A 72,089-nucleotide genomic window follows, 5' to 3' on the forward strand; every position below is an offset into this window, starting at 1 on the left:
GATCCGATAGTGATGTTGATGATACATTTTTGGATTAAAAGCTGAGGGTAATTAACTTGAATTCAATCCCCCCCTTGTTTTCCTTCTTGTGACTTTCCTTCCCAGCTCTCTGAAGATTGGCAGATTGACTACGAATCATATGACTGGCGCAAGCTGGATCCAAACAGTGAAGAGTGCAAAACCATGGTAAAGGAGTACTTTGCCTGGGAGGGAGACTTCAAGCATGTGGGTAAAGCCTTCAACCAGGGCAAGATCTTCAAGTGAGAGGACACTGATAGTCAACAAAAGCACTCTGCGCTTCTGCTCTCCAACACTTAAAACCAATGGACATTGAGCCACACATGCTTACTTACCTGCAGGAATGACAGTATTTGAACACAAGAATGAAGTTTCTCTGTGGCCTTCAAAGTGGTTTTCTGGTTGTTTGACGTGCGAAATAAAGCATTTCCCTCAATGCTATCTCTCTCTTTGATGTCCATTGTGTGTGAATTCAATCTGAATGTATTTCTGTTAAGTTTTGTTTTGAGAATAAGCAAACAGAAATATTTTGTTTTTCTTAACTTCAAATCATGCGTACCAAAACCAGAAAATGACCTTGCAGTCTATGGTACAACAGTGCCCGCACATGCTAATAGGCAGTGGTTAGGTTTTGAAACATGCAATGAAAAATTCAACCAGAAGAGGTCAGTAAAACACTGCTTTTTGGATTTATCCAATTACTTAACCTTGGGCTCACTAGGCATCTTGTGACGCACTTCTGCAGCTGATTTTGTGACTCATCAGGTTTAATGTCTAGCTGTCTTGGAACTTGTATAGGGCGTTTTTAAATTTCTAACTCTTGCAAACCATATGTGGGTTTACTATTCAAATGGTAAGCCAACTTAAAACTCTATATCCTTCAAGTCCCTGTAGAGGGCAGGCAAAGACTTAACATTGAAGGCTATTGAATACAGCACATCTGGTAGAGAAAATGGCTGGGCTGAACTCTGTGGTTTGAGAAGATGGGAATGTTGTCTGCCTTAAACTATGGGTTCTTGTTTTGAAGTAGTCTGTGCTTCCCTAAGGAGATGACTGAAACAAATCTTTATAAGGAACTCTTCTTGGATACGCGAGGGCAAGGGCCATTCACATAAAATCTGTACTTTGTTACCATGTTTACGCCATGAAAACACCGAAACACTAAACTTGATAAGCATCAATAAAACGTGTTTCAGTTTTGGAGTCGACAGTGGTTGAAAAGGCACACTGACTCCAAAGTAAAACAATTCTTTAAGACTTAGAGGTTCAGAGCAGATTTTCACATTAAACCTATAACTTGTTTAAAGCTCAAAATGCACATGTAAATATGTAGTCTGTAAGTGGAAAATGATTGTTTGGGTTTTTTTGTTTTTTTTTCTGACAATGCATGCAGGGCTGATATAAAAATGTAGAGAGAGCCACACCCCAGTCCAATGCTGAAATACCATGTTTCAGAACCTACTTCTGCAAGTTGGTATTGCTAGAGTAAAAAAAGAGGAAAAGAAAACAGGGGTAACCATAATCCACAGTTTCCTGTGTGGTACATCAATTTACTTGTTCTTTTAACGTCTGCCTGAATGCCCAACTCGAAGCTAAACTCTTTCTTTTGTAATGGCAGATGCTTTGAATAAATTTTGTCTGTTGGCGTTGAACTGTGAGCACAAAGCTTTTGGCTTCATCGGACACACCCAACCATATGAAAGTTTGTTGAACACACTTGATCATTTGTTGTTGAAATTTCCCCACGCCTGCTGCCCGGCGTTTCTTTGTTTGTCGCAGCATTGTCTGTTATACGTGGTTGCAGGTGAAACGGGGCACCTGGACGAGCCCGTGTAATGAATCCAGATTATTCAGGCACATATTGATTTAACTCCCCTTTAATATCAAACATGTGACACATTTAGTACGCTTGACTGTGGTTTGATCACTGAAGTGTTGCGCATTAAACTTTAGAACTTCTCGGGTGGATGCAGGGGCTTTCTTTCTGACGCACTCATCCACACACTCATGGGAGATGCACAGGAGAGGACTCTCATCTCCGAGTGAGTCAGATGTGTGATTTTTTCCTACTTGCTAAGCGTGATTCAAGCTCATTTTGCCGCAACCATCTTCCACCATGGTGTGGACTCAGGGAAGCCATTTTAGTTTGTTCTGTAGTCTCATGGAAATCAGAAAATGGAAATGTTCCCACAACAGCGAAGCACCCAAGTCCTTGAACACATGACTCACTCATCCTGTGGATCACGGTGGAAGAGGGCTGTAACTTGAGCAAATAACTTTGACTTCACTCGCACCACAGCGGCAGTTACAAAAGTGCTGAAGGATAACCCTTTGATTGCTGAAGGAGTGGCGTTACCAAAGCTGTTTTGTAATAAAGTCAAATATGAAATGACTCTGAGCAGAACCCATGCAGTTTTAATCATTTTGAGGCAAGCTTCCTGCCAGATGGAGGCAGCATCAAGTCCACACAATATGCTGTGCCTGTTTTGTATTTAGAAGCCTCAGAGTTAAAAAACTAAACTGAAGCAAGCCACGAGAACAATGAGCTGTCTTATGCCAAAGAGCAACATTTTCTCTTCCAGTCCTGCCAACCTTCCTCCCCCTGGTCTTTATTTCTCACTTGGCCACACACTCACTACTTTTTCCTTCCTCTACTGATCCTCGTTTTCTGGACATTTTTTTTTCTTTCTCTTCTGTGTGCTCGCATGAGGAGGGGTGGGGATTCTTGAAAGCAGTTGGATCAGCGAGGAGCCCTGTAAGGGAGGAACACAGAGAGCTGATGTATTGTTTCACCACACAAGGTCCCTGTGTGGCTGTCAGCTCGCAGTAGGAGCTCTGGGCATGGTATGCATGTGCTGAGCATCTGGTGTTGCGAGACACACATCTGGAAAAGGGTTAGGTAGTCAGTGGAGGGCTTGGAACAGCAAGGTGAAGCAATCTGACACAGTTTTCATGAAAGGAAAGCTACCACTGACGTTCCTGTTGTGTGGGTTAAGCATGTCTATGGATTATGAGTGTGTAGATTTTGTGTCTTTAAGTTATCCTTAAAGGCCTTACATGTGTCTATTTTACACAAATCTGGACATATTTACAGCTCTGCTTATTGTCACAGGCCAGCTGGCCAAAACAAGAGCACATCACTCTTGTCACAGTTGGAGGGACATCTCTGGGCGGATAGAAACAACACTCAGCCACCACATAATCCCACCCTTAGACTTTTATGGGGTTTCCCTACACTCTAGTATGTTGCTGGGTTTTAAATTCCTCTAACACACACACATGCACACACACTAAATTTGAGCAATACAAATGAGGTCAGGAAGATGGATCCTTAGTCAGCACCCAGCGCGACTTCAAGTCAAATGTCCTCTATTTTTGAGGCAGGGCCAAGAATGAAAATATGAAGTTTAAAGACTGCAACACACACAGATAGTTACACATGCATATATACATGCTGTATATCATATTATATCCTCTTAGATAGGAAATGTGACCTTGAGATCTTCTGTTTGGTGATGGGGTCTTTTCATGGCTTTAGTGCAGTCAAAGTGTGCGAGCTGCACTTTTCTCTGCAGCTCTATAGCTCTAAAACGCAGCCCTAGAATGGAATGAGGGAGGTCAAAGGTGAGTATGTTGAGGGGAAATAGCTAAAGGAGGCAGGGAAAGAAAAGATTAGATCTTTTGCAGTAGTAACCAAGCACTCCGGACAACATATTAAGAAACATCCGCTGCAAGTACCAGCTTTAAGTTGAAGCAGTTATTGTCATCTGTGAAGAGATTATTAATAAGTTGTTTGTTGGTGAGTTTGTGTTGCCCTGCAACAGAGTTTGTTGGTGTGAAAGTAGAGAAGAAAGTGCGTGACACAAGTCAAGAGAGAGGTATGGAGAGAAAACAGACAGCCCCTGCACTTTTGGACATGAAACCCCAGAGTTGCTTCTGGCTCATGTTACCAGAATCTGGAGGTGGGGCGTGTTGTCAAACTAAGCCAAACTACAATAATGCACTGCCATGACTACTAAGGCAGAAATATTGCATGTTGGAAAAACATTCAAAATAAATAAAAATGTGTTCTCTTTAATAAACCTTTGTAGTTGGTTCACTACCCTACAAGGGTAGAGGACGGTGCATTAGGAAATATTACTTTCAAATGTTAGTCATAATAGCTCCACAGTTGTGGTTTGGGTGTGTACTCGACGTTCAGTGTTTAAAATAGCCCTAGGCTATCTTCACACGAAAAAACAAATGTGCGTTGCTAGAAATGTATTTTTTGCAGAACTAAAAACAGGTACCACTGTTGTCTCACTTCAGTTCAAAACGTTCTGTTAAGAAAGAAGCCGTTTAGACTTGTATTAGCAGAGGGGTACCCCCCACTTCACTCATCGGTTCTTCATGTACTGACTTGCTGGCCGTTTACATTATACTCATGTGAGTGAGCGCATCAACATTTTTAGCTATGACTGGAATGTGCAGCTTGGGATCATATCTGCCTGAACAACGGATGGAAGTGGAGTGAGAGATCAATAGCTGAAAACAGTTGATAGTGAATAGCTGTCAGACTCTGTGAAGAAAATGATCACAGTAATCTAATCAGATTCACAAAGGCGTGCGTCAGTAATGTGTCAGATCACTTGCTTAATTTTCTGGGGGCTATGTGTTACAACACTTGACCAACATAAATTTACCGGAGGTTTCCAGGAACTTATTAAGCCTGCTGTAGGGTGGTGACAACAAGACCAAACGTGCGGAAGGCGTTCCAAGCATCGGGCTTTTTAGATGACTCTTTTGTGCAGACAAAAAGGTTTGTTCAGGCTGAAATGGAAAGACAAGACGGGAGGGGGATAATAATCTTCTTTAAAAACTGTTATAAACTTTGTGTAAAAAAGTGGGGCTGAGTTCCTTACTACATAACAAACTGCTTTTTGGGCATGTGATATTTATCCATACACACACACAGGGCATTGCTATGGAAACATCCCTGCAAGTACCTGCCCCCTTGCTTATTATGTTGCTATAGTAGCCATCCCAGAATAGTCTTTTTTTTTCTTTTTTTCGACTCACTCCCTCGTGTTTGTGACTCATAGCTTGCAGTGGAAACCACAACTCGATCTGTCTCTTATTCCCCTTTTTTCCTGACATTCTCTTCTCTACCAAAGGAACAGCTTGCCATTCTGAGTCATCAGCATGTGCTCGTGTGTGCCCTGTAAGTCAGCGTGTGCATGCGAGAGAGCAGGAACTGAGGGGAATTCCAAAAAGATTACCAATAGACGAGTTACTATGGTGATAGCAAATAACAGGCAGCGTGACCTGTGTGTTGCAAGATAGTTTATCTTGAGTACTGCACATTCATGAGCTGCCAGTGATTTCTTTGTAGTGTATCTCCACATAGATACACTCTGCTCTCAATGATTATTTGAGGTCCACTTTGTTTTGAGAAGCTGCAGCTTGTAGTCTACTTACCCACAGCGCTCTGGGCCTAGCGTAGCACAGAATTGCATACGTGGTAATACATTGCATCTGACGTAACAAATGAATCATGTGGTAATTCAGTTATGGGGAAACTTCTTAATGATGGGGTGATCAGTTTTCATTCCATAGGTTCGCTAATTTGCCAACAAGATGAAATTCAATTATCTGTGCTAATTAAATTGGTTAAATAGGTTTTTAAACAGGACTTTACCCAGTACTCAACTTGCAAAGCAATTTGAAAGGTGAGGAATTACATTCTACTTTTATTACAAGGATTTAAACTTCCCTGGCTTGAACAGTCTCAACACAGTTGAAGACAGTAGAGTGATTTTAATCTTGTTGAATTGCAGATATGTTTGGAAATAATATAAGCATTAGAATAAGCCATGTACACCGTCCTGGCATCAGGCAGGCATCATCCCAGTATTCAAATATTCCCTTACAAGTACATGGTTTGTATGTAAAAGTTCTTACCACGACAATGACAGTGTGAAGGCTAACTGCAGAGCATTATTATGAAGGTACAGCCCCCTTAGCTTTATGACAGTTTAACATGAGCTTCCACTCACTGCTTACATTTTTGTTTTCTCATAGTACTGCTTTCATAGTATCATTTTCAACAGTAGCAGGCATCTGTTTCCTCAGCAATAGCCCTGTAAATGCATTCCATATTACCTACTCATCAAGTAACAGACAGACACATACATCTGTAGCCAGTCTGCAGCTCCACTACCATGGAACATTTAACAGCTAAGTACAAAACTTAAAAGATGAAAATGTGTGCTGTATATCCAAAGTTCAAATACAACCCCAATTCTTCTGATGCTGTGTGAAATGTAAATAAAAACAGAATGCAATGACTGTCAAATCTCATAAACAAATATTTTTTTTCACAATAATTCAAAGAAAGCTGAGACCATTACTGTTACCAAAAGTATTAGCTCATTTATGACCCCCATTTCAGTTGGGTTGGGGTTAACAAAAGACTGCAAAGGTAAGTGGCACTGCTGGAGGAATTTTTTGCATCTAGGTTAATTGGTAAAAGGTTAGTGAGATGACCTTAGAGAGGCAGAATTTCTCCCAAATAAAGATGGGCAGGGGGTCAGCAATATGCAAAAAACTGTCCACTAAGTCTGGAACAATTTCAGAATAATGTTTATCAAAAATCATAAAGTGTTTGAAAAACTCATTTATGACAGTACAATAAGATCAGCAGAAAATGTTGTGCACAAGACAAGGCAGAAAATCAGTACTGGATGCCTGTGATCCTCGTGCCCTTAAGCAGCAGGCATGATTCTGTCATGGAAATCAGTGAATGGGCTCAAGAATACTTCCAAAAATTATTTTTTTCTGTGCAAAGATTTCACTATCCCACCTACAAATGCAGGCTAAAGCTCTGCCATGCAAAGAAGAAGCCATAATTGAACGCAATCCCGAAACATTGCCACCTTCTCTGAGCCAAAGCTCATTCAAAATGGACTGAGGCAAAGTGGAAAACTGTTTTGTGCTCAAATGAACTGAATTTAGAAATGTATTTTCGAAAACATCGACATCACATCCTCTCGACTTAAAGAAGAGAAACAGTCATCTGGCTTGTCAATCACTACTCAAAAGCCTACATCTCTGTTGGTATGGGGATACATCAGTGCCTATGGAATTGGCAGCTTGCATCTGGAAAAGGCACCATCAATGCTGAAAGTTACATACAGGTTTTAGAGCAACATATACTCCCATCCCATCTTTTTCAGAAAAGACCCTGCATATTTCATTTGATATACCTTTATTAGTCCCACAAGGGGAAATTTCATAAGGCTGCCGACCTATTGCACGCAATGGCGGCGCCATCTTACCCTCCGACCATACATACATTACACAAAACATCACATGGGGAAGACAGGTCAGAGAGGTATAACAATGAAAAATGCACCACATGAGGAAAGATAAGGAGAAAAAAATAACTCCCCCCAGACTGAGCTTCAACAGGGAGATCAGTTTGAGAACAGAAAAAAACACCTCTGCACATAGCACATGAAAAAAACAAACAAACTCTTAATACACCAAAGAAACACATGACAAGCAACAGGGGTGGGTAAAGGGTGAGAGACAGACGATTTAGACAGTACATCCGGGCCTGCAGCCTGTGCGCTGGTCTCCTTGCTCCACTGTCAGCATCGGAAGGGAATAAGCGTCGAAGGCGTTTGGAAAGGGAGGGGGGATGAGTGTGTGCATATCAGTGTATATGTATGTGTGTGCGTGTCCAGAGTTCAGCTGAGACAGTGTCCTTCGCCCTGCTAGGCTAAGTAAACAGTCTCACCAATATTTCACCAATGCAATGCTAAACTGCACACTGCAGCTATTACAAACAGCATAGCTTTATGGATAAAGAATCAGGCTGCTGAACTGTCCTGCGTGCATTTCCCAGTGACTCTGAAAAATTGGTTTATGCATGTATTACTTCTAGGCTGGACTACTGTAATTTGTCATTATCAGGATGCCCTAAAAACTCCCTGAAAAGCCTTCAGTTGATCCAAAATGCTGCAGCAAGAGTACTGACGGGACTAGAAAGAGAGGAAATATTTCTCCTGTCTTCATTGACTCCCTGTTAAATCCAGAATTGAAGTTAAAATCCTGCTCCTCACATGCAAGGTCTTAAATGATCAGGCCCCATCTAATCTTAATGACCTTATGGTGCCATATCACCCCATTAGAACTCTTCGCTCTCAGATTGCTTTTAAGATTAGGCTCAAAACTTTCCTTTTTTGCTAAAGCATATAGTTATGGCTGGATCAGGTGGCCCTGAATCCTCTCTTAGTTACGCTGCAATACTTCTAGGCTGCTGGGGGATTCCCATGATGCATTGCTTCCTCTTTAGTCATCTTTTTCACTCACTATGCATTTATACATCTCTCTGTACTTAATTATTTGTTATTATTAGTCTCTGTCTCTCTTCCACAGCAAGACTTCCCCTCACCCCCAACCGGTTGCGGCAGATGGCTGCTCCCCTCTGAGCCTAATTCTGCTGGAGGTTTCTTCCTGTTAAAAGGGAGTTTTTCCTTTCTACTGTCACCAAAGCACTTGCTCATAAGGGGTCATATGATTGTTGGGGTTTTCTCTGTTTTCTTTGTATTTGTAATCATTTTCTTTGTAGGCTCTTTACCTTAGAATATAAAGCACCTTGAGGCAACTGTTGTTGTGATTTGGTGCTATATAAATAAAATAGAATTTAATTGAAAACATTTGATGCATCATGAAATGAAGGGCTGCTTATCTTCCAGATGATTATGGACTGTTGTTAATAGTTACAGTGCCATGAAAAGGTATTTTCCCCCTTCCCTAGTTATAATTTTTGTCATAATTAAATGTTTCAGATCATCAAACACATTTTAATATTAGACAAAGATAAACTGAGTAAATACAAAATGCTGTTTTTCATTTATTAAATGGGAAAATGCTATCCAAACCCACCTGGGCCTATGTGGAAAAGTAATTGCCCCTTAAAGCTAATAACTGGTTGTGCCACCCTTGGTGCCAAGAACTGCAATGTTTGCAATAACTGGTGATGAGTCTTTCACATTAATGTGAAGGAATTTTGGCCCAATCTTCTTTGAAGGATTTTTCTTATTCAGCCAATTTTGAGGGTGTTCGATCACAAATGCCCCATTTAAGATCAGGCAGACGCATCTATTTTTGCTGAATCTCTAAGCAAATGAGGCCTGCTGTTCTTTGGATGTTGCCCTCGGTTCTTTTGTGACTTTCTGGATGAGTCATTGATGTGCTCTTTGAGTAATTTTGGTAAGACAGCCAATCTTGGGAAGGTTAATCAGTGTTCCCAGTTTTCTGCATTTCTGCATAATGGCTCTCACAGTGATTCCCTCAAGTCCCAAAGCCTAATAAATGGCTTTGTAAGCCTTTCCAGACTGATAGATGTCAGTCCCTTGGTGATCTGTTCTCGAGTTTCTTTAGATTGTGGTGTGATGGGTGTTTTTCCCAGTCTAATCACTCAGCCCGATCATTCACATTCGTCTAGAGTTAAATCTGCAGCAATTCTAGCGAATCCTCCGCAGCTAAGTTCGCAGCACTTGCACCAACACATTCAAGTTAGTTTTCTCATGAATTGCATCCCACTCCTGTAAGCAGAAGGTGATGATTCCTCTCTTTAGCTCATGTGGCAGTAGTCCACATGTTCCGTATGAGGCTTTGGTCTTTGCAATAATTTCTGACGTTTAAGTTTTTCAATATCAAGTAATATGAAACTGATCAAAGTTTATGTGTGGAATTCAGGTGAGGGGGCGGAGCCTGTTTTCTTTTTTCTTAATAGGGTGATATGTTTAGCTTTGATTTTTACATCTGCATAAGCCATTTGTACGGAAGTTCATTCAGTCCACTATAATGAGCCTTATATAATAATAATAATAAAAAAAAAAACCCTTAGCCTCTTTCTGTTATTCCTGGAAGCTTTGGTTAGGAAGATTGGTTAGGCTTACTGTTTCCAGTCTTGCAACTTTCAGCCTTTTGCAGGCTCTCTGCTCTCTGTCGGCCAGCCCGAGCCTCCATGCACGCTCTTTTCTCTCCTGTCTGCGCAACTCTCAGTCTTATTGTAGGCTCTCTGCTCTCTATTGGCCAACAGCGGCTCTGAGTCTTAATGCAGGCTCTTCTCTTTCCTGCCTTTTACAACCCTCCTGTCATCTTTCTGCTGCAGGTTGGCCTCCAGTGCCCCTAAGCTGGCAGCCTCTCCTCTCTGCCCTTCAATCTCTCCTGTCTCCTTTGCCAGCTCTCAGCCTTATCACTAACTCTCTGTATCTCTCCTGTCGTACCTCAGCTCTGAGCCAAATCAAAGGATCTCCGTCTCTGTCTTAGCTCTAGTCTGTCCTCATGCCTTATTACAATTTCTCTCCACCCTCCTGGCCCCCGATGGCCCTCGAGTCTTGTCGCAGGCTCAATTTCTACTCTGCTGCTTCATAAATTCATATGTTCCATTCCCTATAGATCAGATCTTCCTGCCACGGCAAGATTGCGTTCTTTTCTTTGGGTATCCTGCCCTAATCCCTATCACTTCTGGGATTCTGTTCTGCTGTAATTGGCCATCGAAGTCTGACAGTCAAATACCTCAAATTGTATTTTCTACATCAATAAATCATGTTCAGTTCCTTCTAATGATCTCTCCTTATTGAAATGAAGCTTATGCATTAGTTCAATAAAGAAGATCTGTAGTCACACATCTGACTGCTTCCCAGGTATTGGCAGTCAAGGTGACCGTGACATCACTGGTCTACCCCAATCATCTTTCTGCCGGCCTTCTTCAGGCCAATCAGCTTTCACTCTGCGTGCTTTAAATCTTCCTGCGCATCCATCATTCTTCCTTGCAGACTCCTTTGTGCAACACACCTCTTTCCCCATCACCCTCTCTCCCTCATCACTCAGGCTCCATTCATGCCTCCATCTCCACCACCAGCGTCTAGATTCCGGTGGGTCCTGCCCTAATCAAAATCACAGCTGGGATTCTGCTGTAAATGGCCATTGGAGTCTAACTGGCAAATACCTCAAATTGAATTCTATACATCAATAAATCATGTTTAATTCCGTCTCATGATCTCTCTTACTTAACAAAAATTGTCATTATACTTAATTATTTTTAGTGCACAGTATAATTGCAGAGGGTGCCTATATTAAAAACTTTTATTCTTTAGCAGTGCAATGGTATACAATTCTTTTAGATTTAGTGGGTGTTTTCCTTAAAGAAGTTCTTATTTCAATTTGATTTGCTTTCAGAATCAAACCATAGAAAAAGATAAAACATCCTAAATAAGTAAATAAAAAGAAACTGGCAGCAGCTGTAGGAACATAAGACAGGTCAGTGTTTGTTCTGATTATTTTTGCAGTTATTTTGAACCCATCTTCTACAATAGTGCATTCATTCACCAAAAACACAAGTGGAATTTGTGGTGAATTTCTTTTGACATTCTCCACTACTGACAATGCCTCTTTGACAATGTTTATCTCACTCTGTCTTCAGCACTGGCTGGAAAAACACTCGACACAATATCGACAATGTTGCATTGTGTAAAAAAAAATCTAATGAAGCTACAAAGAACTTCTATTTGCTCACTTTCTGCGTACTGACCGCCTGCTTTTGATAAGCTCTCTGAATGCAAACCAGGCTTTTAAAATATTTTTAGAGCAAACTTTTCAAGTAAGCAAAACTACAGAAAGCAACCTTGTCATCAAATAGATGCGTTGAATTTCTTTTTTTCTCATTTTTTCTGGGATTACTGCCAGGGATGGTTAGTCATTACACTGAATAATCCATCCATCCATCCATCTTCGTCCACTTATTTAACAGAAGTTTGAAAAAATCATAACAGAAGCATTTTGACAATGTCTCTAGAAATAAAAAGCATCAAACATTGAGTTATATTCTTAAATGGGCTCTGGAATAGACATTTATCATATCTTGAAAATCATCTCAATACCTAAAAACAAGATACTTACAGTACACTGCTGGCATGGTCTGAATCTAAGATCATAGTTTCCTTCGATATTTGTGATTAATTTTTTACAGATATACTATAAAATTTTTCTCTTTTTCCATCGTATACTACATTTTATTTGCAGTTTTCAAAGCCATTATACCATCCATTCAGTTTAAAAACCTGATATGTGGTTGGAAATCATTGATTGAGATCAGTCCATTGTGTATGATTAAGCCTGTGTTGCACAATCAGGTGTTCTACTCACACCCATCTTACCTATAGGCAGGTCCAAACAGCTGCTGAAAGAAATTTGATAGATTCAAAGTTATTTTGTTTGGTTGTTATGTTACTTTTATTCAGTCATATCACAAGTTACAGTTAGGCCAGTGGCATGTGACTTCCCTTATCCTGCGGGAGAAATTATTCATAACACGCACACAAACAATCACACGCAGACAGACACACATGCATACACACACACACAAGCACACACACATTTATTCAACCGTCCATCCCAATCTAATCCTCTGATTTTACTCCTCTCTGCAGTCTGAGCTGCCCATGTTTTCATTGTAGTCATGGGCTGTGACTCATCGTGCGTCTGAGCCAAGCTATTTGCGCTGGTTCACACTGGCTGACACACCTAGAGCCAGGAAACACACCCATTCCCACATATCCTTGTATTCAAGTGAGTGGCCTGCAACAAAACAGTGATACACAGAGGACATTGACTTTGCAAGAGCATGGAAGATATTTAGCACATTTCACAATATCCAGTTTGAACAGTCCACATTTGACTTGTCCCAGAGCTAACTGACTGCTCTGCTTATCTTTGTCTCCCTCTGACCTGCTGCTGTGAGTTCATTTAGAATAAAAGCAGATATGTTTATAAGAAATTTATATGTGAACACCTGTATTATAGATACACGTCATGAGTATCTGAAAAAATAACCAATGATATGATTTACTGTTGAGTTATTAAATAACCTTAAACATTTAACTCCTGCTGAAAAGTTTGTGAGCAGTGCATCGTTTTTGACAGGAGCAATGCTGATTGCTAGCAGACACATAACAGGAGTTGTCTGTCTGGAATCAGCATTTTCTGGTAGCTAAGACTGTTCTTTAAAGGCCACACCCCGTTGGCAAAAAAAGGCAATCAAATAGGCGCTGTACTTGGAAAGGGGGTGAAATCTTATTCTGTTAAAGTTAAAACGTTAAATTCTGTGGAAAATACTATAAGCACTAGATGATTGCTTTAGTAGTTGTGCACTCATTCACACAATATACTTTAAGCACTAAAGTAACGTTTTTCTTTTTGAAACTTTTGAAAAAAACCTTTTTTGAAACTTCCCCTGAACATTTTTAAACACTGTTCCATCCCAAAGAGTAAAGCTTTACCCCACTTTATACACAGTTCTTTAGGATCTCTGCATGTCTTGCACATGTTTGGTGTTATTTCTCCACTTTTATCTCAGTGTGCGCACAATTACAGACATCTACACATGTCTGTGCACAAACAGCGGGCCTTCTTTTTGTGGGAGAGCTGCACCCTGTTTTCGCAACAAAACAAAATCTGAGATCTCCTGACTCAAAGTTTCTAGTGTAGTAACATTAAAATATGCGTGTGTGCGCGCACAAGCACAAGTGTGTGAGTACCACTCCCTGGTTCACTCCCCACAAAAACAACACAGTAACTTCCTCTGTATGTAATCTATTCATTGCATGTTGCCTGCTACTTCATCTCGCTGAGTATGGTTGTGGCATATTGAGAAGGACACTGCAGGAATTTCAAAGACACTAGATACTGTTGTGAGAAGCAGAGATGCACATGTGTACACTTAAAACACACATGTGCATCCACAACCCACATATGAATTCTATTTTCAAAACTGGATGCACACATATACTCCCCCTAAAAAACCCAAACAAAAAATCCCATCCATCCATTTTCTTCCGCTTATCTGGGGCGGGGTCGCGGGGGCAGCAGCCCAAGCAGAGAAGCCCAGACCTCCCTCTCCCCAGCCACCTCCTCCAGCTTGTCCGTGGAAACAGCAAGGTGTTCCCAGGCCAGCTGAGAGATATAATCTCTCCAGCGTGTCCTGGGTCTGCCCCGGGGCCTCCTCCCTGCCTCCTCTCCTCCATGAATCGCTACCTTATCGTGGTGGAGGGGTTTGTGTGTCCAGGGATCACAGGGGCTATGTTGTCTGGGGGCGTTTGCCCCCTGGTAGGGTCTCCCATGGCAAATTGGTCCTGGGTGAGGGACCAGACAAAGAGCGATTCAGAGGGAACAGTTCACCCTCCCTGCCCTGGAGCCAGGCCTGGGGAGGGTGCCCGAGGGCGAGAGTCTGGTGGCCGGGCCTTAGTCCATGGGGCCCGGCCGGGCACAGCCCGAAAAAGGGACATGGACCCATCTTCCTGCAGGCCCACCACCCGCAGGAGGCACCGTAGCCGTGCGGCGGCCAGGAGTTGAGGCTACCAAGACTGGCAAAAAATCCACAACCCTCCAAAATTACTGTTTGATAAAAGAATGTGACACAAAATATCCATAGCTATATACAGCTATGCTAGATGGCAAAAGCAGCTAAGAGTAATAAGATAAGATAAGATAAAATAACCTTTATTAGTCCCACACGTGGGAAATTTGTTTTGTCTAGCAGAAAGTGAACAGTGCAAAGTTATATATAGTTATATATAAAATTAGAGAACACTGGAGTACAATAAGAATAAGATACTGTACACAACTGTACAGAATAGAATAGAATAGAATACTATATACAATAGAATGAAATAAAATAAAATAATATATACAATAGGATAAAAATAAAAATAATGGATAAGTGATGGTAAAGGTTAGCTTGTGGTGAGCTACTATGCAGACTTGAAGAAACCAGCATATAAGTTATAAATTCTGCTCTGCTAAACACTGTAGTAACAGCTTTCACACTTGCATTACTAGCGTTAGAAACGCCCAAATAAACACTTTTCGAAACATGTCCTTGAGGGGAGTACTTAAGTTCATTTAACAAAGCTGCTGGTGTACACTGGGAACAAAAATGGATGGGAATAGCTTTTTTTTAAAGCATAGTGTTAGTCATGGCTTATCAGATGTTCTCATCTATAAGCCTGTTGGTGACACAGCCATACCCATAATCCCGGTATGATTTGTCAGAGGAACCGCCCAGTGACTCTCGTAACAAGCTATCATGCCATCGCTTTGCGTGTCTGCATACCACATTGAAACATTTCATAGCTATGATCACTTAGAATGTTTTGGTTTTAATTCATAACGTTCAGTGTTTGGTTTTGCAATACTTTTAATACAGTGGGATGTAAAAGAAGTACTCTGACATTAAGCTAGGACTTTAAGCTTAACATTAGCAGTTTCACTCTAAAAATAAACTTTCATGTGACACACACAACATACAGCACACAGACAATTACAACAATGACTACTGCAACTACAGTTTTCAGCGTATGAAAGTGAGCTAAAAAAAACAACAACTTGTGTAAAGCACAGTGAAAATGTGGAATACATTTTAATGTCCAAATTAGATGCAAAAATTATTTAAAATAAATTATATTGCTACTGCAGTTCACTAGCACAGGGTGGGCGCCATTAAAGCGACAGACTTCTGTAAATCCTGTCTTGTAAATAGACACCTTGCCTTTTGTGTTTAACTAAAGGCCGTCCTCCCGAACCATTTTGGTAATGATAGCTTTGTGTCAGTTTATGTGCGGCAGTGTAAATGTTTTAATAACATGTTGATGTCATTGTCTGTCATTCATGATAACCATTTTGTGGAGTGCATCTCTTTTTCTCTGTGTACTTCATTGTTATACTGTAGAACAAAAACTGAAGTGGGCAAAAAACTGTTTTAAACAGAAAAATCATGATAAAAACAGTACAAGTTTCTTGCCTGAATAATTTATTACATAGTGCTGCTGATTACATTCAGATAACAAGAGTTTGAAAACCTGACATTAAAGTGTTTTAAGTTCTTTTTTTCAAGCAGAGCTACACTTTTCCTGTTGCATGTCATTGCAACCCTCTTTGTGAAGCAGTGGGTGGTCCCATGAACACTAAGGACCACTCCCCGTACACGGGTCCCCTCCCCTGGATTCCCCTCCCTCTGCTAAGCAGGAGCCCAGCCCAGCTCCCTGTCCAACCACTCTGCTCAGCCCAGAGGAGCAGCCACTCAGAAAAAAAGAGGTTAAAATCAACTCAGAGCGGCGGAGGGAGGGAGAGAGAGGGGGCAGAAAACGCCCTGGAAATCTGGTTGATCAAGAAATCGAAAAAGACTGACAGAGTCCTAGCAGACTGCGAAGGCGTGACAGTGTGAAAGTGTTTTTCTTGGAGTGAGGAGAAGTGGAGAAGTTTTCAAGGATGCTCAAGCAGGCGTGAGGCTTCTAGGGCGCTAAGGCTGCGCACAGGTAAAGCTGCTCTCTTTTTTATTTTCTTTAATTGAAGTTAAAAGTCTTTTCTTTTTTTAAAACTGTTCTTTTGGTTTCTGAACTTTAACAACTCTGCTGCAAGACAACAAATCAGTTGTTCCAACTTGGCCAGAGTTTAAATAACTAACTTGCAAAGGCGTCACAGTTATCTGTCCAGCATTCCTGTTCATAGCACCAGGCACTTGCAGTGAGCGTGTTTATCACTGTAAGATTATTATGAGTTGTTTTATATGACTAGAAAACTTGTCTCCAGAGTTTTTCAAGGACTTTTTATTTTCCCCTAAGGGAATGTTTTTGCATAGGAGCATCTTGGCTAAACATTGTTATTTGTTTTCACTGTAAATATGTAGAGTGGCAGTAACTTTGTGTGAAAACATTCATACATGATAAATATTTAATTAAAATAGAGCAGGACAGGAGATGAGGGTGTGGGTACACACCCACCACATGAATGCAGACTAGACTGAAGTTGTGCAGTTTACTAAGATGCATATAAGTCATTCATGGCTATATGCTTTATTGCCTTTAGATGATTTTGATCCTTCTTAGAGATAACAAATAAGAATAGCTACATTTGTGTAGTTATTTCACCTTTGTGCAGTGTGGATGTGTAGATGTACTTTGCATAGTGAGTGGGACTTTTTCTTTTGTACAGGACCTCAATAACCCGCACTTTAAAGTTATATCAAAGAAGTGCCGAAATGATTGTTGACAGTGTTGATGTTATCGCTCAGATGTCTCTCTTATCTAATCCAATGTCCTTTGCCAAGAAATGGAAGTTTAAAAAGTTACTACTACTTCCCTATGAGAGTGTACGGCAACAACTTTGGGTGTGGATCCCCCCTCTCTCCTCCCCCTTCTTTTTTTCTCTCCCTCCCTTTTTGTTTGCTGTCTCCTCACAGTGGCACACCCTTTAGTGCCAGTGAAAAAAAGGAAAATCATCCATGCTACAGACAGTTTTTTGCAGCGGGTCTCAGTAAATTACATTTAAATGTCCTTTGTGGGATACTAAGGGTGTGCTGGCGAAGACAGAAAAGTTATGATTATGGCTTTTTCTATGTCTTTTCACTGGGTTCACTGTGTTGTTGGTTGGTGGTCTCTCTCTCTCTCTCTCTCGCTATATATATATATATATATATATATAGCGAGAGAGAGATACAAAAAGTATTATATTTTTAAATGCAAACTGCTTCTGTTTATTGGCTAAATATGTATCAGCTTTTGAACAAAACCTTTTTGGTTTGTGTTGCGTAACATGAAGTTGAAAACTTTCACTGCTGCTTGGCTCTGAGGCATATATGCGTTTCATGACTTACTTTTTAAGGTCTTGAACAGAGAAAGATTTGTCTTTGTCTATTTTACCATGGGTCTCTTAACCTGGGCTCCTGGCCAGGGCGTGCAGGGGGAGAAGAAGGGAGGAAGACAGGGAAAGAGAGTCATGGAGTGAGTTGGTGAGGGGGGGATGGGCGGGGCAGGGGGTTGAGGAGGGGAGTAATGGAATGTAGTGGTTTGGAAAGACAAGCTAATTGAAACCAGGTTTGAGGCAGAGCAGGGGGGAGAGCTGAGACTTTGCACGTTTGGGGAAAAGAAAAAGAGGCATTTCTGAAACCCTAAAGTCAGGGGATTATTTTCTTTCCCATAATATATTTAAAGCCTAAAATGGCATCATTTCAGCTGTGGTTTAAAGTAGAATCACTACATGTAGTGCTGCCTATATTTTATGTGAAGTGGGTGTATAAGTTGAGAAACAGGAGTTCAGAAAGAGCCTTTGTTTAATCTCACTTGGAAGTCAAATTTCATTGTGCTGTTGCGTGTCCTGTGCAGCTCCCTCCTGCCACACCCAAAAGTCACTTTAGAGGAGTGTTAGCGAGAGCTGATTTTTGCCCTGCTCTGCATAGTCTTTTCTACAACGTGCACTTAACCCACACTGGGTGACCCACAGCTGTACATGTGTGGCATTTCTCAAATTACTCTAGTCAAGGTGATTGATTATAACACAGGCTGCTTAAAGGGCCAAATGGCAACATAGCCCTGAAAGGTTTTGGGGTAGTGATTGTCATTTAATCGACATTATGTTTAGCCTTTTTAGCTTTACTTGGTGATAATATGATGTGAATAACCAAACTAAACATGATATTTCAGGTGTAGAGTTTTGCTTCAAGCGAGGGTGTGGACCTTAAACATAATAAATTTGAAGCATGATTTATATTTCAGCTGCTCAAACATTCAGAGCTGCTCCTAACCGCCCCAAAGCTGAAATGCTCGTCAGTTAACAGGGCCTCATCTTGGCCTGGGGTGGATACTGTTTGTCTAAATACTTGCTCTGTCTACCAGTGCAGCAGTACAGAGGGTACATTATTTTGTCACCTAGCAATGTAGGTCACTTGGAATTCCAAAAAGCACACCTTGAACTTTTAAAGCTTCATTGATCAAATTTTTCTTTTTCTTTCACTCCGATGTTGCGGCTCTTCTCACCCATGTGACAATCAGCATCGTTAGTAGGAAGAACTGGAAGAAGAGCATGCCTCATGACAGTTTGGAGCCTTGACAGTGTTGAGATGCTTATCGCAGTTCTCTGCCAGCGCAACTGCGTATTCTCGCAGTGTTGACTGACAGCACAGGCGCGAGGAATGGTGTTACTCATATGTGCCAGTATAAAATGCAAGGAAACTGGTCTCTGACATGCTTCCTCTGCTATTTCCTCATGGGTTTGTTGAGCGGGTGGTTGAAGGGGTGGGGTGGGGGGTGTTCAGTAAGCTGAAAGAAAGCGTGGTGGTTTCAAACAAACTATAGCGTATCCTTTTCACACTTGGCTTTCATTAAACCAAGCTGGGCTCTCAGACATTCCGGACGACTTCGTAGACGCACACCCTGGATATTGGTTGGATAAAACAATGCAAAATGTATAGAGTGAGAAGATTTTCAACGAGCAACATTTTGCTTCCCTAAAGTGGCAAATAAAAATTTAACCATAGTGTGCAATTTCAGAACGTCTTTCTAGGCAATCCACCCAGCAGCCACGCCCTTCTCACTCACCCACTGCTGGAATGTTTCAGTGTGTACTCAGTATTCTCTGTGGAGCGCCTATCATTAGCTTGCCTTGTTTTTGAGAAACAGTTATTTTAAATTTACGATGAAATAGTCACAACAAGTCACAAATAATTCTGTGGCAACCACGCACCTGCATGCAATTCAGACTTGTTCGCTGTAGATTTTAGCAATGTGGGACCTTTCCAAGCATGGAGCTCAAAAAGGGCGTGAATCATTTCTGTCTGATAAAGCAAGAACTCGCACCAGTACTCCTCCAAACATCTCCTATATAAAAATATCAAAAGCCATCTGTTACTAAGCACTACTTGGAGATACATGCCCTAAATGTCAGGGCAACCATGCTTGGAATGTAAACTGAGAAATACATTCAACATAGTTTTTCTTTATCTGGCACAAGATATTCGAGGATGGAACTCACCAGCCAACAGTCTCTCTCTCTAAACAATTGCGCTACTCTCGTGTGGTCTAAATAGAAGTGCGAATTGAAAGTACAATCCTGATGCTCTGTTTATGCTTCAGGTTCTTACAGCAAAGGAAGTCTCACATCTATATATACATTCTGCTGCTATGGTTGCCACCTAACTCCTACTCATAACCTTGTACCCTGTTCCGTGAATGGACTTGTATTTGTTCTCATTCAAGCAGCAGCTGAATATATTGCCATGTTAAACTAAGCGTGGCAACCTGTTTAATGTGTCAGTAAGCCTCTTGTGATATTCTTTTTATATGGCTGATCTGTTCAAACTTGGCGCTTCTCTTTGGTCTAACTTGTTATGCCAGTTCAAAATTTACATCCTAGCTGCTTGATAGTCATGCCACTGAAACTATTGTTGGGCATCAGCCCAGGATCACTTCTCATTTAATAGCAGAACAGATCTTAAAAAATAGTTCGAATAAGCTTTTTTTTTTCTTCAAATCAAATCAAGTTTTTTGTCTATAGCACAGTGTTACATATACAATATCAAAGGCCGTTCTTGGTGTAATAATTAGGAATTCAAAGGAACAGGATCTCTAAAAAAAAACCTGTAAGAACCCTCGAGAGAGGAAATTAAAACTGAGGTCTTAAATGTCTTGGTGTGTAATAGAGAACAAGTAGTTATGACAGAACTGTGCAGAGCTTAAAACGTATGTGAAAATCAAGGCAAAGCTGAAGTATGCTTCAAATGCAACCCCTCGTTTCTGATTTTTTAAGAGCAAGAGAGGAGGATTTTAAGAGTTTCTTCAATTTTTCCATTTGGTGCATGACTCCTGCCAAAGTCACAATGGCTTAATCAGAAGCAGGCCAAGTTAGCGTCAGTGGGCAGGCTTTAGTCTTATGTTGGACTTGTGGTTTGGTTCAGGGCTATGTGGACTATGGAGTGCAGAAAACAACCAATTATTTTGACTCTCGTTCCTTTTATACGAGTCACACGTGCACGTCCTATCTGCTTTTGTGAAGGAACATTGAAGGCCAGATACTGCTCCGTCTTCTTTGGTATTTTTTCGCTTTTGCTGTGTCTAAATACAATGCAGCAGGGGGGGGGGAAAGAGAGTCTGTTTTGTTTTGACAACAAGACTGATTAGGTCACTGGTCTTCTCTCCATCTCTGCCTTGCTGTACTGAGGTCTTTTTATCTACTCATAATCAAATTTTATCAGATCTCCACTCTGTGTGATACACTCTGAAATTGAGCCGTAATCATTGTCACATTGCTCCTCTTTTCTCATTACTAAATTGATTGGATTTGGCAATCAAATTGGTAGACGGACTAAAGCTGCTTTTATCAGTTTCCAGAATGTATTGACCTACTTAAGCACAAAGTATGAAAGTTAACAGTCCAGGTTTGGAGGTATGTCTCTTTTTAAGTGATGGGGTGATGAGCTGGCTGCTGTTTACTGCGTCAGTGAAGCACATGTTAAGCCAAAAGACACAAATGTAACCTCTCAATGCACATTTGACACACGTCTTAGGGTGCCATCACAGATGCACTGCTGACTTAACGTTGCATTTTTGGTTGTTTGAGTGGAACCTGGAGGTTGGGGGTGTGTGGTGGACTCATTGCAGGTGGGTGGGCACTCCAGCTGTGTGCGGGGTGGGCGGCACAAAATAAAGCTAGAGTTAGTGTCAGAATGAGGACATTTCTTTGGAGTTAGTCACTGTAGGAGAGGTTGGGCTTTCTTCCAGCTGGCCTGAGGGCTCTATCAAGGAATGTGTGTGACTGGAGGCCTGGGTGGGGCTGTGCACTGTGCTACTCCCTCTGCAAGTAAAGCCGAGAGGCAAAGCGACACGATCTGTGTTGTGGACTGTGGTATGGTACTTCTGGGCACTGCGTGTTTTTATTTGCTTCCTTCACTGTTTGTTGACCACATTTTATCTTCCAGAAATACCTGCAGATGTGCTATGTGTGTGTGGTCTTACCGAGACACTGAGTAAAGAGGGCGGGGCAAACTGTCTCATATATTTTGATTTTGTTAAATCCGATATGCCTATTTCGTCATTTTCTATCATGACGTTGTAGCATAACACCTAAAAGCTTACACATATAACAACTTTATCACTAAGGCAAACACAGTGTCACATTTTCTTTAGTCTACCTCATTGTATTCTGTGACATAACAGTCTGAATCAGTAACAGGGGCATGAGTACTCACAGCTGCTGTGGTGCAAGTCTCACTTCACACATGTAATGTGAACCCATTACTGGCTGGTATTTTATCTCAGCTATGTATTCTATTGGTGCAACAGAAAACAGGCCAAACTTTACTACGTTTTTTAAACTTTGCATCACTGTTAGGGGCTTTGTTACATTGCACAGGTATTAAAATCTGACTGTTCCGTCTCACAAATACAGTAATGAGCAGTTTAGGTTATTGAACATAAAATGTTGGGAAGGGGGAAGTTAATGATGGGGTTGAAGAAGAATTTTCCTGAAGGGCATGTTCCCACTGGTGCTGCATGTCTCTGTGCACATCAAGTCTGGTTCTGTTTGTACGGAGACTGACAAAAAGAGGGCTTTGTTTCACAATAACACAATAATTGGCATAAGACCTGTAAGATGTTGGGCTAGTTACAGCACGTGTCTCACATTTTAAGCTTTGCCTTGATTTTCACAAACATAAAACTGACTTAGTGTAAAGAATGATGCTCAGAATTTAAATGATAGATTCAATTTAGGCAACAAAACTTTGCTGCTATATTTGCTATTATTGCTTCGCATTTCTGCCTTTGTGTTGTGGTTTGATATTTTTACAGTCCTCCATGAAGCAGTGAAACTAAAGCAGATCAATGCATTAGCATTTTTAATAGTATACTTCCTCTCTGAATTCCTCTATAGCCAAATTTGCTTCATTTTTAATCTTCAATTTCTAGCAAACCTACTTGTTGTAGTTTGGCTAGTTTGGAGACAAACAAGTGGTTAAATTTATTTAAAAAGACATATTTCCTTACCAGTGTCAACACTGCTTCCAGCTACTTGTTGGTTAATTATTAAAGCCTCTTAAGGTGATGATTGATCAGCATCAGTAGTCTGCTACATTAGACTACTTTATAAACATATCTAAAAAGAAGTAAAGGAATGAATACCTGTGATTAAGTCTAGTCATGAAAGTAAAAAGTGCAGGGGCTTTTTTGTAAATATTTTCTTATGCATAAGTATGGTAAGCTTGTAAGCTTCTAAAGTGAATCCCCACTTTTTCAGTTCTGCCTTTCCCATCTCTTAATGTGCAGGCTAATATTCTGTAGCACAGCTAAATTTCATCACTTAATACTGAATCCTACCACAGCATTTGACTTTATCATTCATATGGAGATGTGCCTCGTAACATAGCAGGGACTTCTATGTGGAAAAGACATGCATAGCTTTTTGTCATCTGTCAAGCATGTGACTGAAACTCAACTTTATATAGCAACATGGAATGTTATTGCAAAAGAGAGCAGCAAAGGTTTCTTTGCTGTCTTAGCAATACTTAATCTGTGTACAAATCATACTAATTGTGTTTTTTTTCTCAACAGAAGTCAAGAATACAAGAACAGAAGCAATAAACTGAAGCTCCTTGGCTCTACTTGAGCAATCCAAGGTAAGTGAGTGCCCTTAGGTATATTGGAAATGATACAAAGAAAATCTATGATAGACTACATAAAAAAAGGAGAGAAAAAGAAAATCAATTTTCTTACTACCATCACTTTTCTCAAACACTAACTAGTCAGTGTCACCACAGAGCAGCATCTATTTTATGGTCAGACTGCAAACCACTTTTGGAATGTTTGCTGCAAAGCCTCCAACGTAACTGGAAGGTCATGCCGCCGTCATTCAGCTGTGAAAGGCCTGCCTTGTGGAAACCTGATACCTGGGTGCTTCTGCTCCATGTGTCTCCTTTTGGTATCCCGTCCCTCCCAAAGTGACCACCTGCTTCACTCAAGTCCCTTTTCCCTTCTTGAGAAACGACCATGTCAAGAGCCCGCCAAAGATAATTTACTTATTTTGTGTGTAGGGAAAAACTAGCAGTACTTTGATTAGTGTTAAGTCTGTAGGCCAATGATACTGTATAAATGATCCATATCCAGAAATGCTCTGTGGTTGCATTCAAGGTAACAGAAGCTTTTGTTTGTCTGGCTGGCTGCTCCCATATCTCCCCTTCTGGACAGACATACCAGGCCATAATAAAACATGACAGACAGACAAGCCCGTTGATCTACCTTCGTATTTGGCATTGGATCAGTGGTACTCAGGCACGTTATAGAAATGAAAGAGAAAGAATAGAGAGCTGAATGACTGTCATGTACTGTCAACTCCTGGAGTCCCAGACTATTTGCTATGATTTCAAGAACAAGGGCTCATTCATTTGGCATATGTTTATAATCATAAGGTCTTTTTGGGTTAATTGTTAATTTTCCTAATTTAGTTTATACTTAATTACACTACTTTCTAAGTTTATCTTAAAAGAAGCAAATAAATTAATAATTGTGATTAAGTTGAGTAATGAGAGTAAAAAGTGCAGGGACTTTTTGTAAATATTCTCTTATGCATATCTCTGAACTTGTAAGCTTCTAAGGAGAATCCCCACTTTTTCAGTTCTGCTTGGATGCCTTTCTTTGATGTTCTATAACATAGCTTGACAACAATCCCCCCCCCCCCCCCCCTTTTTAATTATTTTTTTTAACTTCCTCTTTTCCTTATATCTCTTTCTGTGTGTTTCAAATTCCCCCTTGATTACTGTTGCGTGCCTCAGCTTCCCCCCACAGCTTGCTGCCAGAAATATGTCAGAACGTCTAGGACATAATGGCCCAAATAGTTCAAACATGGTAAGCCTGTGTGCTAGGCCAAAATCAAAATATTTATCAAAACTATATGATTATGCTTGAAAATAAACCTTTGAGGGATAAAGGGATAGTTGTGTCCCACGATTATGCGTATGAGTGAGGATGCATTCTTAACTTCTCACTCTTCTCACTCTGTTTTTATAAACCCAATAATGTTTCTTGTGCTTTCCCCTGTGAACATTTTTTCTGAACAATTATCTCATCTAGCAGTAATCTGTACAATACCAATAAGACTAGCAAAAGAGAAAAACAAGACCATGTGAAAGGTTTGTCGGTTATTTGGGTCTGTTTTTATTGACTGGATTAGGACAGGATATGTTCGGGCAAAATGAGCTGTGTTCTAGCCCATGGGGAAGACAAATTCCCTTTGATTTTTCCCAAATGCTGTGAGTGTGGGATCTGAAGGACACTTTAAAGATTTTGTAAATGGCTGCATCAGTTGGCCTGATTTGAATTTGCCCAAGATAATTAAATAAAGCTGGGTTTTTTCGTACTGTTTTTTTTTTTACCCCTTCAGTTTTCACACATTTCAACTATAACTGATGCATATAATGTTGCAGCTTGAGGTCTTGATAGATTCGTGTTTCAAGGTACTATGAGGCCATGCGGAAAAGCACAATGTGATAGAAAGAAGGGAGGAGGACAGATGAAGCAACAAAGTGAAGATCAGGTTTTATATACCTGCAAGCGGCTGGAATCACCTTTGGAATGAGCATTATCCTATTCTCTGGCATAATCATGCTCAGTGGCTAAAGGCTATTTTTTTTGAAAGAATTTTAATTTTACCTCAAAGCATTGCATGCTTTCTTCAGTATTCCCAACCATGCAGATCCAGTCTATTTATTGACTTGTGTTAATTTGCAGAGGGCTTGTTATGTGACCTAGGACTGGCATCAACAGACTACAAATAACTGAGACAATAGTTCATATTACACAGAACTGTATGCACCACCTAGATCTGCAGTCTTAATTTGGACATTGCAGGAAACACCAGAACTGTTTTCTTCTAACGATCTCATTTGTTTGAAACACTGCATTTTAGCTGCATGGCAGGAGTGGCATATGGCTGCTGAATAAGTGATGCATATTACAAAACCTCTTAAAACTGTTGCTTCTTTAGCTTCGTCTCAAGTTCCTCTTGTTTCCAGCAACTTGTTATCTTGCAGAACAGAGAGGCAGTATCAATGAATGAGGAAGGGATTCATGGCCTATGTGGTAACTGTGTTCTTGACTGTGGTGTAAAATTAGATAGAAAATATATTAATTTTACTGCTAATATTATTATTTCTAGCACATTGACATCAACATTAAAAATATATATATTTGTAAGGTCAGACAAGATTATCAGTCTTATTTTTTTTCCAAGTTATTATTCCTTAAATCTTTGTTTTTAATCACAATCACAATAAACATTGGAAACTAATCACCAAAGTGACTCATATCCTGTTTCATTCATCACAACTATGAATAGGCTTTTGCCATTTTCTGTTGGCCGATAGAACCTTTGTTAAATCCTCCTGAATGGTTACAGTAGGCATTTGTAGTGATTGTCTCACTGAAATGACTGTGGTACTAGAGCTTTGCTACTGTCTTGTGGTGCAACATCATTAATCAAAAAGTACTTCCAATAGTGTTGTCACCAATCACATTACATTCTCTCAAATTAAAAAAAACAAAACATACAAATCCCTTTCTATTGGTAGAGACACATCATCGTGGAACAGCTTTGTATATTTCGAGGAGTGGGTGGTGGAGAGCTTGGTACTAACAAAACAATAGGTTCTGTGTTCCAAAAAGGAGAGTGGGTATTACCAGTCAGCATGTTTGTGGACACATGTCTAGTAATGTTGTCAACAAACTTTATCATTGATGTGATGATCCACATATACTTTATACATTGCAAACAGTGATAGTGACAGTTGTTGAAAAGCTAAGCATGAATTTCAGTTGGCCTAATTTAAAGTGATATAAATATGGTAAATTTGGTAATTATTTGAAGGTATAATGTATACCTTATGTACTCTGATGGCCTCACCCAACCTAATGTGTGCTACTACAGCGTAATGAGGTAGATCATTGTCATCAGCTTTGTAAAAACTTTCAGCTGTAGTCATAAAAAAATTAATAACAAATCTATGGTTAACTGCTGAAAAGGAATTCATAGCTCTTGTTATTGAACAGAACTACAAGCTTAATGTGGGATCCTATACAAGGGTGCAACTGTTTTCCTATTAGATTAGTGTTTGTGGTTGTACATCTGTATTAGAGTAGTAACTCTTTTAGGTGATGTATTTGTTACCATACATTTCTCCACCTTGGTGTGTTTTTTGTTTTTTTCTTTAAATAAAGTACCTGTGACCCTCACTTTTGTTTCTATTGATGTTTGAGTTGATCTGTAGGCAGGGGATTTGGCTGTTTCCTCAGGGCAGGGAGTGGTCTGACTTCAACCAAGTTTCCAAAACGTAGTGCATCCTGGAGGGAAGGGAAGGCACTTATAGTTAGATAGGCTATATTGTCTGAAGGAGTTTTAACACCATCTAGTGTTCACTTTTGGGTCTTTTAAGCCAGGCTCCTTACAAAGTGGGATGTGGATAGAATTTGTTCAACGTCTGTCTTTTGTTTTTGCAGGAAAACAAAGAGAATTTGTGCTACAACGAGGCTTGAATTGAAGAAAACAAAAACAAGGTATTTTAGGAATTTAAGGTTTATGACTAGTATTCCATATTTTATGTTGTAAAGAGTTTTTGCCAACTAACTATGATTTTTTTCTGTTGAACCTGCTATTTTTATGGCTATGTTTACAGATGGCTGACGAAGAGGAGACAAGGGAGGTACTCTTTCCAGATTGGGAAGGTGCTGACAAAACTGGCATGACCATTGAACAGACAAGTGGAGGACAGCTCTTTGTTAAGGAGGTGAAAGGAGAGTCACCAGCAGCACGGTCTGGAAAAGTATATGAAGGTAACAAATTCAGTTTTTGTTCAAATATGTAGCTTTCACCAAATGTTTAGTAAGATGTGCATGCTGACTTTTGTTCTTTTGTTTTTTTGTGCTGCTTCCACTTAAATCATAGGTGACCAAATTGTGGGTGCCACTATCTACTTTGAAAATATGAGTTCTGAAGAAACAGCAGAGCTACTAAAGACACTGAACAAACACAAGGTTGGACTGAAACTACAAAACAAAGGAGACAAATCCCCTTACTACTCACCGCTGAGCACACCATGTCGTTCACCAGTCAGCACCCTTACATGGGAAGGAAAGACCCGCTTTGGAGATTCCAGTCCAGATATCATTCTTGTAAGTTCTTTTTAAAAAACAAAAAAGGGGAAAAAGCCCCCCAAACAAACAAAAGAAAAAACAACTACATTAGCACTCATATGTCTGCAGGAAAGCTAGTGGACTAAAACAGGGTGTGCTGTAACACTTGCATGTTTGTGTCATTCAATCAACAGAGTGGAGATGATGAAGATTATAAGCGAATATACACAAGAAAGATAAAACCAAGGCTGAAATCTGAAGACCTTGCAGAGGGAGTGGATGTTCGCACGGAGCGGCACAGCAGCACAAGCAGCGATGGCAGCACAATTACTACCATCACTCGTCGTATCACTACTTACACAGTAGATATGCCAAGTGGCATAAGTGAGCAACTTGAACTTTCAAGCCCAGACGTCAAAGGGCTAAGGCACGAATCTGGAGATGGATCTTCTCATATCAGAATCTCACATGGCAGCCCTTCAGGTAAAATGGGAGCAGAAGAAGGTGTTTTTGAGTCAGGCGACATAACTTACACTGGGCCAAATATCACTTCCACTGTGACACGCTGGGGCAATGGTGGGGTTCAAACTACAACGCATATAGGAGAGGAAAAAGAAAGAAGTGATCTTAGATTTAAGGTTCCTAGCTTTGGAGTAACAGGTAGTAAATGCCATGAAGGCACTGAAACTTCAAGAGGAAGTAGAGAGCAAGGAGATGAAAGTGTTCAGGATTCAGAAATAAGTGTGACATTAAGAGACAACAAAAACACTGCCGACAGCCATGTTACAGCTGGGTCAGGGGGTGCTGGGATAATTTCAACTGACGAAAACGGAGGATCAGGTAGTCTGTCTTTACCAGGAAAAGGAATGAAAATTTTGACTGCAACCACAGAGAAAACACAGATGGGAAGTTCAGACAGTACTTTAGATGAGAGGACAAAAGTTAAGATATCTGGAATTACAATCAGTCCCCTGCAGACGAAAGGATCAGGTAGTACTGACATTCCACATATCAGAATAGGAGGATCGACAGACACTGATGCAAATTTGAAAGATGGCAGGATAGAAAAATCAACAATAACATTAGATAATGTTACCTCAGGACTTTCTTCAAAAAAATCTGAACTGGACATCAAAGGAGCCGGTGTTCAGATCAAGGGCCCCAGAGCCAACACTGAAGGGTCAGTTTTGAGTGTAAGACATTCAGAGTCTGAAAGTGACATCGGAAGTGCTGAAATCAACTCTAATATTCAAATCAAACTCCCAACAACTGATAGCAAATACAAAATGGATGTTAATGTTCCATCCATATCTGGGCTGAACAAGGTTGAGGGAAAAGGTGATTTAACTGGTGAGAGAAATACAGCAGGACTGAAATTTGACATTAAAGGTTCAAAAACAGACACTGAGAGGAAAGAGGGAACAAACGCTCATGTACAAATTCCTGAAGCTGACATTAAAGCAATAAAACCTTCTATTGACAGTAAGGATGTAAAAATTAAAGGACCCAGTGTTGATATTAAAAGAACACAAGTAAATGTCACAGTGCCTGCTGCAGAATTTGGAGTTCCAAAAGCAGAGCGTCTAGATGTTGATCTAAAACGTTCCAAATCCAAAACTGACACCAAAATACCTAAAGTTGAAAATAAAGCAGGGATAACAGGGGAGATAAAAACGCACAAGATTGATGTCAAAGGTCTAGAGATAAACCTTCCCAGGACTGGTATTGATGTTAAAGCACCTGATTTTGATATTACAGGACCACAAGTGGACACAGAAGACCTGGATGTGAATATCAAAGGATCAAAAATGGAACTACCATCATTGTCGGGAACTAAACTGAAAGATTTGGACATGAGTGTGAAAGGTCCCAAAATGAAGGGAAATGTTGATGTACCAAAGCTTGAGAGGGATATAAAAGCTCCAAAAATGAAGACTGAAGGAAAAGAAATTGACAGTGAAGGCCAAACCAGTGGACTTATTATGTCCAATATTAAAATGCCATCTCTTTGCATAAAAGGTCCAAAGCCTGAAGGTCAGAATGTGAATATTAACCTTTCCAAGACTGAAATTAATGTTAAAGCACCTGAAGTCGATGTATCATCAACACGGGGACCCAAATTGGAGGAGTTCAACAACACTGTAAAAGGGCCGAAACTCAAGGGAGATGTTACTGTATCAGCTCCAAAGATTGAGGGAGACCTACAAGCTCCAAAAGTGGACATTGAAGGAAGATATGTTAATATTGAGGGCCACAAAGGAGGACTTAAAATGCCCAAAGTTGAAATGTCATCCTTTGGTGTGAAAGGTCCAAAAGTTGAAGGTCCAGATGTTGATGTCAGCCTTCCTAAAGGTGATATTGAAATCAAAGCACCCAACATTGATATTAAAGGAGCTGACATTGATGTCGAGGGTCCGAGTGGAAAGATCAAAGGACCACAATTCAAGATGTCAGGTATATCCGGGCCTAAAATTTCAATGCCTGATGTGGATTTCAATCTGAAAGGCCCCAAAGTTGAAGGTGAGGTGGATATTCCAAAGATTGAAGGAAAAGTGAAAGCACCTGGAGTTGACATTGAGGGACCAAAAGTTGACATCGAAGGTCCAAAAGGTGGATTTGAAATGCCCAAAATTAAAATGCCAACATTTGGCTTTAAAGGTCCAAAGGTGGAGGGTCCAGATGTTGACATAAACCTTCCCAAAGCTGATGTCAATGTCAAAGCACCTGAAGTTGATATTAGAGGACCAGAAATTGAAGGCCCTGGTGGAAAACTCAAAGGACCCAAATTCAAACTGCCATCACTGTCAGGGCCCAGCCTACCAGATTTTGACATTAATTTGAAAGGGCCCAAACTCAAGGGAGATGTTGATGTGTCAGCTCCAAAGATTGAGGGAGACATAAAGGCACCCAAGGTGGACATTGAGGGACCAGATGTTGACATTGAGGGCCACAAAGGAGGACTTAAAATGCCCAAATTCAAAATGCCAGGCTTTGGTATGAAGGGTCCAAAAGTTGAAGGTCCAGATGTTGATGTCAGCCTTCCTAAAGGGGATATTGACATCAAAGCACCCGACGTTGACATTAAAGGAGTAGACATTGATGTGGAGGGTCCGAGTGGAAAGATCAAAGGACCACAATTCAAGATGCCAGGTATATCTGGGCCTAAAATTTCCATGCCTGATGTGGATTTCAATCTGAAAGGCCCCAAAGTTGAAGGTGACGTGGATGTTCCAAAGATTGAAGGAAAAGTGAAAACACAGGGAGTTGACATTGAGGGACCAAAAGTTGATATTGAAGGTCCAAAAGGTGGATTTGAAATGCCCAAAATTAAAATGCCAACATTTGGCTTTAAAGGTCCAAAGGTAGAGGGTCCAGATGTTGACATAAACCTTCCCAAAGCTGATGTCAATGTCAAAGGACCTGAAGTTGATATTAGTGGACCAGAAATCGAAGGCCCTGATGCCAAACTCAAAGGACCCAAGTTCAAACTGCCATCACTGTCAGGACCCAGCCTACCAGATTTTGACATTAATTTGAAAGGGCCTAAACTCAAGGGAGATGTTGATGTGTCAGTTCCAAAGATTGAGGGAGACATAAAGGCACCCAAGGTGGACATTGAGGGACCAGATGTTGACATTGAAGGCCACAAAGGAGGACTTAAAATGCCCAAATTCAAAATGCCATCCTTTGGTATGAAGGGTCCAAAAGTTGAAGGTCCAGATGTTGATGTCAGCCTTCCTAAAGGGGATATTGACATCAAAGCATCCGACGTTGATATTAAAGGAGCTGACTTTGATGTCGAGGGTCCGAGTGGAAAGATCAAAGGACCAAAATTCAAGATGCAAGGAATATCTGGGCCTAAAATTTCAATGCCTGATGTGGATTTCAATCTGAAAGGCCCCAAAGTTGAAGGTGAGGTGGATGTTCCAAAGATTGAAGGAAAAGTGAAAACACAGGGAGTTGACATTGAGGGACCAAAAGTTGATATTGAAGGTCCAAAAGGTGGATTTGAAATGCCCAAAATTAAAATGCCAACATTTGGCCTTAAAGGTCCAAAGGTGGAGGGTCCAGATGTTGACATAAACCTTCCCAAAGCTGATGTCAATGTCAAAGGACCTGAATTTGATATTAGTGGACCAGAAATCGAAGGCCCTGATGGCAAACTCAAAGGACCCAAATTCAAACTGCCATCACTGTCAGGACCCAGCCTACCAGACTTTGACATTAATTTGAAAGGGCCCAAACTCAAGGGAGATGTTGATGTGTCAGTTCCAAAGATTGAGGGAGACATAAAGGCACCCAAGGTGGACATTGAGGGACCAGATGTTGACATTGAGGGCCACAAAGGAGGACTTAAAATGCCCAAATTCAAAATGCCAGGCTTTGGTATGAAGGGTCCAAAAGTTGAAGGTCCAGATGTTGATGTCAGCCTTCCTAAAGGGGATATTGACATCAAAGCACCCGACGTTGACATTAAAGGAGCGGACATTGATGTCGAGGGTCCGAGTGGAAAGATCAAAGGACCAAAATTCAAGATGGCAGGAATATCTGGGCCTAAAATATCAATGCCTGATGTGGATTTCAATCTGAAAGGTCCCAAAGTTGCAGGTGAGGTGGATGTTCCAAAGATTGAAGGAAAAGTGAAAGCACCTGGAGTTGACATTGAGGGACCAAAAGTTGATATTGAAGGTCCAAAAGGTGGATTTGAAATGCCCAAAATTAAAATGCCAAAATTTGGCTTTAAAGGTTCAAAGGTGGAGGGTCCAGATGTTGACATAAACCTTCCCAAAGCTGATGTCAATGTCAAAGGACCTGAAGTTGATATTAGTGGACCAGAAATCGAAGGCCCTGATGCCAAACTCAAAGGACCCAAATTCAAACTGCCATCACTGTCAGGACCCAGCCTACCAGACTTTGACATTAATTTGAAAGGGCCTAAACTCAAGGGAGATGTTGATGTGTCCGTTCCAAAGATTGAGGGAGACATAAAGGCACCCAAGGTGGACATTGAGGGACCAGATGTCGACATTGAGGGCCACAAAGGAGGACTTAAAATGCCCAAATTCAAAATGCCATCCTTTGGTATGAAGGGTCCAAAAGTTGAAGGTCCAGATGTTGATGTCAGCCTTCCTAAAGGGGATATCAACATCAAAGCACCCGACGTTGACATTAAAGGAGCTGACATTGATGTCGAGGGTCCCAGTGGAAAGATCAAAGGACCAAAATTCAAGATGCCAGGAATATCTGGCCCTAAAATTCCAATGCCTGATGTGGATTTCAATCTGAAAGGCCCCAAAGTTGAAGGTGAGGTGGATGTTCCAAAGATTGAAGGAAAAGTGAAAGCACCAGGAGTCGACATTGAGGGACCAAAAGTTGATATTGAAGGTCCAAAAGGTGGATTTGAAATGCCCAAAATTAAAATGCCAACATTTGGCCTTAAAGGTCCAAAGGTGGAGGGTCCAGATGTTGACATAAACCTTCCCAAAGCTGATGTCAATGTCAAAGCACCTGAATTTGATATTAGTGGACCAGAAATAGAAGGCCCTGATGCAAAACTCAAAGGACCCAAATTAAAATTGCCATCACTGTCAGGACCCAGCCTACCAGACTTTGACATTAATTTGAAAGGACCCAAACTCAAGGGAGATGTTGATGTGTCAGTTCCAAAGATTGAGGGAGACATAAAGGCACCCAAGGTGGACATTGAGGGACCAGATGTTGACATTGAGGGCCACAAAGGAGGACTTAAAATGCCCAAATTCAAAATGCCAACTTTTGGCCTTAAAGGTCCAAAAGTGGAGGGTCAAGATCTTGACATAAACCTTCCCAAAGCTAATGTCAATATCAAAGCACCTGAAGTTGATATTAGTGGACCAGAAATCGAAGGCCCTGATGCCAAACTCAAAGGACCCAAATTCAAACTGCCATCACTGTCAGGACCCAGCCTACCAGACTTTGACATTAATTTGAAAGGGCCCAAACTCAAGGGAGATGTTGATGTGTCCGTTCCAAAGATTGAGGGAGACATAAAGGCACCCAAGGTGGACATTGAGGGACCAGATGTTGACATTGAGGGCCACAAAGGAGGACTTAAAATGCCCAAATTCAAAATGCCAGGCTTTGGTATGAAGGGTCCAAAAGTTGAAGGTCCAGATGTTGATGTCAGCCTTCCTAAAGGGGATATTGACATCAAAGCACCCGACGTTGACATTAAAGGAGCAGACATTGATGTCGAGGGTCCGAGTGGAAAGATCAAAGGACCAAAATTCAAGATGCCAAGTTTATCCGGGCCCAAAATTTCAATGCCTGATGTGGATTTCAATCTGAAAGGCCCCAAAGTTGAAGGTGACGTGGATATTCCAAAGTTTGAAGGAAAAGTGAAAGCACCGGGAGTTGACATTGAGGGACCAAAAGTTGACATCGAAGGTCCAAAAGGTGGATTTGAAATGCCCAAAATTAAAATGCCAACATTTGGCTTTAAAGGTCCAAAGGTGGAGGGTCCAGATGTTGACATAAACCTTCCCAAAGCTGATGTCAATATCAAAGCACCTGAAGTTGATATTAGTGGACCAGAAATCGAAGGCCCTGATGCCAAACTCAAAGGACCCAAATTCAAACTGCCATCACTGTCAGGACCCAGCCTACCAGACTTTGACATTAATTTGAAAGGGCCCAAACTCAAGGGAGATGTTGATGTGTCCGTTCCAAAGATTGAGGGAGACATAAAGGCACCCAAGGTGGACATTGAGGGACCAGATGTTGACATTGAGGGCCACAAAGGAGGACTTAAAATGCCCAAATTCAAAATGCCAGGCTTTGGTATGAAGGGTCCAAAAGTTGAAGGTCCAGATGTTGATGTCAGCCTTCCTAAAGGGGATATTGACATCAAAGCACCCGACGTTGACATTAAAGGAGCAGACATTGATGTCGAGGGTCCGAGTGGAAAGATCAAAGGACCAAAATTCAAGATGCCAAGTTTATCCGGGCCCAAAATTTCAATGCCTGATGTGGATTTCAATCTGAAAGGCCCCAAAGTTGAAGGTGAGGTGGATATTCCAAAGTTTGAAGGAAAAGTGAAAGCACCTGGAGTTGACATTGAGGGACCAAAAGTTGACATCGAAGGTCCAAAAGGTGGATTTGAAATGCCCAAAATTAAAATGCCAACATTTGGCTTTAAAGGTCCAAAGGTGGAGGGTCCAGATGTTGACATAAACCTTCCCAAAGCTGATGTCAATATCAAAGCACCTGAAGTTGATATTAGTGGACCAGAAATCGAAGGCCCTGATGCCAAACTCAAAGGACCCAAGTTCAAACTGCCATCACTGTCAGGACCCAGCCTACCAGACTTTGACATTAATTTGAAAGGGCCCAAACTCAAGGGAGATGTTGATGTGTCAGTTCCAAAGATTGAGGGAGACATAAAGGCACCCAAGGTGGACATTGAGGGACCAGATGTTGACATTGAGGGCCACAAAGGAGGACTTAAAATGCCCAAATTCAAAATGCCATCCTTTGGTATGAAGGGTCCAAAAGTTGAAGGTCCAGATGTTGATGTCAGCCTTCCTAAAGGGGATATTGACATCAAAGCACCCGACGTTGACATTAAAGGAGCTGACATTGATGTTGAGGGTCCGAGTGGAAAGATCAAAGGACCAAAATTCAAGATGCCAAGTTTATCCGGGCCTAAAATTTCCATGCCTGATGTGGATTTCAATCTGAAAGGCCCCAAAGTTGAAGGTGAGGTGGATATTCCAAAGTTTGAAGGAAAAGTGAAAGCACCTGGAGTTGACATTGAGGGACCAAAAGTTGACATCGAAGGTCCAAAAGGTGGATTTGAAATGCCCAAAATTAAAATGCCAACATTTGGCTTTAAAGGTCCAAAGGTGGAGGGTCCAGATGTTGACATAAACCTTCCCAAAGCTGATGTCAATATCAAAGCACCTGAAGTTGATATTAGTGGACCAGAAATCGAAGGCCCTGATGGCAAACTCAAAGGACCCAAATTCAAACTGCCATCACTGTCAGGACCCAGCCTACCAGACTTTGACATTAATTTGAAAGGGCCCAAACTCAAGGGAGATGTTGATGTGTCAGTTCCAAAGATTGAGGGAGATATAAAGGCACCCAAGGTGGACATTGAGGGACCAGATGTTGACATTGAGGGCCACAAAGGAGGACTGAAAATGCCCAAATTCAAAATGCCATCCTTTGGTATGAAGGGTCCAAAAGTTGAAGGTCCAGATGTTGATGTCAGCCTTCCTAAAGGGGATATTAACATCAAAGCATCCGACATTGATATTAAAGGAGCTGACTTTGATGTCGAGGGTCCGAGTGGAAAGATCAAAGGACCAAAATTCAAGATGCCAAGCTTATCCGGCCCTAAAATTTCAATGCCTGATGTGGATTTCAATCTGAAAGGTCCCAAAGTTGAAGGTGAGGTGGATATTCCAAAGATTGAAGGAAAAGTGAAAGCACCGGGAGTTGACATTGAGGGACCAAAAGTTGACATCGAAGGTCCAAAAAGTGGATTTGAAATGCCCAAAATTAAAATGCCAACATTTGGCCTTAAAGGTCCAAAGGTGGAGGGTCCAGATGTTGACATAAACCTTCCCAAAGCTGATGTCAATATCAAAGCACCTGAAGTTGATATTAGTGGACCAGAAATAGAAGGCCCTGATGCCAAACTCAAAGGACCCAAGTTCAAACTGCCATCACTGTCAGGACCCAGCCTACCAGACTTTGACATTAATTTGAAAGGGCCCAAACTCAAGGGAGATGTTGATGTGTCCGTTCCAAAGATTGAGAGAGACATAAAGGCACCCAAGGTGGACATTGAGGGACCAGATGTTGACATTGAGGGACACAAAGGAGGACTTAAAATGCCCAAATTCAAAATGCCATCCTTTGGTATGAAGGGTCCAAAAGTTGAAGGTCCAGATGTTGATGTCAGCCTTCCTAAAGGGGATATTGACATCAAAGCCCCTGAAGTTGACATTAAAGGAGCTGACATTGATGTTGAGGGTCCGAGTGGAAAGATCAAAGGACCAAAATTCAAGATGCCAAGTTTATCCGGGCCCAAAATTTCAATGCCTGATGTGGATTTCAATCTGAAAGGCCCCAAAGTTGAAGGTGAGGTGGATGTTCCAAAGATTGAAGGAAAAGTGAAAGCACCGGGAGTTGACATTGAGGGACCAAAAGTTGACATCGAAAGTCCAAAAGGTGGATTTGAAATGCCCAAAATTAAAATGCCAACATTTGGTTTTAAAGGTCCAAAGGTGGAGGTTCCAGATGTTGACATAAACCTTGCCAAAGCTGATGTCAATATCAAAGCACCTGAAGTTGATATTAGTGGACCAGAAATCGAAGGCCCTGATGCCAAACTCAAAGGACCCAAATTCAAACTGCCATCACTGTCAGGACCCAGCCTACCAGATTTTGACATTAATTTGAAAGGGCCCAAACTCAAGGGAGATGTTGATGTGTCAGTTCCAAAGATTGAGGGAGACATAAAGGCACCCAAGGTGGACATTGAGGGACCAGATGTTGACATTGAGGGCCACAAAGGAGGACTTAAAATGCCCAAATTCAAAATGCCATCCTTTGGTATGAAGGGTCCAAAAGTTGAAGGTCCAGATGTTGATGTCAGCCTTCCTAAAGGGGATATTGACATCAAAGCACCCGACGTTGACATTAAAGGAGCTGACATTGAAGTCGAGGGTCCGAGTGGAAAGATCAAAGGACCAAAATTCAAGATGCCAAGTTTATCCGGGCCTAAAATTTCAATGCCTGATGTGGATTTCAATCTGAAAGGCCCCAAAGTTGAAGGGGACGTGGATATTCCAAAGATTGAAGGAAAAGTGAAAGCACCGGGAGTTGACATTGAGGGACCAAAAGTTGACATCGAAGGTCCAAAAGGTGGATTTGAAATGCCCAAAATTAAAATGCCAACATTTGGCTTTAAAGGTCCAAAGGTAGAAGGTACAGATGTTGACATAAACCTTCCCAAAGCTGATTTCAATGTCAGAGCACCTGAAGTTGATATTAGTGGACCAGAAATCGAAGGCCCTGATGCCAAACTCAAAGGACCCAAGTTCAAACTGCCATCACTGTCAGGACCCAGCCTACCAGATTTTGACATTAATTTGAAAGGGCCCAAACTCAAGGGAGATGTTGATGTGTCAGTTCCAAAGATTGAGGGAGACATAAAGGCACCCAAGGTGGACATTGAGGGACCAGATGTTGACATTGAGGGCCACAAAGGAGGACTTAAAATGCCCAAATTCAAAATGCCAGGCTTTGGTATGAAGGGTCCAAAAGTTGAAGGTCCAGATGTTGATGTCAGCCTTCCTAAAGGGGATATTGACATCAAAGCCCCGGAAGTTGACATTAAAGGAGCTGACATTGATGTTGAGGGTCCGAGTGGAAAGATCAAAGGACCAAAATTCAAGATGCCAAGTTTATCCGGGCCTAAAATTTCAATGCCTGATGTGGATTTCAATCTGAAAGGCCCCAAAGTTGAAGGTGACGTGGATATTCCAAAGATTGAAGGAAAAGTGAAAGCACCGGGAGTTGACATTGAGGGACCAAAATTTGAAATCGAAGGTCCAAAAGGTGGATTTGAAATGCCCAAAATTAAAATGCCAACATTTGGCTTTAAAGGTCCAAAGGTGGAGGGTCCAGATGTTGACATAAACCTTCCCAAAGCTGATGTCGATATCAAAGCACCTGAAGTTGATATTAGTGGACCAGAAATCGAAGGCCCTGATGCCAAACTCAAAGGACCCAAGTTCAAACTGCCATCACTGTCAGGACCCAGCCTACCAGATTTTGACATCAATTTGAAAGGGCCCAAACTCAAGGGAGATGTTGATGTGTCAGTTCCAAAGATTGAGGGAGACATAAAGGCACCCAAGGTGGACATTGAGGGACCAGATGTTGACATTGAGGGCCACAAAGGAGGACTTAAAATGCCCAAATTCAAAATGCCAGGCTTTGGTATGAAGGGTCCAAAAGTTGAAGGTCCAGATGTTGATGTCAGCCTTCCTAAAGGGGATATTGACATCAAAGCCCCGGAAGTTGACATTAAAGGAGCTGACATTGATGTTGAGGGTCCAAGTGGAAAGATCAAAGGACCAAAATTCAAGATGCCAAGTTTATCCGGGCCTAAAATTTCAATGCCTGATGTGGATTTCAATCTGAAAGGCCCCAAAGTTGAAGGTGACGTGGATATTCCAAAGATTGAAGGAAAGGTGAAAGCACCGGGAGTTGACATTGAGGGACCAAAAGTTGACATCGAAGGTCCAAAAGGTGGATTTGAAATGCCCAAATTTAAAATGCCAACATTTGGCTTTAAAGGTCCAAAGGTGGAGGGTCCAGATGTTGACATAAACCTTCCCAAAGCTGATTTCAATGTCAAAGGACCTGAAGTTGATATTAGTGGACCAGAAATCGAAGGCCCCGATGCCAAACTCAAAGGACCCAAGTTCAAACTGCCATCACTGTCAGGACCCAGCCTACCAGATTTTGACATTAATTTGAAAGGGCCCAAACTCAAGGGAGATGTTGATGTGTCAGTTCCAAAGATTGAGGGAGACATAAAGGCACCCAAGGTGGACATTGAGGGACCAGATGTTGACATTGAGGGCCACAAAGGAGGACTTAAAATGCCCAAATTCAAAATGCCATCCTTTGGTATGAAGGGTCCAAAAGTTGAAGGTCCAGATGTTGATGTCAGCCTTCCTAAAGGGGATATTGACATCAAAGCCCCGGAAGTTGACATGAAAGGAGCTGACATTGATGTTGAGGGTCCGAGTGGAAAGATCAAAGGACCAAAATTCAAGATGCCAAGTTTATCCGGGCCTAAAATTTCAATGCCTGATGTGGATTTCAATCTGAAAGGCCCCAAAGTTGAAGGTGACGTGGATATTCCAAAGATTGAAGGAAAAGTGAAAGCACCGGGAGTTGACATTGAGGGACCAAAATTTGACATCGAAGGTCCAAAAGGTGGATTTGAAATGCCCAAAATTAAAATGCCAACATTTGGCCTTAAAGGTCCAAAGGTGGAGGGTCCAGATGTTGACATAAACCTTCCCAAAGCTGATGTCAAAGGACCTGAAGTTGATATTAGTGGACCAGAAATCGAAGGCCCTGATGCCAAACTCAAAGGACCCAAGTTCAAACTGCCATCACTGTCAGGACCCAGCCTACCAGATTTTGACATTAATTTGAAAGGGCCCAAACTCAAGGGAGATGTTGATGTGTCAGTTCCAAAGATTGAGGGAGACATAAAGGCACCCAAGGTGGACATTGAAGGACCAGATGTTGACATTGAGGGCCACAAAGGAGGACTTAAAATGCCCAAATTCAAAATGCCAGGCTTTGGTATGAAGGGTCCAAAAGTTGAAGGTCCAGATGTTGATGTCAGCCTTCCTAAAGGGGATATTGACATCAAAGCCCCGGAAGTTGACATTAAAGGAGCTGACATTGATGTTGAGGGTCCGAGTGGAAAGATCAAAGGACCAAAATTCAAGATGCCAAGTTTATCCGGGCCCAAAATTTCAATGCCGGATGTGGATTTTAACTTGAAAAGTCCTAAACTTGAAGGTGACATCAAAATTCCAAAAATGCAAGGAGAAATAAAAGCACCGGAAGTGGATATCGAAGGTCCAGAGTTTGATGTTAAGGGCCCCAAAGGTGGATTTGAAATGCCCAAAATTAAAATGCCAACATTTGGCTTTAAAGGTCCAAAGGTGGAGGGTCCAGATGTTGACATAAACCTTCCCAAAGCTGATTTCAATGTCAAAGGACCTGAAGTTGATATTAGTGGACCAGAAATCGAAGGCCCTGATGCCAAACTCAAAGGACCCAAGTTCAAACTGCCATCACTGTCAGGACCCAGCCTACCAGATTTTGATATTAATTTGAAAGGGCCCAAACTCAAGGGAGATGTTGATGTGTCCGTCCCAAAGATTGAGGGAGACGTAAAGGCACCCAAGGTGGACATCGAGGGACCAGATGTTGACATTGAGGGCCACAAAGGAGGGCTTAAAATGCCCAAATTCAAAATGCCAGGCTTTGGTATGAAGGGTCCAAAAGTTGAAGGTCCAGATGTTGATGTCAGCCTTCCTAAAGGGGATATTGACATCAAAGCACCCGAAGTTGACATTAAAGGAGTGGACATTGATGTCGAGGGTCCGAGTGGAAAGATCAAAGGACCAAAATTCAAGATGCCAGGAATATCCGGGCCTAAAATTTCAATGCCTGATGTGGATTTCAATCTGAAAGGCCCCAAAGTTGAAGGTGAGGTGGATGTTCCAAAGATTGAAGGAAAAGTGAAAGCACCGGGAGTCGACATTGAGGGACCAAAGGTTGACATCGAAGGTCCAAAAGGTGGATTTGAAATGCCCAAAATTAAAATGCCAACATTTGGCCTTAAAGGTCCAAAGGTGGAGGGTCCAGATGTTGACATAAACCTTCCCAAAGCTGATGTCAATATCAAAACACCTGAAGTTGATATTAGTGGACCAGAAATCGAAGGCCCTACTGCCAAACTCAAAGGACCCAAGTTCAAACTGCCATCACTTTCAGGACCCAGCCTACCAGACTTTGACATTAATTTGAAAGGGCCCAAACTCAAGGGAGATGTTGATGTGTCCGTTCCAAAGATTGAGGGAGACATAAAGGCACCCAAGGTGGACATTGAGGGACCAGATGTTGACATTGAGGGCCACAAAGGAGGACTTAAAATGCCCAAATTCAAAATGCCAGGCTTTGGTATGAAGGGTCCAAAAGTTGAAGGTCCAGATGTTGATGTCAGCCTTCCTAAAGGGGATATTGACATCAAAGCACCCGACGTTGACATTAAAGGAGCTGACATTGATGTCGAGGGTCCGAGTGGAAAGATCAAAGGACCAAAATTCAAGATGCCAAGTTTATCCGGGCCCAAAATTTCAATGCCTGATGTGGATTTCAATCTGAAAGGCCCCAAAGTTGAAGGTGACGTGGATATTCCAAAGATTGAAGGAAAAGTGAAAGCACCTGGAGTTGACATTGAGGGACCAAAAGTTGACATCGAAGGTCCAAAAGGTGGATTTGAAATGCCCAAAATTAAAATGCCAACATTTGGTTTTAAAGGTCCAAAGGTGGAGGGTCCAGATGTTGACATAAACCTTCCCAAAGCTGATGTCGATATCAAAGGACCTGAAGTTGATATTAGTGGACCAGACGTTGAAGGCCCTGATGCAAAACTCAAAGGACCCAAGTTCAAACTGCCATCACTGTCAGCACCCAGCCTACCAGACTTTGACATTAATTTGAAAGGGCCCAAACTCAAGGGAAATGTTGATGTGTCAGCTCCAAAGATTGAAGGCGATATTAAAATCCCTGAAGTAGATGTCCATGGTCCCAAGATGGACATTGGCTCTCCACAGGGAAAATTTTCAGGGCCCAAGGTAAAGTTTCCAACAATAAGTGGACCCAAAATGTCTCTGCCAGATGTTGACATCAATTTAAAGGGACCAAAGTTGAAAGGAGATATGAAGGGGGATTTTCAACTTTCAAAACCTGAAATTGAGGGACCAGATGCTTCAATTGATATTCCAGAAACTGGTTCAAAGAAAATGAAATTCAAAATGCCAAGGTTTGGTTTCAAGGGTCCAAAGCTAAATGCCCCAGACAGTGAGGTGAAATTGCCTCAAGGCGACATCAACCTCAAAGGAAAAACTGGCAGCCTTGAGGGTGTGGACCTTGATTTGGAACTGTCTACACCAAAAGCCAAAGGATCTAAATTCAAAATGCCAAAATTTGGATTTAAAAGTCCAAAGGTTGAGATTCCAGATGCTGATATAAATGTTTCAACACCTAAGACTGAAATAGAGACACCGGAAGTGAAAATAGAAGCACCTGATATTGACGTTGAGGGTCCAAGTGGGAAGATCAAAGGACCAAAATTCAAGATGCCAAATATCTCAGGACCAAAGATGTCCATGCCAGACGTAGATTTCAAACTAAAAGGTCCTAAATTTGAAGGTGATGTTGATATACCAAAGATTGAAGGAAAAATAAAGGTACCTGAGGTGGATATAAAAGGCTCAGAGATTGACTTGGAAGGCCCAAAAGGTGGACTGGATATGCCCAAAATTAAAATGCCAACATTTGGTTTTAAAGGTCCAAAGGTGGAGGGTCCAGATGTTGACATAAACCTTCCCAAAGCTGATGTCAATGTCAAAGCAGCTGAGATTGATATTAGTCTACCAGAAGTTGAAGGCCCTGATGGAAAACTCAAAGGACCCAAATTCAAAATGCCATCACTGTCAGGACCCAGCCTACCAGACTTTGACATTAATTTGAAAGGGCCCAAACTCAAGGGAGATGTTGATGTGTCAGTTCCAAAGATTGAGGGAGACATAAAGGCACCCAAGGTGGACATTGAAGGACCAGATGTTGACATTGAGGGCCACAAAGGAGGACTTAAAATGCCCAAATTCAAAATGCCAGGCTTTGGTATGAAGGGTCCAAAAGTTGAAGGTCCAGATGTTGATGTCAGCCTTCCTAAAGGGGATATTGACATCAAAGCCCCGGAAGTTGACATTAAAGGAGCTGACATTGATGTTGAGGGTCCGAGTGGAAAGATCAAAGGACCAAAATTCAAGATGCCAGGTATATCCGGGCCCAAAATTTCCATGCCGGATGTGGATTTTAACTTGAAAAGTCCTAAACTTGAAGGTGACATAAAAATTCCAAAAATGCAAGGAGAAATAAAAGCACCGGAAGTGGATATCGAAGGTCCAGAGTTTGATGTTAAGGGCCCCAAAGGTGGATTTGAAATGCCCAAAATTAAAATGCCAACATTTGGTTTCAAGGGTCCAAAGGTGGAGGGTCCAGATGTTGACATAAATCTTCCCAAAGTTGATGTCAATGTCAAAGCACCTGAAGTTGATATTAGTGGACCAGAAGTTGAAGGCCCTGATGCAAAACTCAAAGGACCCAAATTCAAACTGCCATCATTATCAGGACCAAGCCTACCAGACTTTGACATTAACTTGAAAGGGCCCAAAATTAAGGGAGATGCTGATGTGTCAGGTCCAAAGATTGAAGGAGACATAAAGGCACCCAAGGTGGACATTGAAGGACCAGATGTTGACATTGAGGGCCACAAAGGAGGACTTAAAATGCCCAAATTCAAAATGCCAGGCTTTGGTATGAAGGGTCCAAAAGTTGAAGGTCCAGATGTTGATGTCAGCCTTCCTAAAGGAGATATTGACATCAAAGCACCCGACGTTGACATTAAAGGAGCAGACATTGATGTCGAGGGTCCGAGTGGAAAGATTAAAGGACCAAAATTCAAGATGCCAGGTATATCCGGGCCCAAAATCTCAATGCCTGATGTGGATTTCAATCTGAAAGGTCCCAAAGTGGAAGGTGATTTAGATGTTCCAAAGATTGAAGGAAAGTTCAAAACACCTGAAGTTGACATCAAAGGTCCCCAGGTTGATATTGAAGGTCCAAAAGGTGGATTTGAAATGCCACATATTAAAATGCCATCTTTTGGCTTTAAAGGTCCAAAGGTGGAGGGCCCAAATGTTGACATAAACCTTCCCAAAGCTGATGTCAATGTCAAAGCACCTGAAGTTGATATTAGTGGACCAGAAATCGAAGGCCCCGATGCCAAACTCAAAGGACCCAAGTTCAAACTGCCATCACTGTCAGGACCCAGCCTACCAGATTTTGACATTAATTTGAAAGGGCCCAAACTCAAGGGAGATGTTGATGTGTCCGTTCCAAAGATTGAGGGAGACATAAAGGCACCCAAGGTGGACATTGAGGGACCAGATGTTGACATTGAGGGCCACAAAGGAGGACTTAAAATGCCCAAATTCAAAATGCCAGGCTTTGGTATGAAGGGTCCAAAAGTTGAAGGTCCAGATGTTGATGTCAGCCTTCCTAAAGGGGATATTGACATCAAAGCCCCTGAAGTTGACATTAAAGGAGCTGACTTTGATGTCGAGGGTCCGAGTGGAAAGATCAAAGGACCAAAATTCAAGATGCCAAGTTTATCCGGGCCCAAAATTTCAATGCCTGATGTGGATTTCAATCTGAAAGGCCCCAAAGTTGAAGGTGAGGTGGATGTTCCAAAGATTGAAGGAAAAGTGAAAGCACCTGGAGTTGACATTGAGGGACCAAAATTTGACATCGAAGGTCCAAAAGGTGGATTTGAAATGCCCAAAATTAAAATGCCAACATTTGGCTTTAAAGGTCCAAAGGTGGAGGGTCCAGATGTTGACATAAACCTTCCCAAAGCTGATGTCAATGTCAAAGGACCTGAATTTGATATTAGTGGACCAGAAATCGAAGGCCCTGATGCCAAACTCAAAGGACCCAAGTTCAAACTGCCATCACTGTCAGGACCCAGCCTACCAGACTTTGACATTAATTTGAAAGGGCCCAAACTCAAGGGAGATGTTGATGTGTCAGCTCCAAAGATTGAGGGAGACATAAAGGCACCCAAGGTGGACATTGAGGGACCAGATGTTGACATTGAGGGCCACAAAGGAGGACTTAAAATGCCCAAATTCAAAATGCCAGGCTTTGGTATGAAGGGTCCAAAAGTTGAAGGTCCAGATGTTGATGTCAGCCTTCCTAAAGGGGATATTGACATAAAAGCACCGGAAGTTGACATTAAAGGAGTGGACATTGATGCCGAGGGTCCGAGTGGAAAGATTAAAGGACCAAAATTCAAGATGCCCGGTATATCCGGGCCCAAAATCTCCATGCCGGATATGGATTTCAATCTGAAAGGCCCCAAAGTTGCAGGTGAGGTGGATGTTCCAAAGATTGAAGGAAAAGTGAAAGCACCGGGAGTCGACTTTGAGGGACCAAAAGTTGACATTGAAGGTCCAAAAGGTGGATTTGAAATGCCCCACATTAAAATGCCAACATTTGGCTTTAAAGGTCCAAAGGTGGAGGGTCCAGATGTTGACATAAACCTTCCCAAAGCTGATGTCAATATCAAAGCACCTGAAGTTGATATTAGTGGACCAGAAATCGAAGGCCCTGATGCCAAACTCAAAGGACCCAAATTCAAACTGCCATCACTGTCAGGACCCAACCTACCAGACTTTGACATTAATTTGAAAGGGCCAAAACTGAAGGGAGATGTTGATGTGTCAGGTCCAAAGATTGAGGGAGACATAAAGGCACCCAAGGTGAACATTGAGGGACCAGATGTTGACATTGAGGGCCACAAAGGAGGACTTAAAATGCCCAAATTCAAAATGCCAGGCTTTGGTATGAAGGGTCCAAAAGTTGAAGGTCCAGATGTTGATGTCAGCCTTCCTAAAGGGGATATTGACATCAAAGCCCCGGAAGTTGACATTAAAGGAGCGGACTTCGATATCGAGGGTCCGAGTGGAAAGATCAAAGGACCAAAATTCAAGATGACAGGTATATCCGGGCCCAAAATCTCCATGCCGGATGTGGATTTCAATCTGAAAGGCCCCAAAGTTGAAGGTGAGGTGGATGTTCCAAAGATTGAAGGAAGAGTGAAAGCACCGGGAGTTGATATTAGTGGACCAGAAGTTGAAGGTCCCGATGTAAAACTGAAAGGGCCCAAGTTCAACCTTCCATCACTGTCAGGACCCAGTCTACCAGACTTTGACATTAATTTGAAAGGCCCCAAAGTTAAGGGAGATGTCTCAGCTCCAAAGGTTGAGGGAGACATCAAAGGCCCCAAGATGGATATCAAAGGTCCAGAGATTGACATTCAAGGACCCAAAAGTGCACTTAATATGCCCAGTATTAAAATGCCATCTTTTGGTTTGAAAGGTCCAAAAGTTGAGTGTCCAGATGCTGACATACACCTTCCCAAGGCCGATATCAATGTAAAAACACCGAAAGTTGATATTACAGTGCCAGAAGTTGAATGTTCCTATGCAAAACCAAAAGGACCCAAAATGAAACTTCCATCATTGTCTGGACCTAAGTTGCAGGGCCCCGACATTAACATTAACATTCCCAAACCCAACAATGAATTTAAAACAGCCGATATTGGAATTGACCTAAAAGGGTCTAAAGTTAAAGGTGAAGTGGATGCATCGGTGCCCATGTTTGAAAGTGACATAAAAGGTCCAAATGCTAACATCTCTAATGATGATGAAAAGACTGCTGTTACCTTTCCTAAGTTTAAAGGTCCTAAGTTTGCAATGAAAACCCCAGTTCTCGAAGAGTCTAAATCCAATATCAAGATGCCCAGTACAGCACCAAAAAGTCTCAAAACAGAAGTTAGTTTCCCAGACACTGACGCAAGTGTTGATGCCACTGATATTGACATCAATGTAAAGGGGAAAAAAGGAAAATTTAAACTTCCAAAAGTTAAAGGAAAGGCAAAGAAACCTGATGTTGACATAGAAACACCAGCAACAGAAATCAATGCAGACATAACAAACAGTTATGCTAAAGGAACAAAAACAAAGAAGTCTCGGTTTGGAAAGCTTCATTTTCCTGATGTAGAATTAGATATAAAATCACCAAAACTAAAAGGAGATGGATCTTTATCTGCCATTGATGGCTCTGGCAGTCATAGTGCAAATGTTAACTTGGAAGGGTCAAACATGAAAGTAAAATCTTCTAATATTAAAATGCAAAGCGGGACTGATTCAGAAATAAACGCAAGTGCTTCAGGAGGAAGTGCAAGTGGTGGCCTTCAGTACCCAGAGGGTAAAGTCACATTTACCAAAATCACAATGCCAAAGTTTGGCATTGTGTTGCCACAGGTGGAAACCAAAGAAAGTGGAGGAAATATTGAATCAGAACCTACAGCTAGAGTAGACATCAAGACAGAATCTCCATCTATTAGTTGCCAAGTCAGTTCTCAAAATATTGAGGTTCCCAGTCCAGAGCTGAGACAGGAAGGCAAAGTTAAGGTAAAGATGCCAAAAATTTTTGGCAAATCAAAAGCGAAGGGCAGTAGTGTAGGTGACCTTCACGGATCAGAGGCAGAATTAAGTAGCAGTGGAAAAGCAGGTAAGACCTCTAAAGAGCTAAGTGTACATTCGGGGGAAATGATGGGTGGAAAATTAGAATTAGAGGGTGATCCTGGACTGGGTTTGTCAACTAAAGGCAAATCGGCCTCACTTGATCTTTTTAAGAAATCAAGACATCGATCTTCCTCTTTCAGCGATGAGGGGGGAGTTAGCTCTCCTTCAGCTCAATTAGAGGTTGAAGGTGGTGACATTTCTTTAGATCTCGGAAGCAAGGTCAAGGGAAAGAAAGGCAAGCTTAAGTTTGGTACTTTTGGAGGTTTTGGTTCAAAGTCAAAGGGCTCATATGAAGTGACACTGGGAGATGACAGTGAAGCACGAATGGAGGGGAGTGCAGGTGTTTCGCTACCTGCTAAAAAATCAAGACTGTCTTCATCCTCTAGCAGTGATAGTGGTTCAAGAGGTGGTTTCAGGTTCCCCAAAGTTGAGCTATCAGTTTCACCCACAAAGTGATAAAGAGACAAATTAAAACCTCAATTACAACCAAATGTATTCTCCTAATATTGAAAATTGCTCTTTGTTTCTTTAAAACCTAAGGAGACATGCACAATCATCTCAGTGTGGTTAATTATGAATATCTTTTAGTAATCAAACAGAAGTGCATGAGATTGTTTAAAATCCCTTCAAACTGTAAATAAGATTAATTTGTAATAATAAATATTGTTTTTTGTATATAGTCCAGATTTAATAAATATATGCCATCTCACATCAATAGTTTGTTACAGGGTTTTCTCACTGTGTTCTTTTTCATTCTATTAAATAAATGTTAATGAATGGTTGTGGTATATTTGTGTCCAGGGGTCTATTGCACAGAACCAATATGTTTTTTTTTTAAAGATTAAAATGTTGTTTATTCACTCAAATACAGTTACCTTTTTAAGTAGGGAGTGATTTTATTTTCAAACTTTAATAATATATAATCAGTAAGTAAAGATGCCTTTTTATAACACATTGTAAAGAGTGATAATGTATATACCAATACTGCAACTGTTTTTACATTTTCAAGTGCTGTCAGTAGTGTTCTGTTCATTTTAAACAAAATGTATTTGCTTAAATTTGCCGTTTACCACAAATATTCATTTGGTTCAGTTATTTTAAACAGGATCTCTTTCCTAATCATGTGTTATTGTCACTCATTAATGGTCTGTTTAATGATTTTATTTCATTCTGTCACTCTCTCTCTTTGTATACACACCATATGCTTGCATTAAGTGTCACAAATAGTACCCCCTTGATGTTAATTTGTTTGCATACAAATTCTTTGTTGATAGACAAAGAAATAGTATTGACTAGATACAAGAGAGATCATTATTTGGGTCTATTTTTTTGTGTGCAATCTACCAAATAAACTAAATAAAAAAACTTTTTGAATTCAAAGTGTTTTAAAAGAAAATCAGTATATGTTGCTATTTAGGGTAACACAACCATTCACACGTTTGGGCAATTTAGTATCATCAATTAACCTAACCCCACTAACGGCATGTCTTTGGACTATGGGAGGAAGTCGGAGTACCTGGAGTGAACCCACACAAACATGGGGAGAACATGCAAATTCCACACAGAAAGACACACACAGAAAATATATTTCTAATAGTGTTTGTTTAATCATTATAATAAAAAAATCATAATAAGGGTGAATAAAACATAATGAAACAGAGAGTAGTTTTTACAGATATGTAATATCTTAACTTGCTTATATACTTCATTGGAAAAGCTAACAACTGAAATTCTTATCTTCATAGGGCTCTGTATCTTTTTGTTACTCACCCAGCGTTCACAGGTCTGACAGATCACCAGTTTTGTTGGGGTATTAAAGCAGTTCAGCTATTTAAAAAAGGAAATGTCAACTTTTACTCAGTTACATAATTATTATTACAAAATCCTGCTCCTCACATACAAGGTCTTGAATAATCAAGCCCCATCTTATCTGAATGACCTTATAGTACTGTATCACCCCATTAGAGCACTTCGCTCTCGCACTGTTGTTCCTAGAGTATTTAAAAGAAGAATGGGAGGCAGAGCCTTCAGTTTTCAGGCATCACTTCTATGGAACAAGTTTCCAGTTTGGATTTGTGAGACAGACATTATCTCTACTTTTAAGATTAGGCTTAAAACTTTCCTTTTTGCTAAAGCCAGGGGCGATTCTAGGATCAGAGCTTTGGGGGTGCTGAGCACCCAGAGAGCTGCCCATCCAGGCAAGGTAAACTTTACTCATCACGATGAGACGTCTTCCCCGTCTCTGTTAGTCCCTGCATCCCTAAATGCCTCCAGGTGTCCCGAGTTCCCTCTGACTGTCTCCTTGGTGCATTTAAACCCCTGTTCCTCCCTGTCCTCATCATCTGTTGTCTTCATCTCCATTATCAGTCATCATAATTTTACCCTCTCTGTGCAAGTCTGCAAATTTATTTATTAAATCATAAGATTCTTAAATTCATCAAGTCTCTCTGTGCCTGGGTCCTCGTCACTGTTTTGTACATTTTAACACAATTTAATCCCCACATTTGTGAAAGAAAAGCAAAACACTTCTTTGAAAAGTCTGTAACAAAACCATCAAATCTGATAAAGGTTATTTAAATGCTGCCAAAGAAGAATGGATTGGAATTAAAAAAAAAAAAAAATACATATCCTAACCTTAATTACTGGGGAAAATGATGAATGATGCTCATAGTGAGTAAAAAGTAAACTGAGTGCATTTTTTGGACAGAGATTCACTTTTGAAGTGTATGTATAATATAATACAGACACATAAAAAATACACTCCAAAAATAGAAGAGTCCTTGAAATGTACAAAATATTATTAAAAAATTAGAAAATGGAGACACCTTGGCCTATGGTACAATGTATACAATATACAATATATGAAAAGATCTTTACTGCAGATACTACTATGGCTCTGCAGATTTTTTCTTTTCTTTTAACCTATGTCGCCTCACCTTGAGGTTGGTAAATCTATCACATTTTGGTGGTCAAGTCTCTCAAGCATCTCTTTCTCAACTGACATCACAGCCAGGTGCTGGAGTCTGCTTTGACTCATGGTCCTTTTCAGCCAGGTATGGAGCTGACTCAAGACACTAAAAGACCTTTCACAGCTACAGCTGCTAACTGGGTTTGTTAAGGCAACCTGAATAGCAGTTTTCAGTGTGGGGAAGATCTGATTATGCAGAAGATTGTACAATGTTAACATATCTGTAATGGCACCAGCCTCACTCTTGAGCTTCAAAAAGTTTTTGGCAACCGTGACTTCCTCTGACTGAAGCTCAATATGGTAATGCAGTGCCAGGGCTGACAACCCAGTTTGTTTTGCAGATTCTGTATAGCAGCTTTAATATAGGGAGAACACAACTTCCAGATTGTATGAGTAAAATTAGTTGTTTTTTTTTTCTTTGCCAGTTTAACAGTTTCTGTTTTGCCTGTTAGTACTCCCTGCCTGTTTTCTTACCTGGTTCTTCCTGACCTTGTACTTTCTCCTCATGTTCCCCTCTTTCCTCTCTCCCTCTTTGGACTGACAATCATACACAAATAGATTGCATTCAATTAGATTTAAAAAATACTATTAAGAGCACTAATAAAAAAGTCCTCTCTCAGTGTACTTTCAACCAAAAGGCAAATAACCAAACCACATGTACATCTAATAAAGGATATAAATACCGAAACACTGATCCAACATTATCCTTTATTGATGGATCATTTGATTTTACACTTTTACCTGAATGTGGCTCCTTTTTTTGAAAAAACTTCCTCATATCCATTATGAACCTGGCTGTCTCTCTGCACACACACACACACACACACACACACACACACACACACACACACACACACATGAGTTATAAGGTTAATGGGCATCCAGTCAGTTAGCTAGTTAGTACCTTGGGTTCAATATTGGTACATGCACATATGACAAAATAACCAGTTTCTCTCATTACATTTCAAACAGGACAGTGGTAACAACAGCAGGCTACGGACAATGTTAAGTTTTAGATTTTAAATAGGCTATATACATTTCAATGAGATCAACAGGACGGTCAAATATCGCTGATTTTACTACAGAGCACACATCCTCGGAAAACAAGTTTTCAACACTGCAGGTTACCTGGTGTAATGTTTTTCAGCTAAAAAAGAAACATGGTGTGACTCCTACCTAACTATATAAAGAGTAACTGAAAGTTAAATGCAGCTAATATGTCCTGTTTTAAGCCAGGCACTTCCACCTCCACTCCGCTGTGTCTCAGCCACCATGCTCTGGCAGCAAGAGCGCTAGAGCCAGAGCAGGGGAGAGCCGAGCTGGAACAAACCATTTTGGGAGGGGGGAGGGGTTATCTATACTTTTGTTGTTAAAATGTTCCATCTCAATTAAGTACTGTATGCTTTTTATATTTTTAGTAGTGCGTCACACAAACAGCAAATATTTTCAAAAAAGTAAGAAATCTTTGGGGGTGCTGAAGCACCCCCAAAAATGGGCTAAAATCACCTCTGGCTAAAGCATATAGTTAGGGCTGGATCAGGTGACCCTGAATCCTCTCTTAGTTATGCTGCAATTGGTCTATGTTGCTGGGGGATTCCCATGATGCATTGAGTATTTCTTCTTTACTCACCTTTGGCTCTGGCTCCCTTTTATCCTGTCTTCCTTCTCTCACCCCAGCCAGTGGCAGCAGATGGCCACCTCACCCTGAGCCTGGTTCTGCCAGAGGTTTCTTCGTGTTAAAAGGGAGTTTTTCCTTCCCACTGTCGCCAAAGTGCTTGCTCATAGGAGGTCATATGATTGTTGGGGTTTTTCTCTGTATGCATTATTGTAGGGTCAACCTTACAATATAAAGCATCTTGAGGCGACTGTTGTTGTGATTTGGCACGGAATAAATAAAATTGAATTGAATTAGAGAGTTGACAGTAAAATGATTCTTATGTAATTATTCTTATATATTCTACTGATATACTTAAACTATAAGTTACATTAATTTAAAAAACACAATAATTAAAAAAAAACACCTATGTCACTGATAAGTTGCTGAAGTGGAAGCTTAGTTTCATAATTTTGTTAACAGTAGTTTTTTTTTTTTTTTTTTAAATAATGGAGGGTTTTGCACCAAATGCCTCCTGTCACATTTAGTTTATATTGGCTTTTGCCAACTCTGTTAATTTAAATTGCATTGTGTCGACCAGCTGAGGGAGAGAGAGCCAACAGATTAGCACATATATATACTATATATATAATGTTCTTCCTCTACCCCCCCCCCCCATTTTTGCACATGTCGAGGAGCGTGTCAGGTTACATTTCACTGTGTGTTATACTTGTATAACTATGCATGTGACAAATAAAGAACCTTCAACCTTCAACATATACTGTACAACTCAATATCACTACTAAAACAAAACAAAAACAAAAAATCAGACTTTTATTTGTTTTATATCCATTATATATAAATTCAAATATTTCAAACTTTTCTTTCTTTTTATTTTAATTTAAATTTTAAATACGACCCGCAAAAAAATAATATACTTTAGTAAAAATGATGAGCTTTTCAAAAAATTTATGTAAAAACAAAACACAACAAATTTATACCTGACTCCAGAGTTCTTAATTCAAATTCAGAAGGTCTTCAATTTTTATTATTAGTTTGGAGTTATTCTTAAAATGAAGATTACCAAAGTACACACATTTACTCTTCAACAAAACCAAAGGCCTTTTGCATTAATGAAAAAAGTAAATAATTGCAGACCTGTGTCACTGCTTGTGATACTATGGATTGTACAGAAAGCAGAAATATATAATAAAATAAAATAAAACTGTTTTACTTAAAAGCTCCTTACCTGCCTCAACTGTGTTTCACAAAACACCAAAAACAAACAACCAAGAAAAAAATACTGAGGTTTTACTTTTAGGGGTCTCTTTCCCTAATAACCCACATCCTCACCCAGTAAGACTTACTTAGTTTTAACCTTGTGGTTTATATCTTATGGGGACCAGTCTTAAATTTCGGTTAATATTAAATCATTAACCTCTATGATATTGAGTATGGCCATATAAAACTAAAATGTGATTACACCCCCCAGTGGTTGAGTTAAAATACAACATCACTGATACTGATTATTCTTCAAAACACTTTTGACTTGCGTTTTTGTAATGAAATCACGAGGACTTGCGTTATTGCAAGATGTTTTAAACCTTTTTTTATATCTGACTATTTTATTTAATGAGATTAGAAATACAATATTTATAAATATATACTATAAATACTTACAATTTACTGGTAATTCACAAAAATACCATGTTTAATGGTTTTATATAACAATTGTAATATGTTATAGTTAAAAATCTATGACACATTAAATTTCATCAACACAAACGTAACAGACGCCTCTTATTGAAAAGGGCTTTGTGAAAGCTTTGCTTTAAACACAGGATAGGACCTGGTTGCTTGAATGCAGTTGTTATTGTCGTACAGAGGAAGGAAATTATCAGGAGTTTCCTTCAAAAGAGGAAAGTGCCCCCTTCCTTTCTGGAGAAGCAAACAATTCTGTAGTGAAAGAGTTTGAGCAGTCATGAGGATCATCCCTGTTGGCCATTCATTTTAAAAGATCATTCCACCATTTGAATGCTGAGGAATATACTTCAAATCAGTTTCTCAGGTAAGAAGAAAGATTACTAAATATGATGATTCGGGCTGTTTTGTAGATATTTGCTGTAATTTAACTCACACTGTCCCTTTTGCCAGATGATCGTTTTGCCAAACAATATAAACTGAAAGCATAAACTAGTTTAGATGCAAGAAGAGCCAATCATAAACAAGACGTATATTGCAAATATATGTTTTATGAAGTTAAATATATTTGTAATGAACATATCAAAAGTTAAAATATGTGAAGCGAATGTTGAAGAAATGAAATTATTCACAGACTGCCTATTGAAAGACCTTTGTCTTTCCTTTGCCAGACAGAACTAAATACTGTGTTCAAACCTGTCCAATAATTTCCTAAATAGTATGCCATAGTCCATATGTTTGCTATACAGCAGTCTTGTCTGCTTCTTCAGCCATAAAATCACAGACTAAACACAATTTTCTGGCTTTCATAGTAAGTTGACAACCGAATTTCCTTTTTACATAGACTGAGTTAAGAATGTAATAGCAAACTATTAGGTAGTCTTCTGTTTTAAAGGTTGAAATCTCTATTGTGTGGAAAATCGAAGTGGCTTTTGGTGTGTGCATGTATATGTGTACTTTCATGATTGTCATTTGAGTGCTTGTAATGAAGAGAGAACATAGTGTGTTAGTTTGTGTTTTTTTATGTTTTCATGGCATTTTCTTTGATTGGATCTTGGTAGTCTCTGCCCAACAAATCACATCACACATGTTGACATACAACGTCGTTCTTACATTTTCAAAAGAAATAATTAGCTAGCATTCGTGATACATAATTAGATAGCAACAAACAAAAACAAGCAAACAAAGGAAAAGATCAAGGGATTTCAAGGAAGGCATTACATTAATTTAGTAGTTTGCATTTTTACACAATTTAATGTAATATATATCATTTAAGACACTTGACTGTCTAATCTTAATGTGACTGCTACTCCAAACCGACCGCTTACATTCAGTGACTATCTGACTAGGCATGCAGCTATGGTATGTGTAGTGGGGAGACAGATGTTGGACGATAATATAGTTGACCACGCCAATCTGGCATCTCACATCTCATGTGTTGTGCAGTGTACAGCTAGACTGTGCCCTTGACTTCTGTGCAAACAAAAGAAATGACCCATTGCGATGTCACTGTGCATTAGGTCATTATTATAGAATACTTGGACTTTCTAATGTATTTTTTCATTAAGAATCCATTCTGTTGTCATGATGCATTATTGGTAGCATTTTGAAAAACTGTTGGATTGGATGTTTTATGAGACTTTTTTTTCACACAACTGTTTTAATATTCCTTTAACACATCTAGTCAGGATACAATTCCCCACATCTGCACCTTGATTTTAAAAAAATCATCTTATAAAACATTAAATCCAGCTTCTAGACTAAAATGAATTAATATGTGGAGAATATATTTGCAGTGGAAAAGGGAAAATTTAAAGTTTCACTGAGTCCTGTCTAAGCTTCTGCATTCAAATTAGGAGAAAATCATAGTCTGATGTATTCAAGTAAGAAACTGTCTTGGAGAAAGTTGCATAGTGTTTTGAAAGCTTCATCTGTAAGGATATATGGCAGAGGGTGATGAAGAAGAGTGCCGCAGGTAGTTCTAGCTTGCATGCTAGTTTTCTTTCATGTTAAACTGCAAAGGAGAACATTCCTTCCAGCACTGTTTTGCTACTGAAACACACAATTGCACAGTGTAGTTTTTGTTGGTACACATCAAAAGTTGTTTTTTCTTATAAAAATGACTCTCGTCTTGTAAAGTACATTAAATGGTAGTGAAAACCTGGAAATTTGAATATACTGATGCAAATCTGACAACATATTTAAGGAACTTTTAATCCACAAAACCTTAATTTTAACAGATGAAAAAAGGTTTGGAGAAAGCATTTTGCAAGTCAACTTTAGTGTATGGCTGTATGTTTGATCAGAGAAAAATGCCAAAGGAATTAAGAAAAACTAATACAATATTGTACATGGCAAACCTCTGTTTTGCTTCTGCAATACATGCATTTTCCTCGTAAAGGTCTGCACATTTAGCTGTGTGCACTGATGGTAACTGACAGTGGAATTTTATGGTAGATTTAAAGACTCAAAGAGCTTGTTTTGAAATAGACAAAGGAAACAGACTAGAATTCTTACTCCTTTGATAATGTCATTGGCAATGCACAACCTCCTAGAGCAATATATTTAAGCATATTTTAGAGGTAAAAAGAAATTTAATATATGTGCAACGGCCCCAGCAAATAACCCATATTGTAGCTCGAGCTGATCAAGGAGGATAAAGGCATTTTGAGAGGAAGGGTTTCCTCTCACTTTTGTGAGTGAAGTAAACATTGGGCATAAATACACAAAGACATTGCTGCATTATCATTTTCATCTATTTCACAGTAGTAAAAGTGAAACTTGTAGTAACTTTGTTATACAGCAATAAAATCTGTGAAAATAGTAGTGGGAAGCTAAGGTGCAAAACATTAAATCTGACTGAGCTATTCCATTGCAGAAATACATAAAACGTCCTGATCCTATCCAGATAAAAAAAAGGTGTTATAAAGTATTCACCACTAATTTTCCTAGTTTACAATGGGTAACAAATAAAATAAAAAATCTATAAGTGGTCTTCAAACATATACACTGTTGTTCTGTCACTTTTACTTTGAAATATGTTCAAGTATATGTTAGGAAGGAACAGTAAAAAATGCCTGACTGCGGAAGAAGGTTTGTAATGACCTTGAAGGCTCATCAGTATGTAATCTTTTCACTTGTAATTACAGGGGGCTTTCAAGACAGTGAAGGGGAATATATTTTTTCTGCATGGGCACCTACATTGACACATTCTCCCATGAGATTCTGTTTGATGTGAAAATGGCAGACTGCATAAATGTGTGTATTAGTGTGAAATTAATTTCTCTGCCATTTAACAGCGTGAGGTGATATGTGGTGCTTATTTGTTTGAGATTAATGTATCTCATATTTTCTGTTTATAGACAAGCATGAATGTGCATTCACGTAGATTAATGTAATAAGAGCCCCTGTAAATGATCCTAGCATGTAGAACTAGTATATAGTAGTTAGCTAGCTTCCTGTGTTCCTCATTCAACAAGCAGTGATTTACTTTGTTACGGTGTGACCTCATCATCTAGGTTCTACGATACCCCACCTCACAGCAAGAGCAGCCAGCTCACATACACATACAGAGAACATACTCATGGTCACACTGAGACACACAAAACAGAATCGAAGGGGTCTACGCAGAGCTGGAGAGAAAGAGAGGGAGAGAAAGAGCGAGAGAGAAAGCGAAACAGACGAGGCGAAGGGGAGGGAGTGTGGATCATGCATGTGCATTAACTCAGCACAGCAGCAGCAGCAGCAGCAGCAGCAACAAACAGAAACAGCAGCAGCACAGGAGGAAAAAAGAGAAAGAAAGACAGAGAGGGGGAACTGGAGGGAGGGTTGTAGTCTCAGGCACAAGAACAATAGCTGCAGAGGACTGCTTTCCATCTCCACTAAAAGAACAACGGAGGAGTAATAGAAGGAGGAGGGGGTGGTCATGATAGTAATGAGACAATAACGGAAGAGAAGAGGCACACTGTAGTCAGTGAGGACTGAAACCAAGGCTCTTCTCTTCTCTGCTCTCCATGTTTTTGGGGACTCAACGTTCCCTTGCCTTATTCTCCAAACCCAGAGGAGGATGTCTGTGTCAGGGAAGAAGGAATTTGACGTGAAACAGATCCTCAGGCTTCGCTGGCGCTGGTTCAGCCATTCATCCCAAGGTTCGGCTGGTGGAGGAGGCGGTGGGGTTGGTGGTGGAGGAGGTTACATTCAGCAGGATGGCCTGGACCACAGAGGAACGCCTGTCCAGGGACGACTGAAAAGTCACTCGCGGGAAAGAGGTGTTGGAGGTCTCCGGAAGACTAACAGCCCAGTACACAGCATCTTGGCACCAACGCCAGGCCCCACACCTGTCTATGTCAGAGCAGGTCATCAATCATGGCATCATCAGCAGAGCACCATCCAAGGTTCCCAGGCCAGCGAAGATTCTTCAAAGAACAGTTCTTCTCCCAGCACAACAAGGAAAGATGACACAAACACTGGCCAAGAAGATGTAAAGAGTTCCACAGAAGACCCTGCAGAGCTGGAGGCCAGAGAAAGGTATGACTGTTATTAGGTGTTAGAAATTAGGAGACTGGGTAAAGTGCTATAACGGTCACTTTAGATCATATGCTCAGTTAGCAGAGACTGGTTATGGGATGCTCTTTTATAAATACATGGTTTCTTCAGGTTTCACAGTGAAAATATAGCTACTGAATAAAATAAGCAACTGAAAAAAAAAGAAATATTACACATTAGGCAGTATCCCCTTGATTAAATTTTTAAAAAGGGTTTGTTGTTATCAGTAAAAAAAGAGCACAACCCAACTTTAAATAATAAAGATATAACAGTCATACTTAAAAATGGCTAAACATTGTGAAACTGCATTTTAACTTAAATATTAGCTGTGCCATTATGCATGTAGATCCTGTAATTATGCAAAGATTAAATGAACTGCACAGCCATCATTTTCCAGTTTACTCAGGCTATTCAGCTTCTACCATGGCTCACCTGGGGACAGCTCACTCTCATTGTCCACAGCATGTTAGGCAGGATGAACCAATAAAACATCCTTTTAATTATTCATTGAACTGAAAGCTGAGGCTTTTCCTGCTCCTCTGACTGTGTTGTGGTCCAGGTTACATGCACAGTATTCCTTTGCAAGAGTGTTTTTGTTTTAACAAGGCACACTATGGCATTCTACTATAGAAATATAAAAGGATAGCTGGAAGGAGTGATTACATCACATAACATGTACTGGACCTATAAAAAGAAGAAGCAGTGCAATCGCATGAATTATCTAGACTGCCGAGCACAACTACATCCACTTTATGAGCTAAAAGCTATTCAAGCTAGTGGCTGGTATATGATGTTTGATTTATTTTCTAGCAGAATGTTATTACAAATCCTATACTGAAGTGAGTTTTACAGCTATAAATCCTTCCCCCTGCCTTTTCATGTTGTGTTTTTCCTCTGACTTCCATGTGATCCTACAGCTTCTTCCAGGAAGTAAATAGGTTAGAGTTCTATATGTGTGTTGCTGCGTGTGTATATGTGTGTGTGTGTGTGCACATGTGCACTGTCTGGCAGAAGACTAAAAGCCCGTCATATTAAAGATGAAAAGACCAAGTTTCCTTTTATCTCGGCTGTGACATTCTAAGGTGAATTGGTCCTTAAGCATTGCTGTACGCTTTTGTTCTGTACACCTGGTGAGGAAGTGAACAATGAAAGTAAACCTTCCCCTATGTTTTTGTACAGAGCTCAGTGAGAAAAAAAAGCACCTAATTCCCAATACATAGTCTCTACCTACAGCCAAAAACGTGTCAATATGAATTGAATAGATATCACAGTCAGTGGATGGCATTGTTCTCGGGGAAGAACATGAATAATTCTCAGCTAAGGTACAGTTTTGGAATCAATTCAACATCCTGCACTGTGTGTTGGCATAATTGGCAGATGTTCATATTTTTTGAGTCCCTATGTGTGAAAAGTGCATGCATAAAAGATGTGACTCACAGTAAAAATGTGTAACGCTCTGGCTCTCGGGGACCTTGAGTTCATGCTGGTCATGTAAAATACAGCACAGTCGTCACATTCACACGATTCTGAAATATTAAAATGGTTCTGTTTTTGTTGGAGCATATACTCTGCTCTTATGTGTTTGATTGTAGCCTTACTCATTTAAGACATTATCGTGAATTATTTAACATTTTGTTTTGCCAGCCTAACCTGTGAAAAATCTAAACAGAACACGACTCTTCAGTACTGACAGACATTTCATCATTTCCCATGTTAAAATTCGCCCTGTGAGCAAATGCTTTATATGATGAAGAGTCCTATATTTTTTGATCATTCAGTACAATAAATAGTTGGAAAGTAAAATTTAGTCGTGAGCAGTTATTGCAGAAATAAATAGTTGCATTGCATAATGCCACTTTTCAGTCACGGCTGTGCTTAATGGAAATACACCAACTCAATAACTGTGAAGGAGTACTTGCTGGAAATGACTTTGGGATGGATGTACGATGTAGCCTGGTGAATTACACCAGTGGCTGTGTCACACATCATGGCTCACATGTTCATCTGCAGCTAAGCAGATGTGTGGATGTCACTGAGATATGCACATTCATTTACTCTACCAGCTGGGTGGCCTTATTATGTCTCACATCATAAATCCTTGACACATAATTTGTGACAATCCCTCAGGCTGAATCTCACAAATGAGTTCTGCTGGCAGTGAAAAACACAAAAGTTTGGCCTTTTGCTACAGCTAGGAAATACCTGTCAGTCATTTTGAGATATATGCCACTCAGTGACTAGTTTTCATTCATATAATGTCTTCGTCCCACCATTTTCTTTCATTCATAGTAGAATTCATAACTCAGATTACTGTCAAACTGAATTATCTGGGAAATTCAATGAAAACTGTGCACCTCTTGTGGCTGTATATTTACAAGATTATATGTAATGTGGTTATACCAAAGCGTATAGAAAGACAAAAAACTGACACATGCAATGAGTATTTAGATAATAACACAAAAAGTCAGTGACACATTTATGCTGTGGTCAGCAGTTTTAGAATTATTCCCATTCTGTTAACATTCTCTAAAAATTACAAAACATTTACTGTCCAAGTTACTTCTACATACTGTGTGTGGAAGCTATTGAATCAAATGTAGTATAGTAAATGGGTTGCTGTTTCCCACACTTGCTCTTAATGCCCCAAATGCTGCATCTACATACTGTATATTTGCTCTGCCCTCGTGACTCTCATCCAAATAGCTTCTTTCTACAGTTGACAGAAAATATATGGCAGACGTTAACCTGAATGGAATGGAAACCCTGACCTTTCCCACATAAACACTAACAGTGGCTTGAGTCAGCGTGCTGTTACTATGAATGATATCTCAATTCCCTCTCCACCACCTTGGAAAAGAAATACCACCACCTTAGCCCCTGTCAGCAGCAGTAATTCAGATATTTGTCCAGTTCTTCATAATGGCACAAGGCTTATTAGGTCTATGTGTGACACATCCAGTTGATGCATCCTTAAGATATTTGTAAACTGCAAAACACAAACTTTCTGTTGTAATCTTTAAATTACACCCTCAGGGTTTAGGTGATTGTGTTATTGCCTATAATAAATTGTGAATGTTGTTTGCCCAATCAGCGTTCTGTATGCCAAGGGCAATCTTAGATGGAAGCTAAAGATGAAGCCAGAATTATCATAAAAAATTTCTTTGTGCTTATACAAGGCTTTGAGCAATACTGAGAAGACACACATTATGTGCCGCCCACATTTGGTAATTTCTGTTCAAATGAGACATGAATTTTTATGAATTTTCCGTGGATACCATAGAAGGGGTTCAGCAGTTTCACTCATAGCACTTTGCACTGAAATAGATTAAGGAGGTGCAGACTGCGATCAGTTTTATAATTATGACAGACTAAAATATAAATCAATCACAATATGCACAATTACATAGCATTGGTAAGATTTAGGAAAATGCCACATTTACCACATTTAGGGGCCCCCTTCTAAAGTATAGAAACTTTAAAGTTACAACTATAAACATTATATAACAAGTACCTTTAAATATCCAGTATATACAAGGTTCCATTGCTGTAAGATCACCGACTAATTTGTTTAGCCACAAACATCAGATTTATATAAATTATGCACAATCCACAATATGACATCCTCATACCTTATGCAAGTTAATCAGCCACCAGCAAAGCAGTAAGGAGATTTCTGCTAAGATCTGCACATTTTTTCACTTACAGGACGCCCCCAGCTCCTAATACACACATGTGCATGTCTTTCTACATTTGTGAGGACACTCATCTTTTACCCTTTTTGTTTTGTTTTGTTTTGCTTTCATGACCTCTCGGATCACTGAAAATATTTAGGGAGACAAAATATCAAAATATTATTGCCCCCCCCCCCCCCCCCCCCCCCCCCACCACCACCACCACACACACACACACACACACCCTTCTGCTAACTGCATTCACCCTGGCCCATTCGTCTACAGTCAGAGCAGATTTCACAAGCTATGGTGGTAATGGGTATGCCCACAATAACAATGGCACAGGAAGGAAAAAAAGACATCACCAAAAAGCTGCAATCTTCAGTGACACAGGGGAAAAAAAGCAGAGAGAAAACTATGTTTGTGCAAAAATATCATCTCAGTCTCAATGCCTGAATCAAGTTATTACAGCCAGTGTATAAAATCTTTCCAACATAAAGCCCAGTGGCAGTATACTGACTGTCAGAGTACAGAAAGAAAAGGATCTCATTGAATATATAGAGCTGGCACAAGCTGTATAAAGCTTTGTAGGAGTTGTTGGATTTTCCACACAACTCAAGCTACTCAGTAGAATTCTGGGGAAAATGGCTGCTCTAATCCATTTTCAAAGATTCATTTCACATTTGGCACTCACATAGAGAGATGGAGTTGACATCAGTTGGAATAAGAATGAGAATTTCAACAACATATCTGACACATAACTTTTATAGCTAAAGGGTTTTAAAAGCTGATGACAAAACTACATAAACAGCCTAACAATCCTTCAGGTATTTTAAATGACCTGCTCACTATTATTATTTATTCATGTATTGTTTGCATGTATTTATCTGTATCTTGTGGTCAAAAGTTACACAATTGGGCTACAAGTCCTGACAAATGCAATAAATATTGCATTGCCTCTGCCTCACCTGCATAGTGGAATTTTTAAATATGCAGTGTCTCAGAAGCAATTAGTCACACTGTGGTGTGATAGCTCTGAGAGGGTGTGAGGAGCATATGACAAGACTTGGGGTGATATGTGCTCAGTGAAGGAAAACTGATGTAGTATAAGGTGTGATGATAAATAAGGCAGAATCTCCAATTCTGTTCTAGTTTTTCTTATTGCGTTTTGTCTTATTATTTAACTTCTTATAGTTTTGACTTTAAGTAGATGCAAAAACAATGCTTCAGTTTGTACAGTACAAAAGAAATCTGGATGCTCGCTAACAATGTGGCTTTATGTGGATTGCTTTGTAGTGTGCCTTGTGCAATGTAGAGCATTGTCTGTACAGCAGCTTCTTTGGAGATGGGTGTTCTAGGGTTTTAATGCCTCTATAAAAATGGGCTATACCTGTGATGATCCAGCCCACTATTGGAAGAAAAATATACACCTCAGAGCAAATTTACTGCTCCCTAGAATGTGATACCAAAGCAATTAGTGTCGGAGAGATTGGTAGGCATGAAAAATCCTTACAGCATGCCTTGGAGCCAATACAAAGGCAATGCATCTCAGTTTTATGGCCCAACTGTTTATTCAGTCTTGTTTGGTGTTCCTCTCCAAGACTCCGGAGTCAGTGGGGAATATCATGACAGGGCAATAAATTACATTTGAATTTAGCATAAAGTCTCCCAATAAAGCTTAGACCATAGGATATGGTATAACTAGTGTGCTGTATAAACAATGCCTGGATGGAAAATGTTTTTGCTTTTGATAGTGAAAGAGGAGAAAGTCACACGCTCGGCTGAAAATTTTTATAATAGCGTATTAATCAGGATGTCAATAAAACGCCCTCCATCTTTCCTGCAGTATCAATCCCACTGCATGCCAATATATTGCTCTGCCAAGCATTACAGGGTTTTCGGTTCATTTGTATTAACAAATCTGTAACTTCACCAGTTTATGCAGCTCTCATATCAGCATATGAGTAGTAATGAGCGGGGGACATGAAGTGTTGCTTAAAATAGCAGTGACATTTTTTTTCTTGAGCTCTATCAGTCTTTACACAGTAGAAGCACCATGAGATGACTGTAAATTCCCCCAGAGAGACGGCTTGGGTGTTTATGTAGCATAACAAACAACTCTAAATGTCATTGAGTAGACTTTTCCTGTGAAGGACACCAAAGTGACTGGGCTGCAATATTTGCCATGAGTGTGAGGGATTACTCGGATGCCTATAAAACAGCATGTAATCTAGCAGCCTATGGGGACGGGGACTCAGCCTTGCCACAATGCTGTGAGGAACAGGCTGGTTCACTTGTTAAGTCGCTGTTTTTTTGGAAAACACACATGCACACCCAGATATGCAGAGGCACACAGGAACAGAGAAAAAGGCATGCGCGCATTCTCGCTGCAAAGCTGTTGCATTGATTGTGCTGCTGGCTTGTCCCATTGGACTGCAGTGCTTAGTTATCCACTTATGTATGGAGTTTAGTCCATAAGAGTTTTAATTTCAGCTTAGAGTGGCAAGAAAGATGCAGATTCACTGCAGGGAAAAAAGGATTCAGGAGTGCAATGTGTCCAAATAAGCTCTTTTGTGTCGTTGGTAATTTGCTGTTTATCTCGCTGTGTACAGCTATTTAATTTTGTTTTTAGTTCATATTTGGACAGAAAGAGTTAACAGCGAGTGAAAGTAATACACTTTCTTGAATAATTTGTCACAGCGCTGCTAACTTGTGTTTCATGTCTTCTAGAAATGGAGTCGCTGCTCCTACATTGGTATTAGATTTCATAAATGACAAAATCATGCAAAAAAAAAAAAGAACCCATAAACAAACAAAAGCAAATAATGAAAAAGATCCAGATGAATGGCTGAATTAAACAGATCACAAGCAGATCCACTGAGTGAACACAATGGATCTGCTGATACGTCTATTCAGCAGCATATTGTGTTAGCTCAACTCAAACAAACAAAATATAATCTTTTTTTCCCATTTAAAAGTAGTAGATTAATATTTTTGCTTTGTTGCCTAGGCAGCTTTTGAAATTCAAAAAAAAAAAAAGTCTCTTCTAATTTTCTGATGATGGGAAAGGTATACAAACTCAGCATTCACTGGTTTGCATCCTAATTTCTATTCCACTGTGATCTAATATATTAATATACTAATATTTTTAAATTTTTTCTTCCTCTCTCTTTGCTCTTCTTCCACAGGTTGGTTCTGAGCACCTTCTCCAGAATGAATACCAATTCCTCAGATGAGTTTTTCCAAGCCACAAACCATGCGGAACAGACATTCCGGAAAATGGAGACCTACCTCCAGCACAAGCAACTGTGTGATGTCCTCTTGATAGCAGGGGACCACAAGATACCGGCTCACAGGTTGGTGTTTGTGCCTCTGTCTGCTTTGATTTCATTAATTACTTACTGCTTTAGATCAGAGTTAAAAAGAAGCTCATCTGGATGCACTTCGTTAAGATAGCAATGCAGGCAGTCAGACTTTGGTCTGGACCACAGTTTGCAATAAATTTGGTCAGTTTGATCTATATGGGGGATAATTGGATGAGCTTTGAAATTCAAAGAAAGTCTCTTCTGATTTTCCGGTGACAAGAAAGGTATGCAAACTCAATGTTCACTGGTTTGCATTCTAATATCTACTCCGGTGTGATCTAATTACACCATTGCCCAGCCTTATTCCTACATTAAAATCTGTACATGGACAAATATTGTGATCCACTGCATGGCATCTCTTGACTGCTGAGAACCATTGTGTGGATCTGCTTGTATGTCTATCCACACGGTATATTATGTTAAGGATCTGGTACGTTCCACAGTGCCAGAAAGAAGTACCTTAGTTGCCTGAATTTTTATAGCTGGATTTTTAAATTCTACTTTCAGATACAATCATGTAAAGCAAAGTTTAAACCATAAAAATCCATATTAGAAACCGTAAGCACGTGTGAATGTATGCTGACTGATTTATTCATTCACGTTTCCTTCATGAATCCACAAGCTTGTTGCTTGAGCTTGCTAGACAAATTAGTTAACATAATTACAAGTCTGACCATTGTAGCTATTAACATAACATACTGTATGTGGGATAAAATAATTTATCACAGGCTGACAAAGTGGAATCATACAGTGGTGGAAGGGGGCTATAAATCACTGTAAAATGGAATAAGTACACTGACAGTACATTATGAATATGGTGTATTGAGTCATGTGAGGCATGCTGTTAGGAAGCAGAGCTTCAGTTGGGGGCACTCATAAAAACCACAAGAACATAGATCTCCCACCAACATGTAACCCAATTCATTGATCTTTTTTCTTTATGGCAGATTGGTCTTAAGTGCTGTGTCTGACTACTTTGCTGCTATGTTCACGAGTGACGTGAGAGAGGCAAAGCAAGAGGAGATAAAGATGGAGGGAGTGGATCCAGAAGCCCTCAGATCCCTGGTTCATTTTGCCTACACTGGTGAGTGCTTATAAAGACATTCACTAGCCCTTGTAAGTAGTTATGAGACTTCTGAAATGCAGCATGATTAAAATGGATCAATAAGACAATTCATCATAGAGCTGGCAGACTGGGCAGGACTTCAACACAAAATTGCTTCTTTTTTTAAACTGGGCAAATGGCTGTTTGGGAAATATGCTTTAATCAAATATCCACTTTTTACAGTTTAAAAATTGTGTGGTAAAAATCATAATAATGGCTGTCCTTGTAAAAGATTTTAAGTGATTTCATTATTAATGCTATAATTTAGCTGTTGATGCCTTTTATTTGATTCAAATGTTAATCGCAAAACTGCTTCCATGCAGTTTCAGTCATGTGTTGTTTTTCATGTAGTTTCCATGTTGTGACATTGCAGGTGTCCTTGAGCTGAAAGAGGAGACCATTGAGAGTTTACTGGCAGCAGCTTGTCTCCTCCAGCTTTCACAAGTCATCCAGGTTTGCTGTAACTTTCTGATGAAACAGCTTCATCCCTCCAATTGCCTGGGAATCCGTTCCTTTGCAGATGCCCAGGGCTGTGTGGACCTGCTTAATGTGGCTCATAACTACACCATGGTAGGACTATGAACAGAGCCAGACCACATTTTCATGGTGGGCTGCATTATTCAGATCATAATAAATAATGGGACTGCACTCATCATTGCGCACGCACGCACGCACGCACGCACGCACGCACGCACGCACACACACACACAGGGGATTCTTTAATCATAAAAGACATAACTTTAATACGAATTTTTAAAAATTTAGTTTCATTACTGTGCACTCACAGGAAGTAATAACCAACCGAGTTCTTGACACCGCTTGTTAGGATTTATTTGTTTAAGATATGCAATTATTCTACATTTCTGTGAGAAATATTCCTGTTGGATTAGGATTCACCCACATGTTCGTCAGATAATTTCTTGCTGGTCATGCAGAACTGACAGCACAAGACAGGCGTTATCTCCTAAAGGACATCTGCTCACTCTGTTTACACAGTCCCCATCCGAGACCAGGAGGTTAATCTAATCATAAAACTGCACAAGAGGCCCAGCTTCCTGTTCAGTCACGTCAGTAATGAGCAGGGATGTTCGGGCTTCTTGGAAGACTATCCTCTATCCCCTTAGCTGAAGATTTTTGTTTTGATAAGCTTGTTTTTTTCCCATTACAGCACGGCAGCTTCCGACACCGTTTTCCTTCATGAAAGAATACTTTAATGTTCAGTATATACACGTTTAATATTATATAGTTTCATATTGCAATATTTTTCCAGCTGTAAAATACTTTGATTTCCACACAGGATTTCAATTAATACTTGACAATTTCGGTTTTGTAAATTAATCCTGATCTCAGGAAAGAATAAAGAGCAGTCTTTGTTGCAAACCAGTGCAAATTACATAGTAATCAAAAGTTTTTGGAAGGTAATTTTCCCAGCCTCGCATTAGTTTAAGCATTAGTTTTTCAATTACTCTTTCAATCAAATCAGTTAATATCCTGTGCCACTGGTCTCGTTTTCTGAGGAGTTTACTTGACTGCTGTGAGTCTGCCAGTATCTACAAACACATCCTTTTAAATGGTTATGAAACAAACTTGGCTAAGCTTTCAATTTTGTTGTAAGCTCTTCAGCATTTGCAGTTACAAATTTATTGGTTTAACGCAATGTCAAAGAGCTGGATTGAGTTTCTCCCTTCTCTTTAGCACCAGAGATCAATAGATGTCCCTCATTTCATTAAGGCTCTCCTTGCTAAGCTCTGCCCTCAAAAGATAGATCGGACTAACACTGCAATGTGTTGCATGTTGATGATCAATAGCATGCTTGTTTCTTGTTTCATGCTTTCTACAGTGAGCACTCGATTTGTTAAAGATAATAATGATGAATCCTTTGCTGCTTTGTTTAAAGCATAAACAGTGCAGAAAATGGCCAAATGTTGGACATACCATAGATGCACTTATGGGCAGGAATGTTTTATATATCATCTCTAATGGAACTGCCCAGAGACAAAGCCCTTGAAGAGGTAGCCATGCAGTGCTTTAATATTGCCTGGGCTTCTGGCCAATAAATGGAAGATTAATCTTTAGAAAGGCAATAGAAAACAGCTTCCATCAAACTTGGAACTGGACACGCCATTGGTGGGATTGTAATGGAGGTTTCCAGAGCCTGTTTTTCATTAAAGACTTATAAAGGCTTATTGGTATCATGTATGATCAGCAGAAAAAATGCCATATTAGCTTAAGAGGAGGCTTTTCGGAGCGAATACTCTATACCAGATTGATTTGTAGTCTGTTGTTATGTGGATCATTTTATTTACTGAACTAAGTTAAACAGATGATGGCTTCATCTGTTCTTTGGAAAGAAATAATTTGAGAAATGGAGAGCGATTGACTGCGGTTATCGGTTATTGGAGATGAAGACCTCCAAACTGGCACTCTCTATCTCTTCACGTTCATTTTTCTTCACCTCTCTGTCCTTGTGCCACTTGGACCTCAGAGATGTAGAAACATACACAGACACACACAAAATGCTGCACCAAGCGTACTCCTCGGCTAATAACTGATGATTATCTGTCTCCTCTGCGTCTCCGCAATGTTCCAGGAACACTTCCTCGAGGTCATTCAGAACCAGGAGTTCCTGCTGCTCCCCACAGCTGAAATTGTTAAGCTGCTCTCCAGCGATGACATCAATGTTCCTGATGAAGAGACGATCTTCCAAGCTTTGATGATGTGGGTGAGGTATGATGTCCAGAATCGACAACAGGACCTCGGGGTGCTTCTTGCTTACATCCGCCTACCCCTACTTCCTCCACAGGTGAGACAGCCGATCAGGACTGTAAGTCGCTTATGCTTGTGTTAGAGCTTGTGACTGATGATTCAGATGGTACAAGTCAGCTTGGCTTCATTACAGAAGGTGTGATTTGTGATCTTTGATACTCTGTCCAGGTTGTAACTCCTCATTTTATAACTTTGTTAACTTAAAATGAATAATGAAATGAATAGAAATAATAACTAACACTAACACAGTTTATGTGATGTAAAATTATGCTGTATTTCTGCAAGTAAGCACTGACTTACAACTTGGTCATCTTGATTTAAATAACCTAACAGGAAACAGATAAGCATTTTTGACAGATATGAAGCACGAACATATCTATGTTTTCACTGACAAATTGCTTTCCAAAACTAATTATGCTCAAGTTTTTTTTTTTTTTATTATCAGTATGCAGGAAAGTAACCTGCAGCATTATTGTTTGCAAAATGAAAAATATGTGGAAGATATGATACATAAGGTTTTTCATCCATGGCTTGGGAGATGCCATTTGCTGTGAGGCAAATAAACAACAGAAATGAATCATTGTTTTTTTTTTTCTTCTCAAAACTGGTAAAGTTCTTTTTAAGTCTCGCAGGCATAGCGGTATCAATGAATAAATGCAAAAATATATAAAAGTGAAATGTCTGAGAAAACCCACATAAAAAGCAACTTCACTGCAATGTCTGTGATGTGCGGAAATGTAAGAGTGCTACTATTTCTCAGAATAGAAAGAAAAGTTTAGCTCTTCTGCAGTGCATTTACAAAAAAGAAGTAAAATCATGAAAATACAGTGTGTTTGTTATGTTTTTGCTGTTTTATCTAATTGCAATAATTGATATAGTGACTTCCTTTAAAGTAATAGTTTGATGATAGACAAAGATTAGATAATTTTGTTTTTGCTTTCACCCCATTTTAATTAAAACACATAATAATCTTAATTTTCAATGCTGTTTTGCAGTTATATATATCTGACATCTTTTCCAAAGGGATTTAAAATCTACACATTATATTACAAATACCATTCCCACAACAGAGATTTCTATAAATACCATAAACATTTGAAATTTTCGGCACACATTATAATGCAGCTAATTTTATTTTTCTTGAAATATAGCTCCTTGCAGATCTGGAAAACAACAAGATGTTCTCTGACGATCTGGAATGTCAAAAGCTGCTAATGGAAGCCATGAAGTACCACCTTCTACCTGAAAGACGCCCAATGTTTCAGAGCCCAAGAACAAAACCTAGGAAATCCACTGTTGGTGCACTTTATGCTGTCGGAGGAATGGATGCTACCAAAGGTATCCGACATAACAACTTACTGAAAAGACTTTGAAGACGGCTTTGCCAGATGTATGAAAAGAGAGGGCTAGCTTATACACAATTGTTTTAAGTGTATGGCAACACAGGTTATCTAAATTGCGGTATTTTGTTTTATTTCAGGCTCTACCACCATAGAGAAGTATGACTTGCGAACAAACACTTGGGTCCAGGTTGGAGTCATGAATGGGCGCCGGCTGCAGTTTGGTGTGGCAGTGATAGATAATAAGTTGTACGTGGTCGGAGGGAGAGATGGACTGAAGACGTCCAACATGGTGGAGTGCTATAACCCCGTCAGCAAAGTGTGGTCCACCATGCCCCCAATGTCAACACACAGACATGGGCTTGGTGAGTGATTGGCATATAACTGTCCAACAGCATATTGTTATTTACATCGGCATTCATGCATTTTTAGTAGCGTTGGTACTATGTCTGTGTTCTGAAACTTACTTGCCTTACCATGCACATACATGGAAAGAATAATGTAGGAAAAACGTGCCATACTTCTTTTTCAAATGGAAAGCTATAGGTAGGAAGAGCAGCAGCAAGCCTTCCATACAGAACAGAACAAGAAGCAGTGATAACAGTTCTGATGCTGGTTAAGTCAGGCACAGTATAAAAGGAGGACCTTGGGTAGAGGTGGGTTGCAAAGTAGCTTGCAAATGCCCAACAACTATAGGAAGTTAAAACAATTTAAATAGCACATTGCATATGAGATTTCCCAAATGAAAGCATAGAGGGTATCAGCTGAACTCTTTGCTACTGTAGGCTGGCACTGAGATCATCTTATCTGCCAGGACTGTGGTTGAATTCAACATTGTGACTTTGTCTTGAATATTATGCTGCCTAATGCCAACTAACTGGAATGATCATTTCATTACAAACTGCAACCTATCAATTTTCCAAAAAAAAAAAAAAATTCATTAACTGCTTTTATTTCATGATGAAAAATCTTTTACAAAGACATA

The 72,089-nt window shown here is 40.2% G+C and overlaps 3 protein-coding genes across 4 annotated transcripts in view; all 3 read left to right on the top strand.

The window, feature by feature from the left end:
• eef1g (eukaryotic translation elongation factor 1 gamma) overlaps positions 1 to 454 on the top strand; it is a 6,498-nt gene extending 6,044 nt beyond the window's left edge. The window contains exon 10 of the mRNA XM_084948164.1: positions 106 to 454. Within this exon, the coding sequence (XP_084804290.1) occupies positions 106 to 264 (159 nt within the window). The 3' untranslated portion in view covers positions 265 to 454. The remainder of the gene's footprint in view (positions 1 to 105) is intronic.
• Positions 455 to 16,165: 15,711 nt separating this feature from the next.
• On the top strand, positions 16,166 to 49,429 carry ahnak (AHNAK nucleoprotein). 2 transcript variants are annotated; one of them, XM_084948221.1, is made up of 7 exons: positions 16,168 to 16,385; positions 23,448 to 23,512; positions 27,384 to 27,440; positions 27,560 to 27,716; positions 27,829 to 28,055; positions 28,211 to 28,499; positions 29,775 to 49,429. In XM_084948221.1, the coding sequence occupies exons 4-7, from the start codon at positions 27,560 to 27,562 to the stop codon at positions 48,503 to 48,505; spliced, it is 19,404 nt and encodes a 6,467-aa protein (XP_084804347.1). In that variant the 5' UTR covers positions 16,168 to 16,385; positions 23,448 to 23,512; positions 27,384 to 27,440; the 3' UTR covers positions 48,506 to 49,429. The 2 variants fall into 2 exon arrangements, with proteins under 2 accessions (XP_084804339.1, XP_084804347.1); XM_084948213.1 differs by having other exon boundaries at positions 16,166 to 16,385; positions 28,211 to 49,429.
• Positions 49,430 to 57,310: 7,881 nt separating this feature from the next.
• Positions 57,311 to 72,089, top strand: part of klhl4 (kelch-like family member 4) — a 20,887-nt gene continuing 6,108 nt past the window's right edge. Inside the window, exons 1-7 of the mRNA XM_084948233.1 lie at positions 57,311 to 58,839; positions 65,717 to 65,884; positions 66,841 to 66,977; positions 67,372 to 67,568; positions 69,589 to 69,801; positions 70,916 to 71,102; positions 71,245 to 71,469. Coding sequence (XP_084804359.1) covers positions 58,379 to 58,839; positions 65,717 to 65,884; positions 66,841 to 66,977; positions 67,372 to 67,568; positions 69,589 to 69,801; positions 70,916 to 71,102; positions 71,245 to 71,469 — 1,588 coding nt within the window. The 5' untranslated portion in view covers positions 57,311 to 58,378. The remainder of the gene's footprint in view (positions 58,840 to 65,716; positions 65,885 to 66,840; positions 66,978 to 67,371; positions 67,569 to 69,588; positions 69,802 to 70,915; positions 71,103 to 71,244; positions 71,470 to 72,089) is intronic.

The sequence above is a fragment of the Perissodus microlepis genome, chromosome 2 (assembly GCF_051167445.1).
Source record: "Perissodus microlepis isolate ML-2025 ecotype Zambia chromosome 2, ASM5116744v1, whole genome shotgun sequence".
Classification (NCBI taxonomy): Eukaryota; Metazoa; Chordata; class Actinopteri; order Cichliformes; family Cichlidae; genus Perissodus; species Perissodus microlepis.

Coding starts and splice junctions, on each gene's coding strand:
- ahnak (XM_084948213.1), top strand. CDS start 27,560: ATGGCTGACGAAGAGGAGACAAGGGAGGTACTCTTTCCAGATTGGGAA. Junction 27,717..27,828: donor GTCTGGAAAAGTATATGAAG/GTAACAAATTCA, acceptor CTTAAATCATAG/GTGACCAAATTGTGGGTGCC. Junction 28,056..28,210: donor CCAGTCCAGATATCATTCTT/GTAAGTTCTTTT, acceptor TTCAATCAACAG/AGTGGAGATGATGAAGATTA.